This window comes from Triturus cristatus, chromosome 1_1 (assembly GCF_964204655.1).
Source record: "Triturus cristatus chromosome 1_1, aTriCri1.1, whole genome shotgun sequence".
In the NCBI taxonomy this organism is placed as follows: domain Eukaryota; kingdom Metazoa; phylum Chordata; class Amphibia; order Caudata; family Salamandridae; genus Triturus; species Triturus cristatus.
The window spans coordinates 1,262,895,962-1,262,968,050 of NC_140579.1; positions in this window are offsets into that span (position 1 = coordinate 1,262,895,962).

The window sequence follows — 72,089 nt, forward strand, 5'->3', positions numbered from 1 at the left end:
CAGATCTCTCTTGCACCTGACAATACACAGTCTCCAGAAAAACACTCTTAGCACACAGGCAACTGCTTCCCTGCATTCCCATGCTCACTATTCAGCACTGTGTGGTATTTCAGATAGCAGTGTGTAACGCTAACACATTCAACATCACCAAGGCTCATTTCCTTTGCTCTAGTCTAATCACTCACCCAGGATCCACATGGTCATGGACTCAAGTAGCTGTTAGGACATGTGCTCTTTTCTGCTTCTCTAAACTATAAGGAAAATGTGTCAGGCTGTTACAGTAATTATCACTTGCTCTACCACAGTAGTAAATGTGCTTTGAAATTGCCAATCAAATATCGTTTTCTGCCTAGAATCAGACCATGCGTCTGTGTGCACACAGGAATTGTTGTCAGAGATTTAATTTGTGTTGCTCTTGTTCTGTAAGACTTGCACTCGTGGGAAAGGGGCAGCTTGTTTTCTTGAACTGTGATGGTTAGCATTCAACACAAATCACTATGTCACAGATGAGAGGCAAATGGTAACACATTTGAAAACAACAGGGTAGATTTTCCTTCCACTCCTGCAATCGGTGAGGTAGTTCCTACATGTTCAAAACTCCAATTAACCCTTACCACAGGTGATCTTACATACATCTCTGCAGTCTTCATGCAGTTGTGCAAGTGTCAATGCAGATCTCTCTTGCACCTGACTATACACAGTCTCCAGAAACACACTCTTAGCACACAGGCAGCTGCTTCTACTGCATTCCCATGCTTACTATTCAGCACTGTGTGGTATTTCAGATAGCAGTGTGTATTGCTAACACATTCAACATCACCAAGGCTCATTTCCTTTGCTCTAGTCTAATCACTCACCCAGGTTCCACATGCTCATGGTCTCAAGTAGCTGTTAGGACATGTGCTCTTTTCTGCCTCTCTAAGCTATAAGGAAAATGTGTCAGGCTGTTACAGTAATTATCACTTGCTCTACCACAGTAGTAAATGTGTTTTGAAATTGCCAATCAAATATCGTTTTCTGCCTAGAATCACACCACGAGTCTGTGTGCACACAGGAATTGTTGTCAGAGATTTAATTTGTGTTGCTCTTGTTCTGTAAGACTTGCACTCGTAGGAAAGGGGCAGCTTGTTTTCTTGAACTGTGATGGTTAGCATTCAGCACAAATCACTATCTCACAGATGAGAGGCAAATGGTAACACATTTGAAAACAACAGGGTAGATTTTCCTTCCACTCCTGCAATGGGTGAGGTAGTTCCTACATGTTCAAAACTCCAATTAACCCTTACCACAGGTGATCTTACATACATCTCTGCAGTCTTCATGCAGTTGTGCAAGCGTCCATGCAGATCTCTCTTGCACCTGACAATACACAGTCTCCAGAAACATACTCTTAGCACACAGGCAGCTGCTTCTCCTGCATTCCCATGCTTACTATTCAGCACTGTGTGGTATTTCAGATAGCAGTGTGTAACGCTAACACATTCAACATCACCAAGGCTCATTTCCTTTGCTCTAGTCTAATCACTCACCCAGGTTCCACATGCTCATGGTCTCAAGTAGCTGTTAGGACATGTGCTCTTTTCTGCTTCTCTAAACTATAAGGAAAATGTGTCAGGCTGTTACAGTAATTATCACTTGCTCTACCACAGTAGTAAATGTGCTTTGAAATTGCCAATCAAATATCATTTTCTGCCTAGAATCACACCATGCGTCTGTGTGCACACAGGAATTGTTGTCAGAGATTTAATTTGTGTTGCTCTTGTTCTGTAAGACTTGCACTCGTAGGAAAGGGGCAGCTTGTTTTCTTGAACTGTGATGGTTAGCATTCAGCACAAATCACTATCTCACAGATGAGAGGCAAATGGTAACACATTTGAAAACAACAGGGTAGATTTTCCTTCCACTCCTGCAATGGGTGAGGTAGTTCCTACATGTTCAAAACTCCAATTAACCCTTACCACAGGTGATCTTACATACATCTCCGCAGTCTTCATGCAGTTGTGCAAGCGTCCATGCAGATCTCTCTTGCACCTGACAATACACTACCAGAAAAACACTCTTAGCACACAGGCAGCTGCTTCCCTGCATTCCCATGCTTACTATTCAGCACTGTGTGGTATTTCAGATAGCAGTGTGTAACGCTAACACATTCAACATCACCAAGGCTCATTTCCTTTGCTCTAGTCTAATCACTCACCCAGGATCCACATGCTCATGGACTCAAGTAGCTGTTAGGACATGTGCTCTTTTCTGCCTCTCTAAACTATAAGGAAAATGTGTCAGGCTGTTATAGTAATTATCACTTGCTCTACCACAGTAGTAAATGTGCTTTGAAATTGCAAATCAAATATCATTTTCTGCCTAGAATCACACCATGAGTCTGTGTGCACACAGGAATTGTTGTTAGAGATTTAATTTGTGTTGCTCTTGTTCTGTAAGACTTGCACTCGTAGGAAAGGGGCAGCTTGTTTTCTTGCACTGTGATGGTTAGCATTCAGCACAAATCACTATCTCACAGATGAGAGGCAAATGGTAACACATTTGAAAACAACAGGGTAGATTTTCCTTCCACTCCTGCAATGGGTGAGGTAGTTCCTACATGTTCAAAACTCCAATTAACCCTTACCACAGGTGATCTTACATACATCTCTGCAGTCTTCATGCAGTTGTGCAAGTGTCAATGCAGATCTCTCTTGCACCTGACAATACACAGTCTCCAGAAACATACTCTTAGCACACAGGCAGCTGCTTCTCCTGCATTCCCATGCTTACTATTCAGCACTGTGTGGTATTTCAGATAACAGTGTGTAACGCTAACACATTCAACATCACCAAGGTTCATTTCCTTTGCTCTAGTCTAATCACTCACCCAGGTTCCACATGCTCATGGTCTCAAGTAGCTGTTAGGACATGTGCTCTTTTCTGCTTCTCTAAACTATAAGGAAAATGTGTCAGGCTGTTACAGTAATTATCACTTGCTCTACCACAGTAGTAAATGTGCTTTGAAATTGCCAATCAAATATCGTTTTCTGCCTAGAATCACACCATGCGTCTGTGTGCACACAGGAATTGTTGTCAGAGATTTAATTTGTGTTGCTCTTGTTCTGTAAGACTTGCACTCGTGGGAAAGGGGCAGCTTGTTTTCTTGAACTGTGATGGTTAGCATTCAACACAAATCACTATGTCACAGATGAGAGGCAAATGGTAACACATTTGAAAACAACAGGGTAGATTTTCCTTCCACTCCTGCAATGGGTGAGGTAGTTCCTACGTGTTCAAAACTCCAATTAACCCTTACCACAGGTGATCTTACATACATCTCTGCAGTCTTCATGCAGTTGTGCAAGCGTCCATGCAGATCTCTCTTGCACCTGACAATACACAGTCTCCAGAAACGCACTCTAAGCAGACAGCCAGCTGCTTCTCCTGCACTCCCATGCTTACTATTCAGCACTGTGTGGTATTTCAGATAGCAGTGTGTAATGTTAACACATTCAACTTCACCAAGGCTCATTTCCTTTGCTCTAGTCTAATCACTCACCCAGGATCCACATGCTCATGGTCTCAAGTAGCTGTTAGGACATGTGCTCTTTTCTGCCTCTCTAAACTATAAGGAAAATGTGTCAGGCTGTTATAGTAATTATCACTTGCTCTACCACAGTAGTAAATGTGCTTTGAAATTGCAAATCAAATATCGTTTTCTGCCTAGAATCACACCATGAGTCTGTGTGCACACAGGAATTGTTGTCAGAGATTTAATTTCTGTTGCTCTTGTTCTGTAAGACTTGCACTCGTAGGAAAGGGGCAGCTTGTTTTCTTGAACTGTGATGGTTAGCATTCAGCACAAATCACTATCTCACAGATGAGAGGCAAATGGTAACACATTTGAAAACAACAGGGTAGATTTTCCTTCCACTCCTGCAATGGGTGAGGTAGTTCCTACATGTTCAAAACTCCAATTAACCCTTACCACAGGTGATCTTACATACATCTCTGCAGTCTTTATGCAGTTGTGCAAGCGTCCATGCAGATCTCTCTTGCACCTGACAATACACAGTCTCCAGAAACACACCCTTAGCACACAGGCAGCTGCTTCTCCTGCATTCCCATGCTTACTATTCAGCACTGTGTGGTATTTCAGATAGCAGTGTGTAACGCTAATACATTCAACATCACCAAGGTTCATTTCCTTTGCTCTAGTCTAATCACTCACCCAGGTTCCACATGCTCATGGTCTCAAGTAGCTGTTAGGACATGTGCTCTTTTCTGCTTCTCTAAACTATAAGGAAAATGTGTCAGGCTGTTACAGTAATTATCACTTGCTCTACTACAGTAGTAAATGTGCTTTGAAATTGCCAATCAAATATCGTTTTCTGCCTAGAATCACACCATGAGTCTGTGTGCACACAGGAATTGTTGTCAGAGATTTAATTTGTGTTGCTCTTGTTCTGTAAGACTTGCACTCGTAGGAAAGGGGCAGCTTGTTTTTTTGAACTGTGATGGTTAGCATTCAGCACAAATCACTATCTCACAGATGAGAGGCAAATGGTAACACATTTGAAAACAACAGGGTAGATTTTCCTTCCACTCCTGCAATGGGTGAGGTAGTTCCTACATGTTCAAAACTCCAATTAACCCTTACCACAGGTGATCTTACATACATCTCTGCAGTCTTTATGCAGTTGTGCAAGCGTCCATGCAGATCTCTCTTGCACCTGACAATACACAGTCTCCAGAAACACACTCTTAGCACACAGGCAGCTGCTTCTCCTGCATTCCCATGCTTACTATTCAGCACTGTGTGGTATTTCAGATAGCAGTGTGTATTGCTAACACATTCAACATCACCAAGGCTCATTTCCTTTGCTCTAGTCTAATCACTCACCCAGGTTCCACATGCTCATGGTCTCAAGTAGCTGTTAGGACATGTGCTCTTTTCTGCCTCTCTAAGCTATAAGGAAAATGTGTCAGGCTGTTACAGTAATTATCACTTGCTCTACCACAGTAGTAAATGTGTTTTGAAATTGCCAATCAAATATCGTTTTCTGCCTAGAATCACACCATGAGTCTGTGTGCACGCAGGAATTGTTGTCAGAGATTTAATTTCTGTTGCTCTTGTTCTGTAAGACTTGCACTCGTAGCAAAGGGGCAGCTTGTTTTCTTGAACTGTGATGGTTAGCATTCAGCACAAATCACTATCTCACAGATGAGAGGCAAATGGTAACACATTTGAAAACAACAGGGTAGATTTTCCTTCCACTCCTGCAATGGGTGAGGTAGTTCCTACATGTTCAAAACTCCAATTAACCCTTACCACAGGTGATCTTACATACATCTCTGCTGTCTTCATGCAGTTGTGCAAGCGTCCATGCAGATCTCTCTTGCACCTGACAATACACAGTCTCCAGAAAAACACTCTTAGCACACAGGCAGCTGCTTCCCTGCATTCCCATGCTTACTATTCAGCACTGTGTGGTATTTCAGATAGCAGTGTGTAACGCTAACACATTCAACATCACCAAGGCTCATTTCCTTTGCTCTAGTCTAATCACTCACCCAGGATCCACATGGTCATGGACTCAAGTAGCTGTTAGGACATGTGCTCTTTTCTGCCTCTCTAAACTATAAGGAAAATGTGTCAGGCTGTTATAGTAATTATCACTTGCTCTACCACAGTAGTAAATGTGCTTTGAAATTGCAAATCAAATATCGTTTTCTGGCTAGAACCACACCATGAGTCTGTTTGCACACAGGAATTGTTGTCAGAGATTTAATTCGTGTTGCTCTTGTTCTGTAAGACTTGCACTCGTAGGAAAGGGGCAGCTTGTTTTCTTGAACTGTGATGGTTAGCATTCAGCACAAATCACTATCTCACAGATGAGAGGCAAATGGTAACACATTTGAAAACTACAGGGTAGGTTTTCCTTCCACTCCTGCAATGGGTGAGGTAGTTCCTACATGTTCAAAACTCCAATTAACCCTTACCACAGGTGATCTTACATACATCTCTGCAGTCTTCATGCAGTTGTGCAAGCGTCCATGCAGATCTCTCTTGCACCTGACAATACACAGTCTCCAGAAACGCACTCTTAGCAGACAGCCAGCTGCTTCTCCTGCACTCCCATGCTTACTATTCAGCACTGTGTGGTATTTCAGATAGCAGTGTGTAACGCTAACACATTCAACATCACCAAGGCTCATTTCCTTTGCTCTAGTCTAATCACTCACCCAGGATCCACATGCTCATGGTCTCAAGTAGCTGTTAGGACATGTGCTCTTTTCTGCCTCTCTAAACTATAAGGAAAATGTGTCAGGCTGTTATAGTAATTATCACTTGCTCTACCACAGTAGTAAATGTGCTTTGAAATTGCAAATCAAATATCGTTTTCTGCCTAGAATCACACCATGAGTCTGTGTGCACACAGGAATTGTTGTCAGAGATTTAATTTCTGTTGCTCTTATTCTGTAAGACTTTCACTCGTAGGAAAGGGGCAGCTTGTTTTCTTGAACTGTGATGGTTAGCATTCAGCACAAATCACTATCTCACAGATGAGAGGCAAATGGTAACACATTTGAAAACAACAGGATAGATTTTCCTTCCACTCCTGCAATGGGTGAGGTAGTTCCTACATGTTCAAAACTCCAATTAACCCTTACCACAGGTGATCTTACATACATCTCTGCAGTCTTCATGCAGTTGTGCAAGCGTCCATGCAGATCTCTCTTGCACCTGACAATACACAGTCTCCAGAAACGCACTCTTAGCACAGAGGCAGCTGCTTCTCCTGCATTCCCATGCTTACTATTCAGCACTGTGTGGTATTTCAGATAGCAGTGTGTAACGCTAACACATTCAACATCACCAAGGTTCATTTCCTTTGCTCTAGTCTAATCACTCACCCAGGTTCCACATGCTCATGGTCTCAAGTAGCTGTTAGGACATGTGCTCTTTTCTGCTTCTCTAAACTATAAGGAAAATGTGTGAGGCTGTTACAGTAATTATCACTTGCTCTACCACAGTAGTAAATGTGCTTTGAAATTGCAAATCAAATATCGTTTTCTGCCTAGAATCACACCACGAGTCTGTGTGCACACAGGAATTGTTGTCAGAGATTTAATTTGTGTTGCTCTTGTTCTGTAAGACTTGCACTCGTAGGAAAGGGGCAGCTTGTTTTCTTGAACTGTGATGGTTAGCATTCAGCACAAATCACTATCTCACAGATGAGAGGCAAATGGTAACACATTTGAAAACAACAGGATAGATTTTCCTTCCACTCCTGCAATGGGTGAGGTAGTTCCTACATGTTCAAAACTCCAATTAACCCTTACCACAGGTGATCTTACATACATCTCTGCAGTCTTCATGCAGTTGTGCAAGCGTCCATGCAGATCTCTCTTGCACCTGACAATACACAGTCTCCAGAAACGCACTCTTAGCACAGAGGCAGCTGCTTCTCCTGCATTCCCATGCTTACTATTCAGCACTGTGTGGTATTTCAGATAGCAGTGTGTGACGCTAACACATTCAACATCACCAAGGTTCATTTCCTTTGCTCTAGTCTAATCACTCACCCAGGTTCCACATGCTCATGGTCTCAAGTAGCTGTTAGGACATGTGCTCTTTTCTGCTTCTCTAAACTATAAGGAAAATGTGTGAGGCTGTTACAGTAATTATCACTTGCTCTACCACAGTAGTAAATGTGCTTTGAAATTGCAAATCAAATATCGTTTTCTGCCTAGAATCACACCATGAGTCTGTGTGCACACAGGAATTGTTGTCAGAGATTTAATTTCTGTTGCTCTTGTTCTGTAAGACTTGCACTCGTAGCAAAGGGGCAGCTTGTTTTCTTGAACTGTCATGGTTAGCATTCAGCACAAATCACTATCTCACAGATGAGAGGCAAATGTTAACACATTTGAAAACAACAGGGTAGATTTTCCTTCCACTCCTGCAATGGGTGAGGTAGTTCCTACATGTTCAAAACTCCAATTAACCCTTACCACAGGTGATCTTACATACATCTCCCCAGTCTTCATGCAGTTGTGCAAGCGTCCATGCAGATCTCTCTTGCACCTGACAATACACAGTCTCCAGAAAAACACTCTTAGCACTCAGGCAGCTGCTTCCCTGCATTCCCATGCTTACTATTCAGCACTGTGTGGTATTTCAGATAGCAGTGTGTAACGCTAACACATTCAACATCACCAAGGCTCATTTCCTTTGCTCTAGTCTAATCACTCACCCAGGATCCACATGGTCATGGACTCAAGTAGCTGTTAGGACATGTGCTCTTTTCTGCCTCTCTAAACTATAAGGAAAATGTGTCAGGCTGTTATAGTAATTATCACTTGCTCTACCACAGTAGTAAATGTGCTTTGAAATTGCAAATCAAATATCGTTTTCTGCCTAGAATCACACCATGAGTCTGTGTGCACACAGGAATTGTTGTCAGAGATTTAATTTGTGTTGCTATTGTTCTGTAAGACTTGCACTCGTAGGAAAGGGGCAGCTTGTTTTCTTGAACTGTGATGGTTAGCATTCAGCACAAATCACTATCTCACAGATGAGAGGCAAATGGTAACACATTTGAAAACAACAGGGTAGATTTTCCTTCCACTCCTGCAATGGGTGAGGTAGTTCCTACATGTTCAAAACTCCAATTAACCCTTACCACAGGTGATCTTACATACATCTCTGCAGTCTTCATGCAGTTGTGCAAGCGTCCATGCAGATCTCTCTTGCACCTGACAATACACAGTCTCCAGAAACATACTCTTAGCACACAGGCAGCTGCTTCTCCTGCATTCCCATGCTTACTATTCAGCACTGTGTGGTATTTCAGATAACAGTGTGTAACGCTAACACATTCAACATCACCAAGGTTCATTTCCTTTGCTCTAGTCTAATCACTCACCCAGGTTCCACATGCTCATGGTCTCAAGTAGCTGTTAGGACATGTGCTCTTTTCTGCTTCTCTAAACTATAAGGAAAATGTGTCAGGCTGTTACAGTAATTATCACTTGCTCTACCACAGTAGTAAATGTGCTTTGAAATTGCCAATCAAATATCGTTTTCTGCCTAGAATCACACCATGCGTCTGTGTGCACACAGGAATTGTTGTCAGAGATTTAATTTGTGTTGCTCTTGTTCTGTAAGACTTGCACTCGTAGGAAAGGGGCAGCTTGTTTTCTTGAACTGTGATGGTTAGCATTCAGCACAAATCACTATCTCACAGATGAGAGGCAAATGGTAACACATTTGAAAACAACAGGGTAGATTTTCCTTCCACTCCTGCAATGGGTGAGGTAGTTCCTACATGTTCAAAACTCCAATTAACCCTTATCACAGGTGATCTTACATACATCTCCGCAGTCTTCATGCAGTTGTACAAGCGTCCATGCAGATCTCTCTTGCACCTGACAATACACAGTCTCCAGAAAAACACTCTTAGCACACAGGCAGCTGCTTCCCTGCATTCCCATGCTTACTATTCAGCACTGTGTGGTATTTCAGATAGCAGTGTGTAACGCTAACACATTCAACATCACCAAGGCTCATTTCCTTTGCTCTAGTCTAATCACTCACCCAGGATCCACATGGTCATGGACTCAAGTAGCTGTTAGGACATGTGCTCTTTTCTGCCTCTCTAAACTATAAGGAAAATGTGTCAGGCTGTTATAGTAATTATCACTTGCTCTACCACAGTAGTAAATGTGCTTTGAAATTGCAAATCAAATATCATTTTCTGCCTAGAATCACACCATGAGTCTGTGTGCACACAGGAATTGTTGTCAGAGATTTAATTTGTGTTGCTCTTGTTCTGTAAGACTTGCACTCGTAGGAAAGGGGCAGCTTGTTTTCTTGCACTGTGATGGTTAGCATTCAGCACAAATCACTATCTCACAGATGAGAGGCAAATGGTAACACATTTGAAAACAACAGGGTAGATTTTCCTTCCACTCCTGCAATGGGTGAGGTAGTTCCTACATGTTCAAAACTCCAATTAACCCTTACCACAGGTGATCTTACATACATCTCTGCAGTCTTCATGCAGTTGTGCAAGAGTCCATGCAGATCTCTCTTGCACCTGACAATACACAGTCTCCAGAAACATACTCTTAGCACACAGGCAGCTGCTTCTCCTGCATTCCCATGCTTACTATTCAGCACTGTGTAGTATTTCAGATAACAGTGTGTAACGCTAACACATTCAACATCACCAAGGTTCATTTCCTTTGCTCTAGTCTAATCACTCACCCAGGTTCCACATGCTCATGGTCTCAAGTAGCTGTTAGGACATGTGCTCTTTTCTGCTTCTCTAAACTATAAGGAAAATGTGTCAGGCTGTTACAGTAATTATCACTTGTTCTACTACAGTAGTAAATGTGCTTTGAAATTGCCAATCAAATATCGTTTTCTGCCTAGAATCACACCATGAGTCTGTGTGCACACAGGAATTGTTGTCAGAGATTTAATTTGTGTTGCTCTTGTTCTGTAAGACTTGCACTCGTAGGAAAGGGGCAGCTTGTTTTTTTGAACTGTGATGGTTAGCATTCAGCACAAATCACTATCTCACAGATGAGAGGCAAATGGTAACACATTTGAAAACAACAGGGTAGATTTTCCTTCCACTCCTGCAATGGGTGAGGTAGTTCCTACATGTTCAAAACTCCAATTAACCCTTACCACAGGTGATCTTACATACATCTCTGCAGTCTTTATGCAGTTGTGCAAGCGTCCATGCAGATCTCTCTTGCACCTGACAATACACAGTCTCCAGAAAAACACTCTTAGCACACAGGCAGCTGCTTCCCTGCATTCCCATGCTTACTATTCAGCACTGTGTGGTATTTCAGATAGCAGTGTGTAACGCTAACACATTCAACATCACCAAGGCTCATTTCCTTTGCTCTAGTCTAATCACTCACCCAGGTTCCACATGCTCATGGTCTCAAGTAGCTGTTAGGACATGTGCTCTTTTCTGCCTCTCTAAACTATAAGGAAAATGTGTCAGGCTGTTACAGTAATTATCACTTGCTCTACCACAGTAGTAAATGTGCTTTCAAATTGCCAATCAAATATCGTTTTCTGGCTAGAACCACACCATGAGTCTGTTTGCACACAGGAATTGTTGTCAGAGATTTAATTCGTGTTGCTCTTGTTCTGTAAGACTTGCACTCGTAGGAAAGGGGCAGCTTGTTTTCTTGAACTGTGATGGTTAGCATTCAGCACAAATCACTATCTCACAGATGAGAGGCAAATGGTAACACATTTGAAAACTACAGGGTAGGTTTTCCTTCCACTCCTGCAATGGGTGAGGTAGTTCCTACATGTTCAAAACTCCAATTAACCCTTACCACAGGTGATCTTACATACATCTCTGCAGTCTTCATGCAGTTGTGCAAGCGTCCATGCAGATCTCTCTTGCACCTGACAATACACAGTCTCCAGAAACGCACTCTTAGTAGACAGCCAGCTGCTTCTCCTGCACTCCCATGCTTACTATTCAGCACTGTGTGGTATTTCAGATAGCAGTGTGTAACGCTAACACATTCAACATCACCAAGGCTCATTTCCTTTGCTCTAGTCTAATCACTCACCCAGGATCCACATGCTCATGGTCTCAAGTAGCTGTTAGGACATGTGCTCTTTTCTGCCTCTCTAAACTATATGGAAAATGTGTCAGGCTGTTATAGTAATTATCACTTGCTTACCACAGTAGTAAATGTGCTTTGAAATTGCAAATCAAATATCGTTTTCTGCCTAGAATCACACCATGAGTCTGTGTGCACACAGGAATTGTTGTCAGAGATTTAATTTCTGTTGCTCTTGTTCTGTAAGACTTGCACTCGTAGGAAAGGGGCAGCTTGTTTTCTTGAACTGTGATGGTTAGCATTCAGCACAAATCACTATCTCACAGATGAGAGGCAAATGGTAACACATTTGAAAACAACAGGATAGATTTTCCTTCCACTCCTGCAATGGGTGAGGTAGTTCCTACATGTTCAAAACTCCAATTAACCCTTACCACAGGTGATCTTACATACATCTCTGCAGTCTTCATGCAGTTGTGCAAGCGTCCATACAGATCTCTCTTGCACCTGACAATACACAGTCTCCAGAAACGCACTCTTAGCACAGAGGCAGCTGCTTCTCCTGCATTCCCATGCTTACTATTCAGCACTGTGTGGTATTTCAGATAGCAGTGTGTAACGCTAACACATTCAACATCACCAAGGTTCATTTCCTTTGCTCTAGTCTAATCACTCACCCAGGTTCCACATGCTCATGGTCTCAAGTAGCTGTTAGGACATGTGCTCTTTTCTGCTTCTCTAAACTATAAGGAAAATGTGTGAGGCTGTTACAGTAATTATCACTTGCTCTACCACAGTAGTAAATGTGCTTTGAAATTGCAAATCAAATATCGTTTTCTGCCTAGAATCACACCATGAGTCTGTGTGCACACAGGAATTGTTGTCAGAGATTTAATTTCTGTTGCTCTTGTTCTGTAAGACTTGCACTCGTAGCAAAGGGGCAGCTTGTTTTCTTGAACTGTGATGGTTAGCATTCAGCACAAATCACTATCTCACAGATGAGAGGCAAATGGTAACACATTTGAAAACAACAGGGTAGATTTTCCTTCCACTCCTGCAATGGGTGAGGTAGTTCCTACATGTTCAAAACTCCAATTAACCCTTACCACAGGTGATCTTACATACATCTCTGCAGTCTTCATGCAGTTGTGCAAGCGTCCATGCAGATCTCTCTTGCACCTGACAATACACAGTCTCCAGAAACACACTCTTAGCACACAGGCAGCTGCTTCTACTGCATTCCCATGCTTACTATTCAGCACTGTGTGGTATTTCAGATAGCAGTGTGTATTGCTAACACATTCAACATCACCAAGGCTCATTTCCTTTGCTCTAGTCTAATCACTCACCCAGGTTCCACATGCTCATGGTCTCAAGTAGCTGTTAGGACATGTGCTCTTTTCTGCCTCTCTAAGCTATAAGGAAAATGTGTCAGGCTGTTACAGTAATTATCACTTGCTCTACCACAGTAGTAAATGTGTTTTGAAATTGCCAATCAAATATCGTTTTCTGCCTAGAATCACACCACGAGTCTGTGTGCACACAGGAATTGTTGTCAGAGATTTAATTTGTGTTGCTCTTGTTCTGTAAGACTTGCACTCGTAGGAAAGGGGCAGCTTGTTTTCTTGAACTGTGATGGTTAGCATTCAGCACAAATCACTATCTCACAGATGAGAGGCAAATGGTAACACATTTGAAAACACCAGGGTAGATTTTCCTTACACTCCTGCAATGGGTGAGGTAGTTCCTACATGTTCAAAACTCCAATTAACCCTTACCACAGGTGATCTTACAGACATCTCTGCAGTCTTCATGCAGTTGTGCAAGCGTCCATGCAGATCTCTCTTGCACCTGACAATACACAGTCTCCAGAAACATACTCTTAGCACACAGGCAGCTGCTTCTCCTGCATTCCCATGCTTACTATTCAGCACTGTGTGGTATTTCAGATAACAGTGTGTAACGCTAACACATTCAACATCACCAAGGTTCATTTCCTTTGCTCTAGTCTAATCACTCACCCAGGTTCCACATGCTCATGGTCTCAAGTAGCTGTTAGGACATGTGCTCTTTTCTGCTTCTCTAAACTATAAGGAAAATGTGTCAGGCTGTTACAGTAATTATCACTTGCTCTACCACAGTAGTAAATGTGCTTTGAAATTGCCAATCAAATATCGTTTTCTGCCTAGAATCACACCATGCGTCTGTGTGCACACAGGAATTGTTGTCAGAGATTTAATTTGTGTTGCTCTTGGTCTGTAAGACTTGCACTCGTAGGAAAGGGGCAGCTTGTTTTCTTGAACTGTGATGGTTAGCATTCAGCACAAATCACTATCTCACAGATGAGAGGCAAATGGTAACACATTTGAAAACAACAGGGTAGATTTTCCTTCCACTCCTGCAATGGGTGAGGTAGTTCCTACATGTTCAAAACTCCAATTAACCCTTACCACAGGTGATCTTACATACATCTCCGCAGTCTTCATGCAGTTGTGCCAGCGTCCATGCAGATCTCTCTTGCACCTGACAATACACAGTCTCCAGAAAAACACTCTTAGCACACAGGCAGCTGCTTCCCTGCATTCCCATGCTTACTATTCAGCACTGTGTGGTATTTCAGATAGCAGTGTGTAACGCTAACACATTCAACATCACCAAGGCTCATTTCCTTTGCTCTAGTCTAATCACTCACCCAGGATCCACATGGTCATGGACTCAAGTAGCTGTTAGGACATGTGCTCTTTTCTGCCTCTCTAAACTATAAGGAAAATGTGTCAGGCTGTTATAGTAATTATCACTTGCTCTACCACAGTAGTAAATGTGCTTTGAAATTGCAAATCAAATATCATTTTCTGCCTAGAATCACACCATGAGTCTGTGTGCACACAGGAATTGTTGTCAGAGATTTAATTTGTGTTGCTCTTGTTCTGTAAGACTTGCACTCGTAGGAAAGGGGCAGCTTGTTTTCTTGCACTGTGATGGTTAGCATTCAGCACAAATCACTATCTCACAGATGAGAGGCAAATGGTAACACATTTGAAAACAACAGGGTAGATTTTCCTTCCACTCCTGCAATGGGTGAGGTAGTTCCTACATGTTCAAAACTCCAATTAACCCTTACCACAGGTGATCTTACATATATCTCTGCAGTCTTCATGCAGTTGTGCAAGAGTCCATGCAGATCTCTCTTGCACCTGACAATACACAGTCTCCAGAAACATACTCTTAGCACACAGGCAGCTGCTTCTCCTGCATTCCCATGCTTACTATTCAGCACTGTGTAGTATTTCAGATAACAGTGTGTAACGCTAACACATTCAACATCACCAAGGTTCATTTCCTTTGCTCTAGTCTAATCACTCACCCAGGTTCCACATGCTCATGGTCTCAAGTAGCTGTTAGGACATGTGCTCTTTTCTGCTTCTCTAAACTATAAGGAAAATGTGTCAGGCTGTTACAGTAATTATCACTTGCTCTACCACAGTAGTAAATGTGCTTTGAAATTGCCAATCAAATATCGTTTTCTGCCTAGAATCACACCATGCATCTGTGTGCACACAGGAATTGTTGTCAGAGATTTAATTTGTGTTGCTCTTGTTCTGTAAGACTTGCACTCGTGGGAAAGGGGCAGCTTGTTTTCTTGAACTGTCATGGTTAGCATTCAGCACAAATCACGATGTCACAGATGAGAGGCAAATGGTAACACATTTGAAAACAACAGGGTAGATTTTCCTTCCACTCCTGCAATGGGTGAGGTAGTTCCTACATGTTCAAAACTCCAATTAACCCTTACCACAGGTGATCTTACATACATCTCCGCAGTCTTCATGCAGTTGTGCAAGCGTCCATGCAGATCTCTCTTGCACCTGACAATACACAGTCTCCAGAAAAACACTCTTAACACACAGGCAACTGCTTCCCTGCATTCCCATGCTCACTATTCAGCACTGTGTGGTATTTCAGATAGCAGTGTGTAACGCTAACACATTCAATATCACCAAGGCTCATTTCCTTTGCTCTAGTCTAATCACTCACCCAGGATCCACATGGTCATGGACTCAAGTAGCTGTTAGGACATGTGCTCTTTTCTGCTTCTCTAAACTATAAGGAAAATGTGTCAGGCTGTTACAGTAATTATCACTTGCTCTACCACAGTAGTAAATGTGCTTTGAAATTGCCAATCAAATATCGTTTTCTGCCTAGAATCAGACCATGCGTCTGTGTGCACACAGGAATTGTTGTCAGAGATTTAATTTGTGTTGCTCTTGTTCTGTAAGACTTGCACTCGTGGGAAAGGGGCAGCTTGTTTTCTTGAACTGTGATGGTTAGCATTCAACACAAATCACTATGTCACAGATGAGAGGCAAATGGTAACACATTTGAAAACAACAGGGTAGATTTTCCTTCCACTCCTGCAATGGGTGAGGTAGTTCCTACATGTTCAAAACTCCAATTAACCCTTACCACAGGTGATCTTACATACATCTCTGCAGTCTTCATGCAGTTGTGCAAGCGTCAATGCAGATCTCTCTTGCACCTGACTATACACAGTCTCCAGAAACACACTCTTAGCACACAGGCAGCTGCTTCCCTGCATTCCCATGCTTACTATTCAGCACTGTGTGGTATTTCAGATAGCAGTGTGTAACGCTAACACATTCAACATCACCAAGGCTCATTTCCTTTGCTCTAGTCTAATCACTCACCCAGGTTCCACATGCTCATGGTCTCAAGGAGCTGTTAGGACATGTGCTCTTTTCTGCTTCTCTAAACTATAAGGAAAATGTGTCAGGCTGTTACAGTAATTATCACTTGCTCTACCACAGTAGTAAATGTGCTTTGAAATTGCCAATCAAATATCGTTTTCTGCCTAGAATCACACCATGCGTCTGTGTGCACACAGGAATTGTTGTCAGAGATTGAATTTGTGTTGCTCTTGTTCTGTAAGACTTGCACTCGTAGGAAAGGGGCAGCTTGTTTTCTTGAACTGTGATGGTTAGCATTCAGCACAAATCACTATCTCACAGATGAGAGGCAAATGGTAACACATTTGAAAACAACAGGGTAGATTTTCCTTCCACTCCTGCAATGGGTGAGGTAGTTCCTACATGTTCAAAACTCCAATTAACCCTTACCACAGGTGATCTTACATACATCTCCGCAGTCTTCATGCAGTTGTGCAAGCGTCCATGCAGATCTCTCTTGCACCTGACAATACACAGTCTCCAGAAAAACACTCTTAGCACACAGGCAGCTGCTTCACTGCATTCCCATGCTTACTATTCAGCACTGTGTGGTATTTCAGATAGCAGTGTGTAACGCTAACACATTCAACATCACCAAGGCTCATTTCCTTTGCTCTAGTCTAATCACTCACCCAGGATCCACATGGTCATGGACTCAAGTAGCTGTTAGGACATGTGCTCTTTTCTGCCTCTTTAAACTATAAGGAAAATGTGTCAGGCTGTTATAGTAATTATCACTTGCTCTACCACAGTAGTAAATGTGCTTTGAAATTGCAAATCAAATATCATTTTCTGCCTAGAATCACACCATGAGTCTGTGTGCACACAGGAATTGTTGTCAGAGATTTAATTTGTGTTGCTCTTGTTCTGTAAGACTTGCACTCGTAGGAAAGGGGCAGCTTGTTTTCTTGCACTGTGATGGTTAGCATTCAGCACAAATCCCTATCTCACAGATGAGAGGCAAATGGTAACACATTTGAAAACAACAGGGTTGATTTTCCTTCCACTCCTGCAATGGGTGAGGTAGTTCCTACATGTTCAAAACTCCAATTAACCCTTACCACAGGTGATCTTACATACATCTCTGCAGTCTTCATGCAGTTGTGCAAGAGACCATGCAGATCTCTCTTGCACCTGACAATACACAGTCTCCAGAAACATACTCTTAGCACACAGGCAGCTGCTTCTCCTGCATTCCCATGCTTACTATTCAGCACTGTGTGGTATTTCAGATAACAGTGTGTAACGCTAACACATTCAACATCACCAAGGTTCATTTCCTTTGCTCTAGTCTAATCACTCACCCAGGTTCCACATGCTCATGGTCTCAAATAGCTGTTAGGACATGTGCTCTTTTCTGCTTCTCTAAACTATAAGGAAAATGTGTCAGGCTGTTACAGTAATTATCACTTGCTCTACCACAGTAGTAAATATGCTTTGAAATTGCCAATCAAATATCGTTTTCTGCCTAGAATCACACCATGCGTCTGTGTGCACACAGGAATTGTTGTCAGAGATTTAATTTGTGTTGCTCTTGTTCTGTAAGACTTGCACTCGTGGGAAAGGGGCAGCTTGTTTTCTTGAACTGTGATGGTTAGCATTCAGCACAAATCACTATGTCAGAGATGAGAGGCAAATGGTAACACATTTGAAAACAACAGGGTAGATTTTCCTTCCACTCCTGCAATGGGTGAGGTAGTTCCTACATGTTCAAAACTCCAATTAACCCTTACCACAGGTGATCTTACATACATCTCTGCAGTCTTCATGCAGTTGTGCAAGCGTCAATGCAGATCTCTCTTGCACCTGACTATACACAGTCTCCAGAAACACACTCTTAGCACACAGGCAGCTGCTTCCCTGCATTCCCATGCTTACTATTCAGCACTGTGTGGTATTTCAGATAGCAGTGTGTAACGCTAACACATTCAACATCACCAAGGCTCATTTCCTTTGCTCTAGTCTAATCACTCACCCAGGATCCACATGGTCATGGACTCAAGTAGCTGTTAGGACATGTGCTCTTTTCTGCCTCTCTAAACTATAAGGAAAATGTGTCAGGCTGTTATAGTAATTATCACTTGCTCTACCACAGTAGTAAATGTGCTTTGAAATTGCAATTCAAATATCATTTTCTGCCTAGAATCACACCATGAGTCTGTGTGCACACAGGAATTGTTGTCAGAGATTTAATTTGTATTGCTCTTGTTCTGTAAGACTTGCACTCGTAGGAAAGGGGCAGCTTGTTTTCTTGCACTGTGATGGTTAGCATTCAGCACAAATCACTATCTCACAGATGAGAGGCAAATGGTAACACATTTGAAAACAACAGGGTAGATTTTCCTTCCACTCCTGCAATGGGTGTGGTAGTTCCTACATGTTCAAAACTCCAATTAACCCTTACCACAGGTGATCTTACATACATCTCTGCAGTCTTCATGCAGTTGTGCAAGAGTCCATGCAGATCTCTCTTGCACCTGACAATACACAGTCTCCAGAAACATACTCTTAGCACACAGGCAGCTGCTTCTCCTGCATTCCCATGCTTACTATTCAGCACTGTGTGGTATTTCAGATAACAGTGTGTAACGCTAACACATTCAACATCACCAAGGTTCATTTCCTTTGCTCTAGTCTAATCACTCACCCAGGTTCCACATGCTCATGGTCTCAAGTAGCTGTTAGGACATGTGCTCTTTTCTGCTTCTCTAAACTATAAGGAAAATGTGTCAGGATGTTAGAGTAATTATCACTTGCTCTACCACAGTAGTAAATGTGCTTTGAAATTGCCAATCAAATATCGTTTTCTGCCTAGAATCACACCATGCGTCTGTGTGCACACAGGAATTGTTGTCAGAGATTTAATTTGTGTTGCTCTTGTTCTGTAAGACTTGCACTCGTGGGAAAGGGGCAGCTTGTTTTCTTGAACTGTGATGGTTAGCATTCAGCACAAATCACTATGTCACAGATGAGAGGCAAATGGTAACACATTTGAAAACAACAGGGTAGATTTTCCTTCCACTCCTGCAATGGGTGAGGTAGTTCCTACATGTTCAAAACTCCAATTAACCCTTACCACAGGTGATGTTACATACATCTCTGCAGTCTTCATGCAGTTGTGCAAGCGTCAATGCAGATCTCTCTTGCACCTGACTATACACAGTCTCCAGAAACACACTCTTAGCACACAGGCAGCTGCTTCTACTGCATTCCCATGCTTACTATTCAGCACTGTGTGGTATTTCAGATAGCAGTGTGTATTGCTAACACATTCGACATCACCAAGGCTCATTTCCTTTGCTCTAGTCTAATCACTCACCCAGGTTCCACATGCTCATGGTCTCAAGTAGCTGTTAGGACATGTGCTCTTTTCTGCCTCTCTAAGCTATAAGGAAAATGTGTCAGGCTGTTACAGTAATTATCACTTGCTCTACCACAGTAGTAAATGTGTTTTGAAATTGCCAATCAAATATCGTTTTCTGCCTAGAATCACAGCACGAGTCTGTGTGCACACAGGAATTGTTGTCAGAGATTTAATTTGTGTTGCTCTTGTTCTGTAAGACTTGCACTCATAGGAAAGGGGCAGCTTGTTTTCTTGCACTGTGATGGTTAGCATTCAGCACAAATCACTATCTCACAGATGAGAGGCAAATGGTAACACATTTGAAAACAACAGGGTAGATTTTCCTTCCACTCCTGCAATTGGTGAGGTAGTTCCTACATGTTCAAAACTCCAATTAACCCTTACCACAGGTGATCTTACATGCATCTCTGCAGTCTTCATGCAGTTGTGCAAGAGTCCATGCAGATCTCTCTTGCACCTGACAATACACAGTCTCCAGAAACATACTCTTAGCACACAGGCAGCTGCTTCTCCTGCATTCCCATGCTTACTATTCAGCACTGTGTGGTATTTCAGATAACAGTGTGTAACGCTAACACATTCAACATCACCAAGGTTCATTTCCTTTGCTCTAGTCTAATCACTCACCCAGGTTCCACATGCTCATGGTCTCAAGTAGCTGTTAGGACATGTGCTCTTTTCTGCTTCTCTAAACTATAAGGAAAATGTGTCAGGCTGTTACAGTAATTATCACTTGCTCTACCACAGTAGTAAATGTGCTTTGAAATTGCCAATCAAATATCATTTTCTGCCTAGAATCACACCATGCGTCTGTGTGCACACAGGAATTGTTGTCAGAGATTTAATTTGTGTTGCTCTTGTTCTGTAAGACTTGCACTCGTGGGAAAGGGGCAGCTTGTTTTCTTGAACTGTGATGGTTAGCATTCAGCACAAATCACTATGTCACAGATGAGAGGCAAATGGTAACACATTTGAAAACAACAGGGTAGATTTTCCTTCCACTCCTGCAATGGGTGAGGTAGTTCCTACATGTTCAAAACTCCAATTAACCCTTACCACAGGTGATCTTACATACATCTCCGCAGTCTTCATGCAGTTGTGAAAGCGTCCATGCAGATCTCTCTTGCACCTGACAATACACAGTCTCCAGAAAAACACTCTTAGCACACAGGCAGCTGCTTCCCTGCATTCCCATGCTCACTATTCAGCACTGTGTGGTATTTCAGATAGCAGTGTGTAACGCTAACACATTCAACATCACCAAGGCTCATTTCCTTTGCTCTAGTCTAATCACTCACCCAGGATCCACATGGTCATGGACTCAAGTAGCTGTTAGGACATGTGCTCTTTTCTGCTTCTCTAAACTATAAGGAAAATGTGTCAGGCTGTTACAGTAATTATCACTTGCTCTACCACAGTAGTAAATGTGCTTTGAAATTGCCAATCAAATATCGTTTTCTGCCTAGAATCACACCATGTGTCTGTGTGCACACAGGAATTGTTGTCAGAGATTTAATTTGTGTTGCTCTTGTTCTGTAAGACTTTCACTCATGGGAAAGGGGCAGCTTGTTTTCTTGAACTGTGATGGTTAGCATTCAACACAAATCACTATGTCACAGATGAGAGGCAAATGGTAACACATTTGAAAACAACAGGGTAGATTTTCCTTCCACTCCTGCAATTGGTGAGGTAGTTCCTACATGTTCAAAACTCCAATTAACCCTTACCACAGGTGATCTTACATACATCTCTGCAGTCTTCATGCAGTTGTGCAAGCGTCAATGCAGATCTCTCTTGCACCTGACTATACACAGTCTCCAGAAACACACTCTTAGCACACAGGCATCTGCTTCTCCTGCATTCCCATGCTTACTATTCAGCACTGTGTGGTATTTCAGATAGCAGTGTGTAACGCTAACACATTCAACATCACCAAGGCTCATTTCCTTTGCTCTAGTCTAATCACTCACCCAGGTTCCACATGCTCATGGTCTCAAGTAGCTGTTAGGACATGTGCTCTTTTCTGCTTCTCTAAACTATAAGGAAAATGTGTCAGGCTGTTACAGTAATTATCACTTGCTCTACCACAGTAGTAAATGTGCTTTGAAATTGCCAATCAAATATCGTTTTCTGCTTAGAATCACACCATGAGTCTGTGTGCACACAGGAATTGTTGTCAGAGATTTAATTCGTGTTGCTCTTGTTCTGTAAGACTTGCACTCGTAGGAAAGGGGCAGCTTGTTTTCTTGAACTGTGATGGTTAGCATTCAGCACAAATCACTATCTCACAGATGAGAGGCAAATGGTAACACATTTGAAAACAACAGGGTAGATTTTCCTTCCACTCCTGCAATGGGTGAGGTAGTTCCTACATGTTAAAAACTCCAATTAACCCTTACCACAGGTGATCTTACATACATCTCTGCAGTCTTCATGCAGTTGTGCAAGCGTCCATGCAGATTTCTCTTGCACCTGACAATACACAGTCTCCAGAAACACACTCTTAGCACACAGCCAGCTGCTTATCCTGCACTCCCATGCTTACTATTCAGCACTGTGTGGTATTTCAGATAGCAGTGTGTAACGCTAACACATTCAACATCACCAAGGCTCCTTTCCTTTGCTCTAGTCTAATCACTCACCCAGGTTCCACATGCTCATGGTCTCAAGTAGCTGTTAGGACATGTGCTCTTTTCTGCCTCTCTGAAATATAAGGAAAATGTGTCAGGCTGTTACAGTAATTATCACTTGCTCTACCACAGTAGTAAATGTGCTTTGAAATTGCCAATCAAATACTGTTTTCTGCCTAGAATCACACCATGAATCTGTGTGCACACAGGAATTGTTGTCAGAGATTTAATTCGTGTTGCTCTTGTTCTGTAAGACTTGCACTCGTAGGAAAGGGGCAGCTTGTTTTCTTGAACTGTGAGGGTTAGCATTCAGCACAAATCACTATCTCACAGATGAGAGGCAAATGGTAACACATTTGAAAACAACAGGGTAGATTTTCCTTCCACTCCTGCAATGGGTGAGGTAGTTCCTACATGTTCAAAACTCCAATTAACCCTTACCACAGGTGATCTTACATACATCTCTGCAGTCTTCATGCAGTTGTGCAAGCGTCCATGCAGATCTCTCTTGCACCTGACAATACACAGTCTCCAGAAACACACTCTTAGCACACAGGCAGCTGCTTCCCTGCATTCCCATGCTTACAATTCAGCACTGTGTGGTATTTCAGATAGCAGTGTGTAATGCTAACACATTCAACATCACCAAGGCTCATTTCCTTTGCACTAGTCTAATCACTCACCCAGGTTCCACATGCTCATGGTCTCAAGTAGCTGTTAGGACATGTGCTCTTTTCTGCCTCTCTAAACTATAAGGAAAATGTGTCAGACTGTTACAGTAATTATCACTTGCTCCACCACAGTAGTAAATGTGCTTTGAAATTGCCAATCAAATATCGTTTTCTGCCTAGAACCACACCATGAGTCTGTGTGCACACAGGAATTGTTGTCAGAGTTTTAATTCGTGTTGCTCTTGTTCTGTAAGACTTGCACTCGTAGGAAAGGGGCAGCTTGTTTTCTTGAACTGTGATGGTTAGCATTCAGCACAAATCACTATCTCACAGATGAGAGGCAAATGGTAACACATTTGAAAACTACAGGGTAGATTTTCCTTCCACTCCTGCAATGGGTGAGGTAGTTCCTACATGTTCAAAACTCCAATTAACCCTTACCACAGGTGATCTTACATACATCTCTGCTGTCTTCATGCAGTTGTGCAAGCGTCCATGCAGATCTCTCTTGCACCTGACAATACACAGTCTCCAGAAACACACTCTTAGCACAAAGCCAGCTCCTTCTCCTGCACTCCCATGCTTACTATTCAGCACTGTGTGGTATTTCAGATAGCAGTGTGTAACGCTAACACATTCAACATCACCAAGGCTCATTTCCTTTGCTCTAGTCTAATCACTCACCCAGGTTCCACATGCTCATGGTCTCAAGTAGCTGTTAGGACATGTGCTCTTTTCTGCCTCTCTAAACTATAAGGAAAATGTGTCAGGCTGTTACAGTAATTATCACTTGCTCTACCACAGTAGTAAATGTGCTTTGAAATTGCCAATCAAATATCGTTTTCTGCCTAGAATCACACCATGAGTCTGTGTGCACACAGGAATTGTTGTCAGAGATTTAATTTGTGTTGCTCTTGTTCTGTAAGACTTGCACTCATAGGAAAGGGGCAGCTCATATGATAGGATTTGAAAAGCTAAAAAAAAATATAGTAATATATTTAAATTACATAAAGGTATTTTTTTTTAGTTTCCTTTAGGTATTGTTGAACAACACTGAAATAAATTAAAAATGCCTATAAAATCAAGAAAGAGAAAAGAACAACAGAAACATCTATATTTGAAGACAACTGGACAACAGAAATTAGTTGAAGAATCTCATGTTGGAAAAAAGAAAAAGTCTTCTGGAAAGCAGACTAAGGATTTTTTTTAAAATATCCTCAAACATAGAAAAAATGTACAAAGTATATCCACTGCAAATAGTGTTTCAAGAAGAAAACAACAAGACAATAGAAAGAAAATACTATATGCTAATTTACAATCAGAAGCAAGAAAGAATGACTTAAAAAGAAAAACAGAATTTCAAAACATTCGTAAAAAAATGTTTCAGAGAAGAGTGGTGTTCAATTTGCTAAAGGATGTTAAAAAATATAGGAAGAAAGCAAAATTTTATAAGAAAAAGAAACATATTGAATCAATTGTTGCAAAGGCTTTGGAATTAAAAAACTATTCATTTTCATTTTGAACAGGATCCGTACATTAGATAAAATAGTCAATGTAATGAAGTCAAAAAGCAAAAGGAAAAGAGTAGTGAAAAAAAAAAACTTTTGTAAAGTGTTCTTAGGAGAATGGAAGCATAGTTCAAGTACTGAAACATTTTTTAATGAAGAGAGTTATCTTCAAAGTAATAGTTTGCTGCATGCAGTTGACACCAGTGGTCGAAGTTATGAAGTTAAAGATGGTTGTGTAATGGAAAAGGAGAAAATGGTTCCAAAAAATGAGGAAGAAGTGTTAGCTGATGAGGTTATGGGGAAACGTCCTAAAGCCCCAGTGTACACTTGGAATTGTAGTAGTATTTGTACTGTACGACAAGAATCTATTGATAAATTACGTGACTTTCTAAGAGAATATAGTAAAAAAAAGTGTTAAACAGAAGATTAAGGTGCTTCAAAGACTAGATTCATGCAGAGTGAGAAAGAATACTGGTTTGCAAGGACATTCTCTGGCTTGTCTTTCTAGGAAAGTTTGTCAAAGTGTTTTACACCATTTTAGGATGCTGGCAGTACATCATACTGAAATGAGAAAGTTTGTGAGAAGATTGTATTTTGCTAAAAGACCTGCACTAAAGTTAAATGAGTTGAATAGTGCTCTGTTGCGTGGATCTGTATCAGATGTAGAGAAGGTTACTGATGATATTCAGTTTTGTTACTTTGGTCCAGAACAAGAAAGTGCAGGAAATGACACAGTTATTGAAGAAAATGTGGAAGAGAATGTAGAACCCACTGTTAGTAAAAATTTTGAAGATCAAATGACAAAATTTACTGTCATCTCTAATGAAAGACCAAATATTACTTGGATTTGTTGCCGGAGAAGCCATTATAAAACTCAAACAAGGAATGTTGATCTCTATAAAAAAAAGTGAAAAAGAAAATAATTATGAGTGGAAGGATTTTGCTACATATTTGTTTCTGGAAAATTGTTTTGATTTGGGTGAAGATCAGCGTATTTGTAAACACTGTTATAACAAGTTAGAAGAAAATAAAATGCCAGCTAGAGCTGTACATAATAATTTAGAATTGGTTGATATTCCTGCAGAACTTAGTGATTTAAATACGTATGAGTCTATACTCATTCAATGTGTCCATCCATTTCAGACTATAGTTCGTATGGAGCCCAAAACAGGTAAATTACCTACTTTAGATTTACAAAGAGGTTTAAAAGGAAGAGTTGTCTATTTGCCATTAGATTTGAAAAAATATATTGAAACAATTGATGCAGATAGTTTGGAAACTGAACCATTGGTTATTGTGGTTAATGGTGTACCTACAAAGAATAAGAAAATTTGGCAGGAGCTAGTAGATGTACGAAAAGTACAAGGAGCAAATTTATATTTGAAAGAAATAATAAGTACTATGAATCAATTTATATGGATGAAGATGAAGAAGTTTTACTAGCAGACACAGGAATACCAACTGGGCAAATTGAGAAAGTGGATAGGTCAAAAGAAGAAGAAATTTATGAACATTTCAGCATACATCCTCTTCATTCTAAAGAAGTTATGGGAAACACTATTGATCTGTTTCAGAGGAAAAAAGCAAAAGGAACTCCCGTGAGTGTATGGGAGGAGAGCTTGGAAGCTTGTTGTTTTCCCCAGCTGTTTCCTACAGGAAAAGGTGGACGATATGATGAACGTCCAGTACAGATTCCTGCTTCTGAGTATCGGACTACAAGATTATATGCAGAAGATCCAAGATTTCGTCAAAGTATTCCTTATTTGTTCCATCTTTTATTTGAAAGTGACTTGTCTGCACTATCTTATGCAGTAAATCACATTTTATAAACTGGAGTACATCTACATAATGTGTCTGCAAAGGATTTTATGAACAAAGTGCAACAGCGAGATGATCATTTGGAATCTCAATTGATTAATCTGATGGCTTGTCAGCGTGGAACTAATGAATATTGGTACCGATGCCATGGAGAATTGAAATGTTTGTTACGGAATTTAGGAACTCCTACATGGTTCCTTACCCTAAGCTGTGCTGAGTACGCTTGGGATGATTTACTGGATTTTCATCGAGAGGCAAATTCAAATATTGAAAACATCCAATACAAGACAGCAGGAGAATTGTGCTCATTGGATCCGGTTAATATTTGCAGATATTTCAATCATAGATTTGAGGCTATGATGTCCTTCATCTGCAATAAAAAAAATCCACCTGTTGGAGAAGTTGTGGATTTCTTTTGGAGAAAAGAGTACCAAGCAAGAGGTGCTCCTCATATTCATATGCTGTTGTGGATCAAGGATGCCCCAAAATTTGGAACAGATTCTGATGATGTAGTTTTATCTTACAATGAAGAATATGCATCATGTGCTATACCTAAAAGCACAGAAGAAAAAAACTTAAAAGAGCAAGTTTTACGTTTCCAAAGTCATCGGTGTGGAAAATACTGTCGACGAAAGTACAAGAGTAAAGAGAAATTTTACACAAAATGTCGATTTGGATTTCCACGACCTGTTCTTTCAAAAGGAAGAATAAACAGTTTTATGTCAGCTGTGTGACATACCATTACATGAAAATCTCCAAAAAATACCTACAACCTAAGAAGAAAAGAAGAGTCAAAATATATAAATGACTACAACCCAGTCATTTTATCCATGTGGAATGCTAACATGGATATTCAGTATGTAGCTGACAATTGTATTGCTGTTGCTCGGTATGTCACATCTTACATCACTAAATCTGAGAAAACGGAATTGAAAGAAATGTGTGAAGAGATTTCTCACGAGAAGACTGTCAGTAAAAAGCTATACAATTACAGTTTAAAGATGTTATCGCATCGAGAAATTGGGTCATACGAATGCTCAGATAGGTTATCATCTGCAAGTCTGTACTCCAAATCCAGAAGACTAATTTGGGTAAGTTTAGGCCTTGCAGGAATGCGAAATCGGGTACTGAAATCTATTCGAGAAATTGAATATTTAGCAGAGAACGAACCAGAAAGTACAGACATTTTGAAAACAAATATGTTGGACACATATTACCCAAACAGAAGTCATCATCTTGAGAACATGTGTCTCTATGAAGTGCTGCAGAACTACATTTTTACACGGAATGCCACAGAAGACATCAACAATGGAAAATATAAAGTCATTGGTGAGGAAGGATGTTTGGTGAAACAAACAAAAGGAAGTTTGATTAATCACAGGAAGCTGAGTTGCGACACTACTGACAAAAAGGAATTTTACTACTTAGCACTTTTACAGCTGTTTAAACCATGGCGTTCAGAGGATGAATTACTTGGAGATTTTCAGAGCTATGAAGATTCCTTTTATGCATGTAAAGATAGCATAGAATGCAGTACTTTCACAAATTATGTACAAATGTTAAATGAAGAAATTGAACAAGAAGCTACAATTGCAGCTGAAGTAGCTAGAGACAGTTCCCAAGACAGTCAAAGTTCTAGTACGCTCAGTCAAGATCCCCTAGGACAACCAGTCGTAGAAAATGAAGCTGCAATAGCCATGACTGAAGTGGAAACAGCCAAGAATCAAGCTCAGGAAGATTTAATAGACTTACCAAATTTGGAACAACAACTGAATGATGAACAACAACAAATTTATGAAGAAGTCACAAAACAAATTGATCATGGATTACTACATGAAAATAAAGAGTGCTCATGCACAGCATTTGAACCAATCAGAATGTATGTGAGTGGACAAGCTGGAACTGGAAAAAGTTTCTTAATTAAAGTAATTAGAAGCTACCTACAGAAAAAAACTGATTCAACTTTGTCTTGTGTTGTTACTGCTCCAACTGGGTTAGCAGCATATAACATAAAAGGAATTACCTTACATCGTTTGCTAATGTTACCAGTAGAACAAAATAGAATACCACAAGCTAACAGGAGAAGCATGTTTTGAAGTTTCAAGAGTGTTGAAGAAAATGAAAGTTCTCATTATTGATGAGGTAAGCATGGTATCAAACTTAATGCTTGCCTTTGTGCATTTAAGAATGCAGCAAATTCTAAAGACAGACTATGACGTGTTATTTGGAGGAAAACATGTTATAGTTTTTGGGGATCTACTGCAGCTCACTCCAGTTAAAGGACAACCAGTATTTAATACTCTTGCACATGAAGACACGAAAAAGTCATTAGGAAGTATAGGTAATGTGAATATTTGGTCATACTTTGAGTACAAGAACTCATTACCAATATGCGGCAAGCAAATGATGATGATTATGCAAGTGTTCTCAAAGATATCAGAATTGGACTACTCACAGAACATGGCAGAAAAGCTTTACAGAGTCGATTGCTATGTAATTTGTTTCCAACAGAACAAATAGTTCAAGAGAAAATATACAAGAAAATTGCAGAAAAAAATACTGTAATCTGCTTAATGCCAACACAACATGAATGCTCTATATTCAATGAAGAACTTTTGAAAATGGAAGCCGTGGATAAAATACAGCATGAAGGAATAACTATTATATTGACAGGCAAATTGAAAACTAAATTGGATTCTCTAGAGAAAAACATATCGAAAACAGCTGGTTTAGAAAATAATCTTTATGTATGTATGAACTGTTGAGTAATTTTAAGACGTAATTTGAATGTAGAAAAAGGTTCAGTGAATGAGCTATGGGTAAAGTTGTGGGTTTTGTTAATTACCAGAAAAAAGATGGAATTGAATTTTTAAAAATAAAATTTGATCAGATTGAAGAGGTTAAAGACATTAGTCGTTGTTCAGTTCGTTTTTTGCTTGTGAAAGACTTATATGTACGTAGGAAGCAGTTTCCGTTTTCTCTAGCATATGCTGTAACTATTCACAAATCTCAAGGATTAACTGTAGATAGTGCTTTTTTTTATTTATATTTTTATTGAGAGTTCATAGACAATCAACATACAACAATATCATATATAAATACATATTTCGCAATATTGAGAAAAAGATCGAAAAATTAATTAAATCTGAAGTTCGCAGTATTATAGTATGATACATAACCATATCGAAAAATACTCTATAATGCAATCACAATATTTATATAATACAAGAAGAGGACCTAATAATTTAAAGTGCGACAGTGCAATAAATCAACATAATCTAAAGTGCAAAGTGCTGTAACCGAACATATACTCAAATATATATTCTCTCCTTTTATGTCCACTACAAAATGTTATTCTATATCTCAAACACACTCCAATATTTCTTACATTTTCTTACAGTTCCTGATCTTAATGCATATTTTTTTTCCAGTTCTTGTATCCTAGACAACTTTGCCCTCCATGCATTAAAAGTGGGTATCTTCTCTGTTCTCCACGCTTGCAGAATTAAAGATCTTGCTATTGAGACTGCGACAAACAAACCTTCCTGATGCGCAGAGGTATCAGGAGAGCAGCCCAAAACCACAGTTGACTTGTCAAATAAGATGCACGGATCAATTATAAATTTAAGATATTTCTCGATCTCCTCCCAAAATCTCTGGATTTTGGGGCATTCCCAGATGATATGTGTCCAGGTTCCTTTCTCTGTGCAACGAAAGCATTTATCTTCTATTTGTGGGTATATTTTATGAAGAAAAGAGGGTGTTCTATATATCAACCATTTCGTATAATATTGCATGCGTTTAAAATTTGCCCCTCTGAAAATAACTGTATTATATTTGTTGATCCTATTCCAGGTTGACTTAAGAATCACCATATCTTCCCTTTTCTTCCATCTATCCCTGGCTTTTTCGTATAGTGATAGGGATTTATTTTCATCAAAGATCTTAATCCAGTTACTAATTTTCTGTTGTGTGGGGGAATTAAGGGCTTCACTAATACTAATTTTATAGCGTAAGCTTTTCATATCTAAATTTTCCAATATAGATTTCAATTTAATAAATGACCATTTCAAAATTGTATTTGAATGTTGGAGTCCTGCTTCGATTTCCACCCAATTTTTCCAACAATTCCCCCGAATAAAATCCTGGATTTGAGCATATCCATTTTCTTCCCACAGCTTTAGTATATTACTTTCTAGAAGACATATTTCCCCCGTATGTATATTTGAAAGCCTAGTTGAAATATTAATTCTCAAAATATCATAGTGCGCTAACAACTGAGTTTTTTGTCTCAATAACCATTGTAGGGTCTTATACCGGACTTTTTTAGGATATTTAGTCACTCTTGTTGGATCTATTATATTGCACTCCCTTAGGATCTTATTCATAAAAAAGTTATCCACCTCTTGAGGGTCTAAGAAGAAAAATCTAAAACTGTGATGTGCAAATGTCGCATAATAATCATTTCTAATATTTGGAAGGGATAATCCTCCATCAGCGAAAGGGTAATTTAAAGTGTCAAGAGCTAATCTTGGCACCTTATTTATCCATAAAAAAGTAGAAAACATGCTGTCTATTTCTTTGAAAAAAGTGTCCTGTATTGCACAAGGGGCTGCACTAAAAAGAAAATTGAAAAGTGGAAGAGTGGACATTCTAATTAACGCGACTCGTCCAATTATTGACAATGGAAACTGATTCCATCGTTTTAACTGAGACTGTACCTTTCCTAGCAATGGAGTATAATTTAGGGAGAAAAGATCTTCTACTCTCTGAGTTACGTAGATTCCTAAATACCTCTTTGGACGGGTATTTTACATCTGTCTAAATTCCAGTAAAAGAGAGTCCACTTCACAATTACATAATATAATTTCTGTTTTAGACATTGATTTTATAGCCCCCTATCTTTTCAAACTCTGCAAAAATACTCAAAACTTCTCTCTGGGTATTTTTCTTTGGGTTCAGGAAGAGGACAATATCATCAGCATATAATTTTATGTTTGTCATTCCTTGAACCGGGACTGTGTGAGCTCTTTTTTCCCTGATTGCAATTGCTAACGGTTCTATGAACAGAGCGAATAAAATCGGGGAAAGGGGACAGCCCTGTCTGGTGCCTCTATTTATTTGGCATATCCCTATATTAACAGAGTTAATTAAAATGTTGGCCTGTGAATTTGTATAAAGTTGTTTCAATAGAAAAATTATCTTATCTGGTAAGCCAAAATTTTCTAAAATTGTAAAAAGACAATTCCAAGAAACAAGATCGAATGCCTTTTCGGCGTCTAAAAACCAAATCTGCGCTTTGACCTTATTAATATTAAAAAAATCTAGTGCCTCTAATAAAAAGTTTGTATTATTATACAGCTGTCTCCCTGCTACAAAGCCGCACTGATCTGTCCCAATAAGGGATCCCACCATCTTATTTAGCCTATTGGCAAGGAGTTTAGTAAACATTTTATAGTCAGTATTTAAAAGGCTTATCGGTATATAAGAGTTCACATTTTCGCTATCTTTATCTTTTTTTAAAATACTGACCACCACTGCCGTGCGAAAAGATGCAGGTGGGTCACCACCTTGTAGCAAATAATTTGCAACATGAATGCTCTATATTCAATGAAGAACTTTTGAAATTGGAAAATGAAGAGATTATGAAAATGGAAGCCGTGGATAAAATACAGCATGAAGGAATAACTATTATATTGACAGGCAAATTGAAAACGAAATTGGATTCTCTAGAGAAAAACATATCGAAAACAGCTGGTTGTATGAACTGTTGAGTAATTTTAAGACGTAATTTGAATGTAGAAAAAGGTTTAGTGAATGGAGCTATGGGTAAGGTTGTGGGTTTTGTTAATTACCAGAAAAAAGATGGAATTGAATTTTTAAAAATAAAATTTGATCAGATTGAAGAGGTTAAAGACATTAGTCGTTGTTCAGTTCGTTTTTTGCTTGTGAAAGACTTATATGTACATAGGAAGCAGTTTCCGTTTTCTCTAGCATATACTGTAACTATTCACAAATCTCAAGGATTAACTGTAGATAGTGCTTTTGTAAACATTGGATCTAGTGTGTTTAAAGAAAGTATGGCATATATTACTTTGTCACGAGTGAAAAAATGATCTGGTTTATTCATGATAGACTTTGATGACTCAAAAGTTAGTGCTGATGCAAATTGGGTAAAGGAGTATAATAGATTAAGAAGAAGCTATGCTCCTCATTTAGGTCAGTATCCTGTGTTTGAAAAACGTGTTGTTTGTCAGAAAAGGAGAATTGAGAATATCTGTAATGAGGATGTACAGAAGAGAAAACAAAAGGAGAGTGATGTGATTGCAAGCAAAAAGAAAAAGACAATGTTGAAGAGGTTGTTGGTTGTCATTTTGAAAATAGCTCTGATGTCAACTGCTACGCTAATGTAGTGCTGAATGTTGTATTTTATCTTGAAAGTTTGCAAGAGCAGATAATACTAAATCATGATAAAAGATGTTGTTCTCTGCTGAGTTTCCTTTATGAGAAGTTGAGTAATGATAAAACTAAAATAGAAAGTGCTTCTGATGTTAGAAATCTTTTAGATGTATGTTCTGGATGTACACAGTTTACACAAAATGTCCAGCAAGATGCACAGGAATTCTTAATGTATATGCTTATGGTACTGGAAGATGAAGGGGTAGAAATAGCAAATATGTTTGGTCTCTCTTATAAATGGGAACATTGTTGTGAAAACTGTATGAACACATGCAGCACTAATGTTGATTCTGAAAGGTTCATACATTTAACATTACCAGAGAGTAAATCAGTGACTTTTAGTAAATTAGTTAAAGATGCAAATAAAAACATGGAATGTTCTCAATGTAAATCAGAAATGTTATCAACGTTATTTTTAAAGAAATGTGGACAGTATATAATTTTAATGATGCAACGTTGTAGAGCTGATGGAACAAAATTGGACACTTTAATAAAGAAGTTTGTAGGAAATCAATTATCAATCTCAGGAAAGACTTTTGTTGCAGTTGCAATAATTTTCCATGATGGACCTTCTATAACTTCTGGTCATTACACAGTTTATCTAAAATGTGAAAAAGGCTGGACACTGTGTCATGATTCTCAATTGATTTTCAAGCAACGTTTGCCTGCAGAATTACCAAATTCCTACTTAATTTTTCTAAAACCAAAATTTTTGATACAAATTGCAGCATCTGAAGAAACCATTATTTCGATTTTATAGGATTACCATTGGATATTTCACCTAAAAAGGATTTAAAAATTACCATTTGGCCTCATGGAAAGGTAAATGTTTCTATTGTGGACTTCTTTGACAGATATTATTTTGGTGTATGTGCTTAAGCAACAAGATGTACAGACGTTATTTATTGCAAATAGTTATTGTTCTTAGAAGATATTTTTAATATATATAATACATTTCTATCAAGGTATGTTTTACTGAGGATAGATTCAGGGCTTTTTTAAACAATCTTTCAGATTGTTTATTTTTTTGCCCGCTGTTAAGTGATGAATACAATTGATATCACTATTTTCAGTGAAATTCAATATATTCTGAACACAGCAAAAAAAGGGCAAAAAATTACTTTGTTAAATATGAAAATATGTGTACTGTATTCTAAAATGTATTGTTAAATATTACTAAATTTTTTCTTTTTTTCAGATCTAAAAAGAAAATTTAGGAAATTGAATCCATTTTTCTTGCAATTAAAAAAACCATTGATTTCTAATTAAGTTATTTTGTTGGTCAGGTAAGTTTAAAATATCTGTATTTCTCACCCCTTCACTTTCATGCTCCCTTTTCTTCACTTCTCCTCACTCTGCTATTCTCATTCCCCTTCCCTCTCTCTTCTTCCTTTACTGCTCTTTCGTAACTCCCTCACTCCTTCTCTACTACTCCCCTAGGTTTACTGCCTCCATCACTATTTTTTCAACCATGTTTCTCTCCCTGTCTCCATATGTCTCAGTCATTCTAACTGCCTTACTCCTTCTCAGTTCCTTGCTCTCTGTCTCTGTTTCTGTCTCTCTCCCTTTGTCTGTCTTATCCTTAATTTCCTTAACATCTCTGTTTCTACCACTCCTCCTCTCTCCATCACTCATTTTCCATCTATGTTAATTTTTTAACCTTCTCCGTCATTCTCCTTCCCTCACCTTCCCTAACTGTCACCATCCTTTACTCATAGTCACTCCTATTCTCCTACTTCACTTCCACCTGTCTGTATCTCACACCCCTTCATCTTTTCGCATTCTTTCCTTCACTCTCCATCACTCTCCTTTGCTCATTGAAATCCTGACTCCCTTTCTCTCACTCCAGTTTCCTAAATCCCTCCATCCGCTCATTCCCCATCTCTCACTTTCCCTTACCCCCTTTTCTAATCCTCATACCCCTTATCTCACCATCACTCCACTTCTCTTACTTTCAATCCCTTTACCCTGCTGTACTTCATCCGCTTCATCTGTTACTCCCTTTTCCTATCTCCGTCCCTTACTCCCCTTTTCTCACTCCCCCTCCATCACTCTCCATTACTCACTGCCATTCCCTTACTCATTCACTCTTATTACCTGTATCCTCTACCCTTAGTCCTTTTGTTGCAGTCAGTCTTTCACTTCCCTTTCATGACTGATCATACTTTCCTTTTCTCACTCATTCTGTCTGTCCTTTCCTCCTCTTCACTCAGTCATTTCAATCATTTCAATCATTCATGTATACACTACACATTCATTCAATAAAATTACAACACAGTATATTAGGAATATAGCTCTTCTTGGAGAAGTGAAGTGAGTTCTGAAAAGAACTGTTTTTTTTGTCTTTTTTGTTTTGTATTTTTTTTTTTTTTTTTTTTTAACAATTTTGTATTTTTTTTTAGTTTTTTAGAGCACCAAAAAAAACTGGTAATGAAAAACTGTTCAACAGGAACAAAAAAAAATGAAAAAAATTAGCATGTGTGGAGCATGTGTGCTGCTGTATTCTGTTTTCAATCAAGTTAATAATGCTCTCACCGTAGCAAAGAACAGCATTGCACACATTACAATGTATGTGCACCTTCTGGAAAAGGGAGCGGATGTCCAGTGGCCTGGTACACGGTGAATCTGCGGCCGCAGATGATGTGCTCGGCTGAGCAGGTGGAGGGTTGTCCCTTAGGGCTCTAGTTGTCTCTCGAGCATAAAGTACAGGATGCACTGTCTTGAAGTGTCTCAGCATGGAATAAATACTAAAGGAGTATTTCTTGCTGGGATCTCCTCTGGATAAGACAGTTCCACAAATAGTGCAAGTCACCTTTGGGGCGTTGACCTTCTTTTGGCCCTCTGGAAAGGTGAAGAATTTCCAGATGAAAGAGTCTTTTTGTTTGCTCTTCCTTGGTGGTACCACAAAGGTCTCCTCCTCACTCCCTGAAGTAGACTGCTGTTCTGCCATTTTCAAGTAAGATTTTACTAGAGTAGCTGTTCACCTCCTTCTCCCAGGAAATAAGAAGAAATAGTGAGGGGAGTGGGTTTGGTGTTTGAAGATTCTGGAACAGAAACTACTATGAACCAATGAAAAGTGTTGTTTCGTAATCACATGACTTGCCGTGCGCGCACGGTGCTCGCACGCATGCGCGCACGGTGCACGCACGGATCAGAAATTAATTACTTTTAACCCGATTTCTAAAACATGAAAAGGAGGCAGGGAAGACACTCCCTGACCCCCTAGACCTTCTCAGGGGGTCCCTAAAGGACCTCGTAAATCCCAAAAAAACATTTCCTTTAATAAAAAAAATTGCCGGTGCGCGCACGGTGCTCGCACGCATGCGAGCACGGTGCACTCACGCATCAGAAATGAATTACTTTTAACCTGATTTCTAAAACATGAAAAGGAGGCAGGGAAGACACTCCCTGACCTCCTAGACCTTCTCAGGGGGTCCCTAAAGGACCTCGTAAATCAAAAAACCCCATTTCCTTTAATAAAAAAAATTGCCGGTGCGCGCACAGTGCGCGCATGGTGCGTGCACCGTGAAAAACCATAAAAAAAAAAAACATTTTAAACTGTTTATAAGTTTATAGAACATATTAACTATGCTGTTCAACTTTATCCAAATAAAAAAAAAAAGAGCTGAGCCATTCCATATTACAGGATACAGTCAATCTATAACTATATACATAGGTAGTTTATTGTAAAATAAATATATAAAAAATATAATAATACATACATAAATTAGCATTTAAAAAACCTTACAAATTCACAAAAAAAAAACATAGGTTTCACACACGTTATAGTTAGGAATTAGCATTTAAAAACCTTGCAAATTCACTGAAAAAACCATAGGTTTCACGCACGTTATAGTTAGGAATTAGCATTTAAAAAACCTTGCAAATTCACAGAAAAAACCATAGGTTTCACACACGTTATAGTTAGGAATTAGCATTTAAAAAACCTTGCAAATTCACAGAAAAAACGATAGGTTTCACACATGTTATAGTTAGCTGGACATTTCACTCATACAAAACCATTGAAATTCCCCCGTTATAGTTAGTTCAGCTAACTATAACTCGCGCGACCGTAATCCACTGCTGATGACGTCACATATTGCATCACTCATGACATGGTCAGTGACATCACTCATGACATCACTGATGACATCTCAAATGACATCACTGATGACATCACTCATGACATCATCCTTGTGTAAGTGTGGCAGACCTCCTCTTATCCTAATATAAACTTTGATACACACATTGAAAAATACAAACTAAAGTTTTGAAAACTAAAGAGATACCAATAGCAGTTAGAACAACCTATTCAGTAATTCCAAAATCTACATGCGCATCCACTCATTCATCAACACTTCTATATAGTCACTCATACATGTACTCAGTTATCATATGTACTCATACACCTATACATCCTGTTACACACCTACACTCATACATAGAGTTACTCACACACATACTCACACATGCAAATAAACATCCATTTACTTGCATATACAGTTATACACACACCGCTACACTTACTTCTACAGAAACGTACACATACTTACTCTCTTAAACAATCACTTATAGAAACACATACTTATTTATACAGGCACTGTTCCAATCTCTCACTCTCATATATCCTCACTTATCTACATCAATACTCACATATACTAGTTTAAAACATATGGACTTACTCATAAAGACACTATTGAGACAGTCATTCACTCTCTTACTCACCCATACACACACTCATCCACCCATACTGTCCTGCTCACATACTGTCTTCAAAACACATACAAACAGTGAGTCACTCATTCATGCACCTATAAGCTAAGTAACATCCCCCACTGAACCATACAGACACTCATACTGATACTCTAAAAACGAACTAATAACCCATATACACACTCATGTAGCTACTCACCAACCCATGCAGCCACTTATACACAAAGTGAGACACTGATACAGATATTTAAATATTTAAACATTACTCATTAATTCTTGTATTCACTAAGATACTGTTAATAAGTCAGTTATACAATTAATTTTACAAAAAAAACCCATCCATTTAGACACTTATTTACCCATTTATTCTTCCATTAACCTTTAGATATACATATATAAAAAATATTTATTGTTCAGAAAGACGCATATTCACTGGATGATGTCTTCAGTGATGTCATCAGTGATGTAATTTGAGATATCATCAGTGATGTCATGAGTGATGTCACTGACCATGTCATGAGTGATGTAATGTGACGTCATCAGCAGTGGATTGCGGTCGCGTGAGTTATAGTTAGCTGAACTAACTATAACGGGGGAATTTCAATGGTTTTGTACGAGTGCAATGTCCAGCTAACTATAACATGTGTGAAACCTATGGTTTTTTCAGTGAATATATATAAAACCTACTGTTAGTTAGGACCTTGTTTCTATTCAAAAAGCGTTTTTTCTTTTCCCAATAACTTTGTCGACGGTAGACGAATCTTCGCGCAATTTTCAAAACGTTGGCCCAGCTCCGGTCAGCTCCTATCCTGGAAGTTTCGGGGTGATTCGCAAAGCGGGGGCCGAGAAAAAAGTGGGGTCCCAAAACGCGTTTTCTCCATGTTATATCCCATGGAAAAGTTTGACACGACTACAGCCTGAACTGCTGAACGGAATTGCATCAAATTTGGCAAAAAGTTAGCCCTTGGTTCAGAAAGAGACCTTATTTTAAATGGTGTAAATCCGTTCAGTAGTTCCTGAGAAATTCAAAAAATAGAGGTAAAAAAATCAAGTTCCCATAGGAAACTTTAGACAGGGTTACAGCTGAAACTGCTGAATGGAATTACACCAAATTTGGCAAATAGGTAGTGCATGGTTCATAAAGCGACCTTTTTTTAAATGGTTTAAATCTGTTCAGTAGTTTAAGATATTAAAGGAAAAATATCTTTATATATCTGGGCGGGACCTAACTACACAAGCATGAGCTTGCCTCTAATTGACTGCCAACACTTCAATCCAGGAAGTGTTGGTAGCCATCTTGGTACAATGCTTTTTAGGTCTCGCCTAGCGATGCAGCGCAAGCACTGCACACTACACAAACACCACTGCACCACTAAACCCTATAACACTACCTCAGCAGGACCCCCTACACTGCACTAACACCACTGCACTGCCCTAAACCCTGAAACACTACCCAGCACGATTCCCTACACTGCCCAAACACCACCGCACTGCCCTAAACCCTGAAACACCACCCCCAGCACGACCCCCTACACTGCCCGAACACCGCCACATTGCCCTGAACCCTGAAACACCACCCACAGGAAGACCCCCTATACTGCACGAACACCACTGCACTGCCCTAAACCCTGAAACACCACCCCCAGCAAAACCCCCTACACTGCCCGAACACCACTGCACTGCCCTAAACCCTGAAACACCAGCCCCAGCACCACCCCCTATGCTGCCCGAACACCACTGCACTGCCCTAAACTATGAAACACCAGCCCCACCACCAACCCCTACACTGCCCAAACACCACTGCACTGCTTAAACCCTGAAACACCTGCCCCAGCATGACCCCCTACACTGCCCGAACACCACTGCACTGCCCTAAACCCTGCATCACCAGCCCCAGCATGACCCCCTACGCTGCCCGAAAACCCCTGCTCTGCCCAAAACCCTGAAACACCAGCCCCAGCATGACCCCCTACGCTGCCCGAACACCACTGCACTGCCCTAAACCCTGAGACACCAGCCCCACCACCACCCCCTATGCACCCCGGACACCACTGCACTTCCCTAAACCCTGAAACACCACCCCCAGCACGACCCCCTATGCTGCCTGAACACCACTGCACTACCTAAAACCCTGAAACACCACCCCCAGCACGACCCCCTACACTGCCCGAACACCACTGCACTGCTCTAAACCCTGAAAGACCACCCCAGCACGACCCCCTACACTGCCAAAAAAACACTGCACTGCCCTAAACCCTGAAACACCAACCCTAGCAAGATCCCCTACACTGCCCAAACACCACTGCACTGCCCTAAACCCTGAAAGACCACCCCCAGCACGACCCCCTACACTGCCCGAACACCACCACACTGCCCTAAACCCTGAAAGACCACCCCCAGCACGACCCCCTACACTGCCCGAACACCACCGCACTGCCCTAAACCCTGAAACACCAACCCTAGCAAGACCCCCTACACTGCCTGAACACCACTACCCTAAACCCTGAAACACCACCCCCAGCAAGACCCCCTACACTGCTTGAACACCTCTTCCCTAAACCCTGAAACACCACCCCCAGCAAGACCCCATACACTGCCCGAACACCACTGCACTGCCCTAAACCCTCAAACACCACCTCCTCCACCACCCCTTACGCGGCCCAAACACCATTGCACTGCCCTCAACCCTGAAACACCACCACCAGCATGACCCCCTATGCTGCCCGAAAACCACTGCACTGCCCTAAACCCTGAAACACCAGCCCCAGCAACATCCCCTACACTGCCCGAACACCACTGCACTGCCCTAAACCCTGAAACACCTGCCCCAGCACGACCCCCTACACTGCCCGAACACCACTGCTCTGCCCAAAACCCTGAAACGCCAGCCCCAGCATGACCCCCTACACTGCCCGAACACCACTGCACTGCCCTAAACCCTGAAACACCAGCCCCAGCAACATCCCCTACACTGCCCGAACAACACTGCACTGCCCTAAACCCTGAAACACCAGCCCCAGCACGACCCCCTACACTGCCCGAACACTACTGCTCTGCCCAAAACCCTGAAACGCCAGCCCCAGCATGACCCCCTACACTGCCCGAACACCACTGCACTGCCCTAAACCCTGAAACACCAACCCCAGCACGAACCCCTACCCTGCCCGAACACAACTGCACTGCCCTAAACCCTGAAACACCAGCCCCAGCACGACCCCCTACACTGCCCGTACACCACTGCACTGCCCTAAACCCTAAAACGCCAGGCCCAGCACGACCCCCTACGCTGCCCGAACACCACTGCACTACCCTAAACCCTGAAACACCAGCCCCAGCACGACCCCCTATGCTGCCCGAACACAACTGCACTGCCCTAAACCCTGAAACACTAGCCCCAGCACGACTCCCTACACTGCCCGTACACCACTGCACTGCCCTAAACCCTAAAACGCCAGGCCCAACACGACCCCCTACGCTGCCCGAACACCACTGCACTACCCTAAACCCTGAAACACCAGCCCCAGCATGATCCCCTACACTGCCCGAACACCACTAACCTGCCCTAAACCCTGAAACGCCAGCCCCAGCACGACCACCTACACTGCCTGAACACCACTGCACTGCCCTAAACCCTGAAACACCAGCCCCAGCACGAACCCCTACACTACTCGAACACCACTACACTGCCCTAAACCCTGAAACACCAGCCCCAGTACGAACCCCTACCCTGCCCGAACACAACTGCACTGCCCTAAACCCTGAAACACCAGCCCCAGCACGACCCCCTACACTGCCCGTACACCACTGCACTGCCCTAAACCCTAAAACGCCAGGCCCAGCACGACCCCCTACGCTGCCCGAACACAACTGCACTGCCCTAAACCCTGAAACACTAGCCCCAGCACGACTCCCTACACTGCCCGTACACCACTGCACTGCCCTAAACCCTAAAACGCCAAGCCCAACACGACCCCCTACGCTGCCCGAACACCACTGCACTACCCTAAACCCTGAAACACCAGCTCCAGCATGATCCCCTACACTGCCCGAACACCACTAACCTGCCCTAAACCCTGAAACGCCAGCCCCAGCACGACCACCTACACTGCCTGAACACCACTGCACTGCCCTAAACCCTGAAACACCAGCCCCAGTACTAACCCCTACACTGCCCGAACACAACTGCACTGCCCTAAACCATGAAACACCAGCCCCAGCACGACCCCCTACACTGCCCGTACACCACTGCACTGCCCTAAACCCTGAAACACCAGCCCCAGCAAGACCCTCTACACTGCCCGAACACCACTGCCCTAAACCCTGAAACACCAGCCACAGCAACACCCCTTACACTGCACGAACACCACTGCCCTAAAAACTGAAACACCACCCCCAGCAAGACCCCCTACACTGCACGTACACCACTGCCCTAAACCCTGAAACACCACCCCCTCCACAACCCCCTACACTGCCCGAACACCACTGCACTGCCCTAAACCCTAAAACACAACCCACAGCATGACCCCTACACTGCCCGAACAACACTGCACTACCCTAAACCATAAAACATTACCCCCAGCACAACCCCCTACACTACACAAACACCGCTGCACTACCCTAAACCCTAAAACACTACCCCAGCACAACCCCCTACACTACACAAACACCACTGCACTACCCTAAACTCTAAAAAAACTACCCCTACACTACACAAACACTACTGCACAACCCTAAACTCTAAAACACTACCCCTACACTACACAAACACCACTGCACTACCCTAAAACCTAAATCTACCCCCAGCCTGACCCCTACACTGCCCGGACACCACTGCACTGCCCTAAACCTTGAAACACCAGCTGCAGCATGACCCCCTACACTGCCCGAACACCACTGCCCTAAACCCTGAAACACCACCCCCAGCAAGACCTCCTACACTGCTTGAACACCACTGCCCTAAACCCTGAAACACCACCCCCAGCAAGACCCCCTACACTGCCCGAACACCACTGCACTGCCCTAAACCCTGAAACACCAGCCCCAGCACGACCCCCTACGCTGCCCGAACACCACTGCTCTGCCCACAACCCTGAAACACCATCCCCAACAAGACCCCCTACACTGCCCGAAAACCACTGTACTGCCTTAAACCCTGAAACACCAGCCCCACCACCTCCCCCTGCACTGCCCGAACACCACTGCACTGCCCTAAACCCTGAAACACCAGCCCCTCCACCACCCCTACGCTGCCCGAACACCACTGTACTGCCCTAAACCCTGAAACACCACCCACAGCATGACCAACTACACTGCCCGAACACCACTGCACTGCCCTAAACCCTGAAACAGCAGCCCCAGCATGTCCCCCTACGCTGCCGAACACCACTGTACTGCCCTAAACCCTAAAACACCAGCCCCAGTACGAACCCCTACACTGCCCGAACACCACTGCACTGCCCTATACCCTGATACACCAGCCCTAGCACGACCCCCCACACTGCCCGTACACCACTTCACTGCCCTAATCCCTGAAACACCAGCCCTAGCATGAACCCCTACACTACCCGAACACCACTGCACGGCCCTAAACCCTGAAACACCAGCCCCAGCTCGACCCCCTACACTCCCCGTACACCACTGCACTGCCCTAAACCCTGAAACACCAGCCCCAGCAAGACCCCCTACACTCCCCGAACACCACTGCACTGCCCTAAACACTGAAACACCAACCCCAGCAAGAAACCCTACACTACCTGAACACCATTGCCCTAAACCCTGAAACACCACCCCCAGCAAGACCCCCTACACTGCCCGAACACCACTGCCCTAAACCCTGAAACACAACCCACAGCATGACCCCTACACTGCCCGAACACCACTGCACTACCCTAAACCATAAAAACTACCCCCAGCACGACCCGCTACACTGCACAAACACCGCTGCACTACCCTAAAACCTAAAACACTACCGCAGCACAAACCCCTACACTACACAAACACCCCTGCACTACCCTAAACTCTAAAAAACCTACCCCTACACTACACAAACACCACTGCACTACCCTAAACCCTAAATCTACCCCCAGCATGACCCCCTAAACTGCCCAAACACCACTGCCCTAAACCCTGAAACACCACCCCCAGCAAGACCCCCTACACGGCCCAAACACCACTGGCGCCCTAAACCCTGAAACACCAACCCCAGCAAGACCCCCTACACTGCTTGAACACCACTGCCCTAAACCTTGAAACACCAGCCCCAGCACGCCCCCCTACATTGCCCGAACACCACTGCACTGTCCTAAACCCTGAAACGCCAGCCCCAGCATGACCCCCTGCAATGCCCGAACACAACTGCACTGCCCTAATCCCTGAAACACCAGCCCCAGCATGAACCCCCACACTGCCCGAACACCCCTAAACTGCCCTAAATCCTGAAACGGCAGCCCAAGCATGACCCCCTACACTGTCCATACATCACTTCACTGCCCTAAACCCTGAAACAACAGCCCTAGCACGAACCCCTACACTACCCAAACACCACTGCATGGCCCAAAACCCTGAAACACCAGCCCCAGCACAACCCCCTACACTGCCCGAACACCACTGCACTTCCATAAACCCTGAAACACCAGCCCCAGCAACACCCCTACACTGCCCGAACACCACTGCTCTAAACCCTGAAACACCACCCCTAGCATGACCCCCTACACTGCCCGAACACCACTGCCCTAAACCCTGAAACACCACCCCCAGTAAGACCCCCTACCCTGCCCGAACACCACTGCCCTACACCCTGAAACACCACCCCCAGCAGGACCCCGTACACTGCCCGAACACCACTGCACTGCCCTAAACCCTGAAATACCACCCCCTCCACGACCCCCTACACTGCCCGAACACCACTGCACTGCCCTAAACCCTAAAACACTACCCACAGCATGACCTCTACACTGCCCTAACACCACTGCACTACCAAAAACCCTAAAACACTACGCCCAGCATGACCCCCTACACTACACAAACACCGCTGCACTACCCTAAACCCTAAAACACTACTCCAGCATGACCCCTACACTACACAAACACCACTGCACTGCCCTAAACTCTACAAATCTACCCCTACGCTACACAAACACCACTGCACTACTCAAAACACTGCCCCTACTCTACAAAAACACTACTGCACTACCCTAAACCCGAAACCCACCCCCAGCACAACCCCCTACACTGCCCGAACACCACTGCTCTAAACCCTGAAACACCACCCCTAGCAAGACCCCTTTCACTGCCTGAACACCACTGCATTGCCCTAAACCCTGAAACACCAGCACCAGCACGACCCCCTGTGCTGCCCGAACACCACTGCACTGCCCTTAACCTTGAAACACCAGCCCCAGCACGACCCCTTACACTGCCCAAATACCACTGCCCTAAATCCTGAAACACCGCCCCCAGCACAACCCCCTATGCTGCCCGAACACCACTGCACTGCCATAAACCCTGAAACACCAGCCCCAGTACCAACCCCTACACTGCGCGAACACAACTGCCCTGCCCTAAACCCTGAAACACCAGCCCCACCACCACCTCCTACGCTGCCCGAACACAACTGCACTACCCTAAACCCTGAAACACCAGCCCGAGCACAACTCTCTACGCTGCCCAACACCATTGCACTGCCCTAAACCCTGAAACACCAGCCCCAGCACGACCCCCTACACTGTCCGAACACCACTGAACTGCCCTAAACCCTGAAACACCAGCCCCAGCACAACCCCCTACACTGCCCGAACACCAGTGCACTGCCCTAAACCCTGAAACACCAGCCCAAGCACGACCCCTACACTGCCCGAACACCACTGCACTACCCTGAAACACCAGCCCCAGCACAAACCCCTACACTGCCCAAAACCATTGCACTGCCCTAAACCCTGAAACACCAGCCCCAGCACAAACCCCTACACTGCCCGAAAACCACTGCACTGCCCTAAACCCTGAAACACCACCCCAGCAAGATCCCCTACACTGCCTGAAAACCACTACATTGCCCTAAACCCTGAAACACCACCCCAGCAAGATCCCCTACACTGCCTGAAAACCACTACATTGCCCTAAACCCTGAAACACCAGCCCCAGCACGACCCCCTATGCTTCCCGAACACCACTGCACTGCCCTAAACCCTGAAACTCCAGCCCCAGCACAACCCCCTACACTGCCCGAACACCACTGCACTGCCCTAAACCCTGAAACACCAGCCCCACCACCACCCCCTATGCTGCCTGAACACTACCACACTGCCCTAAACCCTGAAACACCACCCCCAGCAAGACCCCCTACACTGCCCGAACACCACTGCACTGCTCTAAACCCTGAAACACCACCCCCAGCATGACCCCCTACACTGCCCGAACACCACTGTCCTAAACCCTGAAACACCACCCCCAGCAAGACCCCCTACACTGCTTGAACACCACTGCCCTAAACCCTGAAACACCAACCTCAGCAAGACCACCTACACTGCTTGAACACCACTGCCCTAAACCCTGAAACAACAGCCCCAGCATGACCCCCTGTTCTGCCCGAACACCACTGTTCAGCCATAAACCCTGAAACGCTAGCCCCAGCACAACCCCCTATATTGCCCGAACACCACTGCACTGCCCTAAACACTGAAACGCCAGCCCCAGCATGTCCCCCTACACTGCCCGAACACAACTGCACTGCCCGAACACAACTGCACTGCCCTGAACCCTGAAACACCAGCCCCAGCATGAACCCCTAGACTACCCGAACACCACTGCACTGCCCTAAACCCTGAAACACCAGCCCCAGTACGAACCCCCACACTGCCCGAACACAACTGCACTGCCCTGAACCCTGAAACACCAGCCCCTAGCATTACCCCCACACTGCCCGAACACCACTGACCTGACCTAAACCCTGAAACACCACCCCCAGCGAGACTCCGTAGACTGCCTGAACACCACTGCACTGCCCTAAACCCTGAAACACCAGCACCAGCAAGACCCCCTATGCTGCCCGAACACCACTGCACTGCCCTAAACCTTGAAACACCAGCCCCAGCACGACCCCCTACCCTGCCCAAACACCACTGACCTAAACCCTGAAACACCACCCCAGCACAACCCCCTACATTGCCCGAACACCACTGCACTGCCCTAAACCCTGAAACGCCAGCCCCAGCATGACCCCCTACACTGCCCGTACACAACTGCACTGCCCGAACACAACTGCACTGCCCTGAACCCTGAAACACCAGCCCCAGCATAATTCCCTAGACTACCCGAACACCACTGCACTGCCCTAAACCCTGAAACACCAGCCCCAGTACGAACCCCCACACTGCCCGAACACAACTGCACTGCCCTAAACCCTGAAACACCAGCCCCTAGCATTACCCCCCACACTGCCCGAACACCACTGACCTGACCTAAACCCTGAAACACCACCCCCAGCAAGACTCCCTACACTGCCTGAACACCACTGCACTGCCCTAAACCCTGAAACACCAGCCCCAGCATGACCCCCTACACTGCCCAAACACCACTGACCTAAACCCTGAAACACCGCCCCAGCACAACCCCCTATACTGCCCGAACACCACTGCACTGCATTAAACCCTGAAACACCACCCCAAGCAAGACCCCCTAAACTGCTTGATCACCACTGCCCTAAACCCTGAAACACCACCCCCAGCAAGACCCCCTACACTGCTTGAACACCAATGCCCTAAACCCTGAAACAACAGCCCCAGCACGACCCCCTATTCTGCCCGAACACCACTGTTCTGCCCTAAACCCTGAAACGCTAGCCCCAGCACGACCCCCTAAATTGCCCGAACACCACTGCACTGCCCTAAACCCTGAAACGCCCGCCCCAGCATGACCCCCTACACTGCCCGAACACAACTGCACTGCCCCAAACCCTGAAACACCAGCCCCAGCACGAACCCCTAGACTAGCCGAACTCCACTGCACTGCCCTAAACCCTGAAACACCAGCCCCAGTACAAACCCCCACACTGCCCGAACACCACTGCACTGCCCTAAACCCTGAAACGCCCGCCCCAGCATGACCCCCTACACTGCCCGAACACAACTGCACTGCCCCAAACCCTGAAACACCAGCCCCAGCACGAACCCCTAGACTAGCCGAACTCCACTGCACTGCCCTAAACCCTGAAACACCAGCACCAGCACGACCCCCTATGCTGCCCGAACACCACTGCACTGCCCTAAACCTTGAAACACCGCCCCCAGCACAACCCCCTATGCTGCCCGAACACCACTGCACTGCCCTAAACCCTGAAACACCAGCCCCAGTACCAACCCCTACACTGCCCGAACACCACTGCACTGCCCTAAACCCTGAAACACCAGACCCACCTCCTATGCTGCTCAAACACCACGGCACTGCCCTAAACCCTGAAACACCATCTCCAGCACGACTCTCTACGTTGCCCGAACACCATTGCACTGCCCTAAACCCTGAAATACCAGCCCCAGCACGACCCCCTACACTGCCCGAACACAACTGAACTGCCCTAAACCTTGAAAGACCAGCCCCAGCATGACCCCCTACACTGCCCGAACACCACTGCACTGCCCTAAACCCTGAAACACCAGCCCAAGCACGACCCCTACACTGCCCGAACACCACTGCACTACCCTGAAACACCAGCCCCAGCACGAACCCCTACACTGCCCGAACACCACTGCACTGCCCTAAACCCTGAAACACCAGCCCCAGCAAGATAATCTACACTGCCCGAAAACCAATACATTGCCCTAAACCCTGAAACACCACCCCCAGCAAGACCCCCTACACTGCCCGAACACCACTGCCCTAAACCCTGAAACACTAACCCCAGCAAGATCCCCTACACTTCCCGAACACCACTGCACTGCCCTAAATTCTGAAACACCATTGGCAGCACGACCCCCTACACTGCCCGAACACCACTGCTCTGCCTAAAACCCTGAAACACCAGCCCCTGCACGACACCCTATGCTGCCCGAACACCACTGCACTGCCCTAAACCCTAGCCCCACCACCACCCCCTATGTTGCCTGAACACTACCGCACTGGCCTAAACCCTGAAACACCACCCCCAGCACGACCCCCTACACTGCCCGAACACCACTGCCCTAAACCATGAAACACCACCCCCAGCAAGACCCCCTACACTGCTTGAACACCACTGCCCTAAACCCTGAAACACCAGCCCCAGCACGACACCCTATGCTGCCTGAACACCACTGTACTGCCCTAAACCCTGAAACGCCAGCCCTAGCATGACCCCCTACGTTGCCCGAACACCACTGCACTGCCCTGAACCCTGAAACGCCAGCCCCAGCCTGACCCATACACGGCTCGAACACAACTGCACTGGCCTAAATCCTGAAACACCGGCCCCAGCACGAACCCCTAGACTACCCGAAAACCACTGCACTGCCCTAAACCCTGAAACACCAGCCCCAGTACGAACCCCTACACTACCCGAACACCACTGCACTGCCCTAAACCCTGAAACACCAGCCCCAGCACGACCCCCCACACTGCCCGAACACCACTGACCTGCCCTAAACCCTGAAACACCACCCCCAGCTAGACCCCCTATACTGCCTGAACACCACTGCACTGCCCTAAACCCTGAAACACCAGCACCAGCACGACCCCCTATGCTGCCCGAACACCACTGCACTGCCCTAAACCTTGAAACACCAGCCCCAGGACGACCCCCTACACTGCCCAAACACCACTGCCATAAACGCTTAAACACCACCCCCAGCACAACCCTCTATGCTGCCCGAACACCACTGCTCTGCCCTAAACCCTGAAACACCAGCCCCAGTACCAACCCCTACACTGCCCGAGCACCACTGCACTGCCTTAAACCCTGAAACATCAGCCCCAGCACGACTCTCTACGCTGCCCGAACACCATTGCACTGCCCTAAACCCTGAAACACCACCCCCAGCACGACCACCTACACTGCCCGAACACCACTGCACTGCCCTAAACCCTGAAACACTAGCCCCACCACCATGCCATACGCTGCTCGAACACCACCACACTGCCCTAAACCCTAAAAAATCACACCCAGCACGACCCCCTACACTACTCGAACACCACTGCACTGCCCTAAACCCTGAAAGACCACCCCCAACACGACCCCCTACACTGCCCGAACACCACCGCACTGCGCTAAACCCTGAAACACCAACCCTAGCAAGACCCCCTACACTGCCCGAACACCACTGCCCTAAACCCTGAAACACCACCCCCAGCAAGACCCACTACACTGCTTGAACACCACTTCCCTAAACCCTGAAACACCACCCCCAGCAAGACCCCATACACTGCCCGAACACCACTGCACTGCCCTAAACCCTCAAACACCACCTCCTCCACCACCCCCTACGCGGCCCAAACACCATTGCACTGCCCTAAACCCTGAAACACCACCACCAGCATGACCCCCTATGCTGCCCAAACACCATTGCACTTCCCTAAACCCTGAAACACCAGCCCCAGCAAGATCCTCTACACTGCCCGAAAACCAATACATTGCCCTAAACCCTGAAACACCACCCCCAGCAAGACCCCCTACACTGCCCGAACACCACTGCCCTAAACCCTGAAACACTAACCCCAGCAAGATCCCCTACACTTTCCGAACACCACTGCACTGCCCTAAATTCTGAAACACCATTCCCAGCACGACCCCCTACACTGCCCGAACACCACTGCTCTGCCTAAAACCCTGAAACACCAGCCCCTGCACGACACCCTATGCTGCCCGAACACCACTGCACTGCCCTAAACCCTAGTTCCACCAGCACCCCCTATGTTGCCTGAACACTACCGCACTGGCCTAAACCCTGAAACACCACCCCCAGCAAGACCCCCTACACTACCCGAACACCACTGCACTGCCCTAAACCCTGAAACACCACCCCCAGCACGACCCCCTACACTGCCCGAACACCACTGCCCTAAACCCTGAAACACCACCCCCAGTAAGACCCCCTACACCGCTTGCACACCACTCCCCTAAACCATGAAACAGCACCCCCAGCAAGACCCCCTACACTGCTTGAACACCACTGCCCTAAACCCTGAAACACCAGCCCCAGCACGACCCCCTATGCTGCCTGAACACCGCTGTACTGCCCTAAACCCTGAAACGCCAGCCCCAGCACGACCCCCTACGTTGTCCGAACACCACTACACTGCCCTGAACCCTGAAATGCCAGCCCCAGCATGACCCATACACGACTCGAACACAACTGGCCTAAACCCTGAAACACCGGCCCCAGCACGAACCCCTAGACTACCCGAAAACCACTGCACTGCCCTAAACCCTGAAACACCAGCCCCAGTACGAACCCCTACGCTGCCCGAACACCACTGCACTGCCCTAAACCCTGAAACACCACCCCCAGCATGACTCCCTACGCTGCCCGAACACCACTGCACTGCCCTAAACCCTGATACACCAGCCCCAGCATGACCCCCCACACTGCCCGAACACCTCTGAACTGCTCTAAACCCTGAAACGCCAGCCCCAGCACAACCCCCTACACTGCCCGTACACCACTCCACTGCCCTAAACCCTGAAACACCAGCCCTAGCACGAACCCATACCTACCCGAACACCACTGCACGGCCCTAAACCCTGAAACACCAGCCCCAGCATGATCCCCTACACTGCCCGTACACCCCTGCACTGCCCTAAACCCTGAATCACCAGCCCCAGCAAGACCCCCTACACTCCCCGAACACCACTGCACTGCCCTAAACACTGAAACACCAACCCCAGCAAGAAACCCTACACTACCCGAACACCATTGCCCTAAACCCTGAAACACCACCCCCAGCAAGACCCCCTACACTGCCCGAACACCACTGCACTGCCTTAAACCCTGAAACACCAGCCCCAGCACAACCCCTATGCTGCCCGAACACTACTGCACTGCCCTAAACCTTGAAACACCTGCCCCAGCACGACCCCCTACACTGCCCAAACACCACTGCCCTAAACCTTGAAACACCACCCCCAGCAAGACCCCCTTCACGGCCCAAACACCACTGCCGCCCTAAACCATGAAACACCACCCCCAGCAAGACCCCCTACACTGCTTGAACACCACTGCCCTAAACCTTGAAACACCAGCCCCAGCACGACCCCCTATGCTGCCCGAACACCACTGTTCTGCCCTAAACCCTGAAATGCTAGCCCCAGCATGACCCCCTACATTGCCCGAACACCACTGCACTTCCCTAATCCTTGAAACACCAGCCCCAGCATGAACCCCTACACTACCCAAACACCACTGCACGGCCCAAAACCCTGAAACACCAGCTCCAGCACAACCCCCTACACTGCCCGAACACCACTGCACTTCCATAAACCCTGAAACACCAGCCCCAGCAACTCCCCTACACTGCCCGAACACCACTGCTCTAAACCCTGAAACACCACCCCCAGCATGACCCCCTACACTGCCCGAACACCACTGCCCTAAACCCTGAAACACCACCCCCAGTAAGACCCCCTACACTGCCCGAACACCACTGCCCTACACCCTGATACACCACCCCAGCAGGACCCTGTACACTGCCCGAACACCACTGCACTGCCCTAAACCCTGAAATACCACCCCCTCCACGACCCCCTACACTGCCCGAACACCACTGCACTGCCTTAAACCCTAAAACACTACCCACAGCATGACCTCTACACTGCCCTAACACCACTGCACTACCCAAAACCCTAAAACACTACACCCAGCACGACCCCCTACACTACAAAAACACAGCTGCACTACCCTAAACCCTAAAACACTACTCCAGCATAACCCCTACACTACACAAACACCACTGCACTGCCCTAAACTCTAAAAATCTACCCCTACACTAAACAAACACCACTGCACTGCCCTAAACCCGGAAACACCAACCCCACCACCATGCCGAACGCTGCTTGAACACCACCACACTGCCCTAAACCCTGAAACACATCCCCCAGCACGACCCCCTACACTACTCGAACACCACTGCACTGCCCTAAACCCTGAAAGACCACCCCCAACACAACCCTCTATGCTGCCCGAACACCACTGCTCTGCCCTAAACCCTGAAACACCAGCCCCAGTACCAACCCCTACACTGCCCGAGCACCACTGCACTGCCTTAAACCCTGAAACATCAGCCCCAGCACGACTCCCTACGCTGCCCGAACACCATTGCACTGCCCTAAACCCTGAAACACCACCCCCAGCACGACCACCTACACTGCCCGAACACCACTGCACTGCCCTAAACCCTGAAACACCAGCCACACCACCATGCCGTACGCTGCTCAAACACCACCACACTGCCCTAAACCATGAAACACCACCCCCAGCACGACCCCCTACACTACTCGAACACCACTGCACTGCCCTAAACCCTGAAAGACCACCCCCAACACGACCCCCTACACTGCCCGAACACCACCGCACTGCGCTAAACCCTGAAACACCAACACTAGCAAGACCCCCGACACTGCCCGAACACTACTGCCCTAAACCCTGAAACACCACCCCCAGCAAGACCCCCTACTTTGCTTGAACACCACTTCCCTAAACCCTGAAACACGACCCCCAGCAAGACCCCATACACTGCCCGAACACCACTGCACTGCCCTAAACCCTCAAACACCACCTCCTCCACCACCCCCTACGCGGCCCAAACACCATTGCACTGCCCTAAACCCTGAAACACCACCACCAGCATGACCCCCTATGCTGCCCAAACACCACTGCACTGCCCTAAACCCTAAAACGCCAGGTCAAGCACGACCCCCTACGCTGCCCGAACACCACTGCACTACCCTAAACACTGAAACACCAGCCCCAGCACGATCCCCTACACTGCCCGAACACCACTGAACTGCCCAAAACCCTGAAACACCATCCCCAGCATGACCCCCTATGCTGCCCGAACACCACTGTACTGCCCTAAACCCTGAAACACCAGCCCCACCACCACCCCCTGCGCTGCCCGAACACCACTGCACTGCCTACACCCTGAAACACCAGCCCCACCACCACCCCCTACGCTGCCCGAACACCACTGCACAGCCCTAAACCCTGATACACCAGCCCCAGCATGACCCCCCACACTGCCCGAACACCTCTGAACTGCTCTAAACCCTGAAACGCCAGCCCCATCACAACCCCCTACACTGCCCGTACACCACTCCACTGCCCTAAACCCTGAAACACCAGCCCTAGCACAAACCCCTACCTACCCGAACACCACTGCACGGCCCTAAACCCTGAAACACCAGCCCCAGCAGGACCCCCTACACTGCCCGTACACCACTGCACTGCCCTAAACCCTGAAAGACCACCCCCAACACGACCCCCTACACTGCCCGAACACCACCGCACTGCGCTAAACCCTGAAACACCAACACTAGCAAGACCCCCGACACTGCCCGAACACTACTGCCCTAAACCCTGAAACACCACCCCCAGCAAGACCCCCTACACTGCTTGAACACCACTTCCCTAAACCCTGAAACACCACCCCCAGCAAGACCCCATACACTGCCCGAACACCACTGCACTGCCCTAAACCCTCAAACACCACCTCCTCCACCACCCCCTACGCGGCCCAAACACCATTGCACTGCCCTAAACCCTGAAACACCACCACCAGCATGACCCCCTATGCTGCCCGAACACCACTGCACTGCCCTAAACCCTAAAACGCCAGGTCAAGCACGACCCCCTATGCTGCCCGAACACCACTGCACTACCCTAAACACTGAAACACCAGCCCCAGCACGATCCCCTACACTGCCCGAACACCACTGAACTGCCCAAAACCCTGAAACACCATCCCCAGCATGACCCCCTATGCTGCCCGAACACCACTGTACTAGCCTAAACCCTGAAACACCAGCCCCACCACCACCCCCTGCGCTGACCGAACACCACTGCACTGCCTACACCCTGAAACACCAGCCCCACCACCACCCCCTACGCTGCCCGAACACCACTGTACTGCCCTAAACCCTGAAACACCACCCCCAGCATGACCCCCTACGCTGCCCGAACACCACTGCACTGCCCTAAACCCTGAAACACCACCCCCAGCATGACCCCCTACGCTGCCCGAACACCACTGCACTGCCCTAAACCCTGATACACCAGCCCCAGCATGACCCCCCACACTGCCCGAACACCTCTGAACTGCTCTAAACCCTGAAACGCCAGCCCCAGCACAACCCCCTACACTGCCCGTACACCACTCCACTGCCCTAAACCCTGAAACACCAGCCCTAGCACGAACCCCTACCTACCCGAACACCACTGCACGGCCCTAAACCCTGAAACACCAGCCCCAGCATGACCCCCTACACTGCCCGTACACCACTGCACTGCCCTAAACCCTGAAACACCAGCCCCAGCAAGACCCCCTACACTCCCCGAACACCACTGCACTGCCCTAAACACTGAAACACCAACCCCAGCAAGAAACCCTACACTACCTGAACACCATTGCCCTAAACCCTGAAACACCACCCCCAGCAAGACCCCCTACACTGCCCGAACACCACTGCCCTAAACCCTGAAACACAACCCACAGCATGACCCCTACACTGCCCGAACACCACTGCACTACCCTAAACCATAAAAACTACCCCCAGCACGACCCCCTACACTGCAGAAAAACCGCTGCACTACCCTAAAACCTAAAACACTACCGCAGCACAACCTTCTACACTGCACAAACACCCCTGCACTACCTTAAACTCTAAAAAAAACCTACCCCTACACTACACAAACACCACTGCACTACCCTAAACCCTAAATGTACCCCCAGCATGACCCCCTACACTGCCCGAACACCACTGCCCTAAACCCTGAAACACCACCCCAGCAAGACCCCCTACACTGCCCGAACACCACTGCACTGCCTAAACCCTGAAACACCAGCCCCAGCACAACCCCTATGCTGCCCGAACACTACTGCACTGCCCTAAACCTTGAAACACCTGCCCCAGCACGACCCCCTACACTGCCCAAACACCACTGCCCTAAACCTTGAAACACCACCCCCAGCAAGACCCCCTACACGGCCCAAACACCACTGCCGCCCTAAACCCTGAAACACCACCCCCAGCAAGACCCCCTACACTGCTTGAACACCACTGCCCTAAACCTTGAAACACCAGCCCCAGCACGACCCCCTATGCTGCCCGAACACCACTGTTCTGCCCTAAACCCTGAAATGCTAGCCCCAGCATGACCCCCTACATTGCCCGAACACCACTGCACTGCCCTAATCCTTGAAACACCAGCCCCAGCATGAACCCCTACACTACCCAAACACCACTGCACGGCCCAAAACCCTGAAACACCAGCCCCAGCACAACCCCCTACACTGCCCGAACACCACTGCACTTCCATAAACCCTGAAACACCAGCCCCAGCAACTCCCCTACACTGCCCGAACACCACTGCTCTTAACCCTGAAACACCACCCCCAGCATGACCCCCTACACTGCCCGAACACCACTGCCCTAAACCCTGAAACACCACCCCCAGTAAGACCCCCTACACTGCCCGAACACCACTGCCCTACACCCTGATACACCACCCCAGCAGGACCCTGTACACTGCCCGAACACCACTGCACTGCCCTAGACCCTGAAATACCACCCCCTCCACGACCCCCTACACTGCCCGAACACCACTGCACTGCCTTAAACCCTAAAACACTACCCACAGCATGACCTCTACACTGCCCTAACACCACTGCACTACCCAAAACCCTAAAACACTACACCCAGCACGACCCCCTACACTACAAAAACACAGCTGCACTACCCTAAACCCTAAAACACTACTCCAGCATGACCCCTACACTACACAAACACCACTGCACTGCCCTAAACTCTAAAAATCTACCCCTACACTACACAAACACCACTGCACTGCCCTAAACCCGGAAACACCAGCCCCACCACCATGCCGTACGCTGCTCGAACACCACCACACTGCCCTAAACCCTGAAACACCACCCCCAGCACGACCCCCTACACTACTCGAACACCACTGCACTGCCCTAAACCCTGAAAGACCACCCCCAACACAACCCTCTATGCTCCCCGAACACCACTGCTCTGCCCTAAACCCTGAAACACCAGCCCCAGTACCAACCCCTACACTGCCCGAGCACCACTGCACTGCCTTAAACCCTGAAACATCAGCCCCAGCACGACTCCCTATGCTGCCCGAACACCATTGCACTGCCCTAAACCCTGAAACACCACCCCCAGCACGACCACCTACACTGCCCGAACACCACTGCACTGCCCTAAACCCTGAAACACCAGCCACACCACCATGCCGTATGCTGCTCAAACAGCACCACACTGCCCTAAACCATGAAACACCACCCCCAGCATGACCCCCTACACTACTCGAACACCACTGCACTGCCCTAAACCCTGAAAGACCACCCCAACACGACCCCCTACACTGCCCGAACACCACCGCACTGCGCTAAACCCTGAAACACCAACACTAGCAAGACCCCCGACACTGCCCGAACACTACTGCCCTAAACCCTGAAACACCACCCCCAGCAAGACCCCCTACACTGCTTGAACACCACTTCCCTAAACCCTGAAACACCACCCCCCGCAAGACCCCATACACTGCCCAAACACCACTGCACTGCCCTAAACCCTCAAACACCACCTCCTCCACCACCCCCTACGCGGCCCAAACACCATTGCACTGCCCTAAACCCTGAAACACCACCACCAGCATGACCCCCTATGCTGCCCGAACACCACTGCACTGCCCTAAACCCTAAAACGCCAGGTCAAGCATGACCCCCTATGCTGCCCGAACACCACTGCACTACCCTAAACACTGAAACACCAGCCCCAGCACGATCCCCTACACTGCCCGAACACCACTGAACTGCCCTAAACCCTGAAACACCAGCCCCAGCACGACCCCCTACACTGCCCAAACACCACTGCACTGCCCTAAACCCTGAAACACCAGCCCCAGCACGAACCCCTACACTACTCCCACACCACTGCAGTGCCCTACACCCTGAAACACCAGCCCCAGTATGAACCCCTACACTGCCCGAACACAACTGCACTTCCCTAAACCCTGAAACACCAGCCCCATCACGACCCCCTACACTGCCTGAACACCACTGCCCTAAAAACTGAAACACCACCCCCTGCAAGACCCCCTACACTGCACATACACCACTGCCCTAAACCCTGAAACACCACCCCCTCCACGACCCCCTACACTGCCCGAACACCACTGCACTGCCCTAAACCCTAAAACACAACCCACAGCATGACCCCTACACTGCCCGAACACCACTGCACTACCCTAAACCATAAAACACTACCCCCAGAACAACCCCCTACACTACACAAACACCGCTGCACTATCCTAAACCCTAAAACACTACCCCAGCACAACCCCCTACACTACACAAACACCACTGCACTACCCTAAACTCTAAAAAACTACCCCTACACTACACAAACACTACTGCACTACCCTAAACGCTAAAACACTACCCCTACACTATCCAAACACCACTGCACTACCCTAAACCCTAAATCTACCCCCAGCCTGACCCCTACACTGCCCGAACACCACTGCACTGCCCTAAACCTTGAAACACTAGCTGCAGCATGACCCCCTTAACTGCCCGAACACCACTGCCCTAAACCCTGAAACACCACCCCCAGCAAGACCTCCTACACTGCTTGAACACCACTGCCCTAAATCGTGAAACACCACCCCCAGCAAGACCCCCTTCACTGCCCGAACACCACTGCACTGCCCTAAACCCTGAAACACCAGCCCCAGCATGACCCCCTACGCTGCCCGAACACCACTGCTCTGCCCAAAACCCTGAAACACCATCCCCAGCATGACCCCCTATGCTGCCCGAACACCACTGTACTGCCCTAAACCCCGAAACACCAGCCCCACCACCACCCCCTGCGCTGCCCGAACACCACTGCACTGCCTACACCCTGAAACACCAGCCCCACCACCACCCCCTACGCTGCCCGAACACCACTGTACTGCCCTAAACCCTGAAACACCACCCCCAGCATGACCCCCTACGCTGCCCGAACACCACTGCACTGCCCTAAACCCTGAAACACCACCCCCAGCATGACCCCCTACGCTGTCCGAACACCACTGCACTACCCTAAACCCTGATACACCAGCCCCAGCATGACCCCCCACACTGCCCGAACACCTCTGAACTGCTCTAAACCCTGAAACGCCAGCGCCAGCACGACCCCCTTCACTGCCCGTACACCACTTCACTGCCCTAAACCCCAAAACACCAGCCCTAGCACAAACCCCTACCTACCCGAACACCACTGCACGGCCCTAAACCCTGAAACACCAGCCCCAGCATGACCCCCTACACTGCCCGTACACCACTGCACTGCCCTAAACCCTGAAACACCAGCCCCAGCAAGACCCCCTACACTCCCCGAACACCACTGCACTGCCCTAAACACTGAAACACCAACCCCAGCAAGAAACCCTACACTACCCGAACACCATTGCCCTAAACCCTGAAACACCACCCCCAGCAAGACCCCCTACACTGCCCGAACACCACTGCACTACCCTAAACCATAAAAACTACCCCCAGCACGACCCCCTACACTGCACAAACACCGCTGTACTACCCTAAACCCTAAATCTACCCCCAGCATGACACCCTACACTGCCCGAACACCACTGCCCTAAACCCTGAAACACCACCCCCAGCAAGACCCCCTACACTGCCCGAACACCACTGCACTGCCTTAAACCCTGAAACACCAGCCCCAGCACAACCCCTATGCTGCCCGAACACTACTGCACTGCCCTAAACCTTGAAACACCAGCCCCAGCACGACCCCCTACACTGCCCAAACACCACTGCCCTAAACCTTGAAACACCACCCCCAGCAAGACCCCCTACACGGCCCAAACACCACTGCCGCCCTAAACCCTGAAACACCACCCCCAGCAAGACCCCCTACACTGCTTGAACACCACTGCCCTAAACCTTGAAACACCAGCCCCAGCACGACCCCCTATGCTGCCCGAACACCACTGTTCTGCCCTAAACCCTGAAGTGCTAGCCCCAGCATGACCCCCTACATTGCCCGAACACCACTGCACTGCCCTAATCCTTGAAACACCAGCCCCAGCATGAACCCCTACACTACCCAAACACCACTGCACGGCCCAAAACCCTGAAACACCAGCCCCAGCACAACCCCCTACACTGCCCGAACACCACTGCACTTCCATAAACCCTGAAACACCGGCCCCAGCAACTCCCCTACACTGCCCGAACACCACTGCTCTAAACCCTGAAACACCACCCCCAGCATGACCCCCTACACTGCCCGAACACAACTGCCCTAAACCCTGAAACACCACCCCCAGTAAGACCCCCTACACTGCCCGAACACCACTGCCCTACACCCTGATACACCACCCCAGCAGGACCCTGTACACTGCCCGAACACCACTGCACTGCCCTAAACCCTGAAATACCACCCCCTCCACAACCCCCTACACTGCCCAAACACCACCGCACTGCCTTAAACCCTAAAACACTACCCACAGCATGACCTCTACACTGCCCTAACACCACTGCACTACCCAAAACCCTAAAACACTACACCCAGCACGACCCCCTACACTACAAAAACACCGCTGCACTACCCTAAACCCTAAAACACTACTCCAGCATGACCCCTACACTACACAAACACCACTGCACTGCCCTAAACTCTAAAAATCTACCCCTACGCTACACAAACACCACTGCACTGCCCTAAACCCGGAAACACCAGCCCCACCACCATGCCGTACGCTGCTCGAACACCACCACACTGCCCTAAACCCTGAAACACCACCCCCAGCACGACCCCCTACACTACTCGAACACCACTGCACTGCACTAAACCCTGAAAGACCACCCCCAACACGACCCCCTACACTGCCCGAACACCACCACACTGCGCTAAACCCTGAAACACCAACCTTAGCAAGACCCCCTACACTGCCCGAACACCACTGCCCTAAACCCTGAAACACCACCCCCAGCAAGACCCCCTACACTGCTTGAACACCACTTCCCTAAACCCTGAAACACCACCCCCAGCAAGACCCCATACACTGCCCGAACACCACTGCACTGCCCTAAACCCTCAAACACCACCTCCTCCACCACCCCCTACGCGGCCCAAACACCATTGCACTGCCCTAAACCCTGAAACACCACCACCAGCATGACCCCCTATGCTGCCCGAACACCACTGCACTGCCCTAAACCCTAAAACGCCAGGTCCAGCACGACCCCCTACACTGCCCGAACACCACTGCACTACCCTAAACCCTGAAACACCAGCCCCAGCACGATCCTCTACACTGCCCGAACACCACTGAAATGCCCTAAACCTTGAAACACCAGCCCCAGCACGATCCCCTACACTGCCCGAACACCACTGAAATGCCCTAAACCCTGAAACACCAGCCCCAGCACGACCCCCTACACTGCCCTAACACCACTGCACTACCCAAAACCCTAAAACACAACACCCAGCACGACCCCCTACACTACACAAACACCACTGCACTACCCTAAACCCTAAATCTACCCCCAGCATGACCCCCTACACTGCCCGAACACCACTGCCCTAAACCCTGAAACACCACCCCCAGCAAGACCCTCTACACTGCCCGAACACCACTGCACTGCCTTAAACCCTGAAACACCAGCCCCAGCCCAACCCAAATGCTGCCCGAACACTACTGCACTGCCCTAAACCTTGAAACACCAGCCCCAGCACGATCCCCTACACTGCCCAAACACCACTGCCCTAAACCTTGAAACACCACCCCCAGCAAGACCCCCTACACGGCCCAAACACCACTGCCGCCCTAAACCCTGAAACACCACCCCCAGCACGACCCCCTATGCTGCCCGAACACCACTGTTCTGCCCTAAACCCTGAAATGCTAGCCTCAGCATGACCCCCTACATTGCCCGAACACCACTGCACTGTCCTAAACCCTGAAACACCATGCCCAGCATGACCCCCTACACTGCCCGAACACCACTGCCCTAAACCCTGAAACACCACCCCCAGTAAGACCCCCTACACTGCCTGAACACCACTGCCCTACACCCTGATACACCACCCCAGCAGGACCCTGTACACTGCCCGAACACCACTGCACTGCCTTAAACCCTGAAATACCACCCCCTCCACGACCCCCTACACTGCCCGAACACCACTGCACTGCCTTAAACCCTAAAACACTACCCACAGCATGACCTCTACACTGCCCTAACACCACTGCACTACCCATAACCCTAAAACACTACACCCAGCACGACCCCCTACACTACACAAACACCGCTGCACTACCCTAAACCCTAAAACACTACTCCAGCATGACCCCTACACTACACAAACACCACTGCACTGCCCTAAACCCGGAAACACCAGCCCCACCACCATGCTGTACGCTGCTCGAACACCACCACACTGCCCTAAACCCTGAAACACCACCCCCAGCACGACCCCCTACACTTCTCGAACACCACTGCACTGCCCTAAACCCTGAAAGACCACCCCCAACACGACCCCATACACTGCCCGAACACCACCGCACTGCGCTAAACCCTGAAACACCAACCCGAGCAAGACCCCCTACACTGCCCGAACACCACTGCCCTAAACCCTGAAACACCACCCCCAGCAAGACCCCCTACACTGCTTGAACACCACTTCCCTAAACCCTGAAACACCACCCCCAGCAAGACCCCATACACTGCCCGAACACCACTGCACTGCCCTAAACCCTCAAACACCACCTCCTCCACCACCCCCTACGCGGCCCAAACACCATTGCACTGCCCTGAACTCTGAAACACCACCACCAGCATGACCCCCTATGCTGCCCGAACACCACTGCACTACCCTAAACCCTGAAACACCAGCCCCAGCACCATCCCCTTCACTGCCCGAACACCACTGAAATGCCCTAAACCCTGAAACACCAGCCCCAGCACGACCCCCTACACTGCCCGAACAACACTGCACTGCCCTAAACCCTGAAACACCAGCCCCAGCACGATCCCCTACACTGCCCGAACACCACTGAAATGCCCTAAACCCTGAAACACCAGCCCCAGCACGACCCCCTACACTGCCCTAACACCACTGCACTACCCAAAACCCTAAAACACTACACCCAGCACGACCCCCTACACTACACAAACACCGCTGCACTACCCTAAACCCTAAAACACTACTCCAGCATGACCCCTACACTACACAAACACCACTGCACTGCCCTAAACTCTAAAAATCTACCCCTACGCTACACAAACACCACTGCACTGCCCTAAACCCGGAAACACCAGCCCCACCACCATGCCGTACGCTGCTCGAACACCACCACACTGCCCTAAACCCTGAAACACCACCCCCAGCACGACGCCCTACACTACTCGAACACCACTGCACTGCCCTAAACCCTGAAAGACCACCCCCAACACGACCCCCTACACTGCCCGAACACCACCGCACTGCACTAAACCCTGAAACACCAACCCTAGCAAGACCCCCTACACTGCCCGAACACCACTGCCCTAAACCCTGAAACACCACCCCCAGCAAGACCCCCTACACTGCTTGAACACCACTTCCCTAAACCCTGAAACACCAACCCCAGCAAGACCCCATACACTGCCCGAACACCACTGCACTGCCCTAAACCCTCAAACACCACCTCCTCCACCACCCCCTACGCGGCCCAAACACCATTGCACTGCCCTAAACCCTGAAACACCACCACCAGCATGACCCCCTATGCTGCCCGAACACCACTGCACTGCCCTAAACCCTAAAACGCCAGGTCCAGCACGACACCCTACGCTGCCCGAACACCACTGCACTACCCTAAACCCTGAAACACCAGCCCCAGCACGATCCCCTACCCTGCCCGAACACCACTGAAATGCCCTAAACCCTGAAACACCAGCCCCAGCACGACCCCCTACACTGCCCGAACACCACTGCACTGCCCTAAACCCTGAAACACCAGCCCCAGCACGAACCCCTACACTACTCGAACACCACTGCAGTGCCCTAAACACTGAAACACCAGCCCCAGTATGAACCCCTTCACTGCCCGAACACAACTGCACTGCCCTAAACCCTGAAACACCAGCCCCAGCATGACCCCCTACACTGCCTGAACACCACTGCCCTAAACCCTGAAACACCAGCCACAGCAACACCCCCTACCCTGCATGAACACCACTGCCCTAAAAACTGAAACACCACCCCCAGCAAGACCCCCTACACTGCACGTACACCACTGCCCTAAACCCTGAAACACCACCCCTCCACGACCCCCTACACTGCCCGAACACCACTGCACTGCCCTAAACCCTAAAACACAACCCACAGCATGACCCCTACACTGCCCGAACACCACTGCACTACTCAAAACCATAAAACACTACCCCCAGAACAACCCCCTACACTACACAAACACCGCTGCACTGCCCTAAACCCTAAAACACTACCCCAGCACAACCCCCTACACTACACAAACACCACTGCACTACCCTAAACTCTAAAAAACTACCCCTACACTACACAAACACTACTGCACTACCCTAAACTCTAAAACACTACCCTACACTATCCAAACACCACTGCATTACCCTAAACCCTAAATCTACCCCCAGCCTGACCCCTACACTGCCCGAACACCACTGCACTGCCCTAAACCTTGAAACACCAGCTGCAGCATGACCCCCTACACTGCCCGAACACCACTGCCCTAAACCCTGAAACACCACCCCCAGCAAGACCTCCTACACTGCTTGAACACCACTGCCCTAAACCATGAAACACCACCCCCAGCAAAACCCTGTACACTGCCCGAACACCACTGCACTGCCCTAAACCCTGAAACACCAGCCCCAGCACGACCCCCTACGCTGCCCGAACACGACTGCTCTGCCCAAAACCCTGAAACACCATCCCCAGCATGACCCCCTACGCTGCCCGAACACCACTGTACTGCCCTAAACCCTGAAACACCAGCCCCACCACCACCCCCTGCGCTGCCCGAACACCACTGCACTGCCCTACACCCTGAAACACCAGCCCCACCACCACCCCCTACGCTGCCCGAACACCACTGTACTGCCCTAAACCCTGAAACACCACCCCCAGCATGACCCCCTACGCTGCCCGAACACCACTGCACTGCCCTAAACCCTAAAACACCAGCCCCAGCATGACCCCCTACTCTGCCCAAAAACCACTGTACTGCCCTAAACCTTGAAACACCAGCCCCAGTACGAACCCCTACACTGCCCGAACACAACTGCACTGCCCTAAACCCTGATACACCAGCCCCAGCATGACCCCCCACACTGCCTGAACACCTCTGAACTGCCCTAAACACTGAAACGCCAGCCCCAGCACGACCCCCTACACTGCCCGTACACCACTTCACTGCCCTAAACCCTGAAACACCAGCCCAGGCACGAACCCCTACCTACCCGAACACCACTGCACGGCCCTAAACCCTGAAACACCAGCCCCAGCATGACCCCCTACACTGCCCGTACACCACTGCACTGCCCTAAACCCTTAAACACCAGCCCCAGCAAGACCCCCTACTCTCCCCAAACACCACTGCACTGCCCTAAACACTGAAACACCAACTCCAGCAAGAAACCCTACACTACCCGAACACCATTGCCCTAAACCCTGAAACACCACCCCCAGCAAGACCCCCTACACTGCCCGAACACCACTGCCCTAAACCCTGAAACACAACCCACAGCATGACCCCTACACTGCCCGAACACCACTGCACTACCCTAAATCATAAAAACTACCCCCAGCACGACCCCCTACACTGCACAAACACCGCTGCACTACCCTAAAACCTAAAAACCTACCGCTGCACAACCTCGTACACTACATAAACACCCCTGCACTACCCTAAACTCTAAAAAAAAACTACCCCTACACTACACAAACTCCACTGCACTAACCTAAACCCTAAATCTACCCCCAGCATTACCCCCTACACTGCCCAAACACCACTGCCCTAAACCCTGAAACACCACCCCCAGCAAGACCCCCTACACTGCCCGAACACCACTGCACTGCCTTAAACCCTGAAACACCAGCCCCAGCACAACTCCTATGCTACCCGAACACTACTGCACTGCCCTAAACCTTGAAACACCAGCCCCAGCACGACCCCCTACACTGCCCAAACACCACTGCCCTAAACCTTGAAACACCACCCCCAGCAAGACCCCCTACACGGCCCAAACACCACTGCCGCCCTAAACCCTGAAACACCACCCCCAGCAAGACCCCCTACACTGCTTGAACACCACTGCCCTAAACCTTGAAACACCAGCCCCAGCACGACCCCCTATGCTGCCCGAACACCACTGTTCTGCCCTAAACCCTGAAATGCTAGCCCCAGCATGACCCCCTACATTGCCCGAACACCACTGCACTGTCCTAAACCCTGAAACGCCAGCCCCAGCATGACCCCCTACAATGCCCGAACACAACTGCACTGCCCTAATCCCTGAAACACCAGCCCCAGCATGAACCCCTACACTACCCAAAGACCACTGCACGGCCCAAAACCCTGAAACACCAGCCCCAGCACAACCCCCTACACTGCCCGAACACCACTGCACTTCCATAAACCCTGAAACACCAGCCCCAGCAACTCCCCTACACTGCCCGAACACCACTGCTCTAAACCCTGAAACACCACCCCCAGCACGATCCTCTACACTGCCCGAACACCACTGAAATGCCCTAAACCTTGAAACACCAGCCCCAGCACGATCCCCTACACTGCCCGAACACCACTGAAATGCCCTAAACCCTGAAACACCAGCCCCAGCACGACCCCCTACACTGCCCTAACACCACTGCACTACCCAAAACCCTAAAACACAACACCCAGCACGACCCCCTACACTACACAAACACCACTGCACTACCCTAAACCCTAAATCTACCCCCAGCATGACCCCCTACACTGCCCGAACACCACTGCCCTAAACCCTGAAACACCACCCCCAGCAAGACCTCCTACACTGCTTGAACACCACTGCCCTAAACCATGAAACACCACCCCCAGCAAGACCCTGTACACTGCCCGAACACCACTGCACTGCCCTAAACCCTGAAACACCAGCCCCAGCACGACCCCCTACGCTGCCCGAACACCACTGCTCTGCCCAAAACCCTGAAACACCATCCCCAGAATGACCCCCTATGCTGCCCGAACACCACTGTACTGCCCTAAACCCTGAAACACCAGCCCCACCACCACCCCCTGCGCTGCCTGAACACCACTGCACTGCCCTACACCCTGAAACACCAGCCCCACCACCACCCCCTACGCTGCCCGAACACCACTGTACTGCCCTAAACCCTGAAACACCACCCCCAGCATGACCCCCTACGCTGCCCGAACACCACTGCACTGCCCTAAACCCTAAAACACCAGCCCCAGCATGACCCCCTACTCTGCCCAAAAACCACTGTACTGCCCTAAACCTTGAAACACCAGCCCCAGTACGAACCCCTACACTGCCCGAACACAACTGCACTGCCCTAAACCCTGATACACCAGCCCCAGCATGACCCCCCACACTGCCCGAACACCTCTGAACTGCCCTAAACACTGAAACGCCAGCCCCAGCACGACCCCCTACACTGCCCGTACACCACTTCACTGCCCTAAACCCTGAAACACCAGCCCAGGCATGAACCCCTACCTACCCGAACACCACTGCACGGCCCTAAACCCTGAAACACCAGCCCCAGCATGACCCCCTACACTGCCCGTACACCACTGCACTGCCCTAAACCCTTAAACACCAGCCCCAGCAAGAAACCCTACACTACCCGAACACCATTGCTCTAAACCCTGAAACACCACCCCCAGCAAGACCCCCTACACTGCCCGAACACCACTGCCCTAAACCCTGAAACACAACCCACAGCATGACCCCTACACTGCCCGAACACCACTGCACTACCCTAAATCATAAAAACTACCTCCAGCACGAGCCCCTACACTGCACAAACACCGCTGCACTACCCAAAAACCTACCGCAGCACAACCTCCTACACTACACAAACACCCCTGCACTACCCTGAACTCTAAAAAAAAACCTACCCCTACACTACACAAACACCACTGCACTACCCTAAACCCTAAATCTACCCCCAGCATGACCCCCTACACTGCCCGAACACCACTGCCCTAAACCCTGAAACACCACCCCCAGCAAGACCCCCTACACTGCCCGAACACCACTGCACTGCCTTAAACCCTGAAACACCAGCCCCAGCACAACTCCTATGCTACCCGAACACTACTGCACTGCCCTAAACCTTGAAACACCAGCCCCAGCACGACCCCCTACACTGCCCAAACACCACTGCCCTAAACCTTGAAACACCACCCCCAGCAAGACCCCCTATACGGCCCAAACACCACTGCCGCCCTAAACCCTGAAACACCACCCCCAGCAAGACCCCCTACACTGCTTGAACACCACTGCCCTAAACCTTGAAACACCAGCCCCAGCACGACCCCCTATGCTGCCCAAACACCACTGTTCTGCCCTAAACCCTGAAATGCTAGCCCCAGCATGACCCCCTACATTGCCCGAACACCACTGCACTGTCCTAAACCCTGAAACGCCAGCCCCAGCATGACCCCCTACAATGCCCGAACACAACTGCACTGCCCTAATCCCTGAAACACCAGCCCCAGCATGAACCCCTACACTACCCAAACACCACTGCACGGCCCAAAACCCTGAAACACCAGCCCCAGCACAACCCCCTACACTGCCCGAACACCACTGCACTTCCATAAACCCTGAAACACCAGCCCCAGCAACTCCCCTACACTGCCCGAACACCACTGCTCTAAACCCTGAAACACCACCCCCAGCATGACCCCCTACACTACCTGAAAACCACTGCCCTAAACCCTGAAACACCACCCCCAGTAAGACCCCCTACACTGCCCGAACACCACTGCCCTACACCCTGATACACCACCCCAGCAGGACCCTGTACACTGCCCGAACACCACTGCACTGCCCTAAACCCTGAAATACCACCCCCTCCACGACCCCCTACACTGCCTGAACACCACTGCACTGCCTTAAACCCTAAAACACTACCCACAGCATGACCTCTACACTGCCCTAACACCACTGCACTACCCAAAACCCTAAAACACTATGCCCAGCACGACCCCCTACACTACAAAAACACCGCTGCACTACCCTAAACCCTAAAACACTACTCCAGCATGACCCCTACACTACAAAAACACCACTGCACTGCCCTAAACTCTAAAAATCTACCCCTACGCTACACAAACACCACTGCACTGCCCTAAACCCGGAAACACCAGCCCCACCACCATGCCGTACGCTGCTCGAACACCACCACACTGCCCTAAACCCTGAAACACCACCCCCAGCACGACCCCCGACACTACTCGAACACCACTGCACTGCCCTAAACCCTGAAAGACCACCCCCAACACGACCCCCTACACTGCCGAACACCACCTCACTGCGCTAAACCCTGAAACACCAACCCTAGCAAGACCCCCTACACTGCCCGAACACCACTGCCCTAAACCCTGAAACACCACCCCCAGCAAGACCCCTACACTGCTTGAACACCACTTCCCTAAACCCTGAAACACCACCCCCAGCAAGACCCCATACACTGCCCGAACACCACTGCACTGCCCTAAACCCTAAAACGCCAGGTCCAGCACGACCCCCTACGCTGCCCGAACACCACTGCACTACCCTAAACCCTGAAACACCAGCCCCAGCACGATCCCCTACACTGCCCGAACACAACTGAAATGCCCTAAACCCTGAAACACCAGCCCCAGCACGACCCCCTACACTGCCCGAACACCACTGCACTGCCCTAAACCCTGAAACACCAGCCCCAGCACGAACCCCCACACCACTCGAACACCACTGCAGTGCCCTAAACCCTGAAACACCAGCCCCAGTATGAAACCCTACACTACCCGAACACAACTGCACTGCCCTAAACCCTGAAACACCAGCCCCAGCACGACCCCCTACACTGCCTGAACACCACTGCCCTAAACCCTGAAACACCAGCCACAGCAACACCCCCTACACTGCATGAACACCACTGCCTAAAAACTGAAACACCACCCCCAGCAAGACCCCCTACACTGCACGTACACCACTGCCCTAAACCCTGAAACACCACCCCCTCCACGACCCCCTACACTGCCCGAACACCACTGCACTGCCCTAAACCCTAAAACACAACCCACAGCATGACCCTTACACTGCCCGAACACCACTGCACTACTCAAAACCATAAAACACTACCCCCAGAACAACCCCCTACACTACACAAACACCACTGCACTACCCTAAACCCTAAAACACTACCCCAGCACAACCCCCTACACTACACAAACACCACTGCACTACCCTAAACTCTAAAAAAACTACCCCTACACTACACAAACACTACTGCACTACCCTAAACTCTAAAACACTACCCTACACTATCCAAACACCACTGCACTACCCTAAACCCTAAATCTACCCCCAGCCTGACCCCTACACTCCCCGAACACCACTGCACTGCCCTAAACCTTGAAACACCAGCTGCAGCATGACCCCCTACACTACCCGAACACCACTGCCCTAAACCCTGAAACACCACCCCCAGCGAGACCTCCTACACTGCTTGAACACCACTGCCCTAAACCGTGAAACACCACCCCCAGCAAGACCCCGTACACTGCCTGAACAGCACTGCACTGCCCTAAACCCTGAAACACCAGCCCCAGCACGACCCCCTATGCTGCCCGAACACCACTGCTCTGCCCAAAACCCTGAAACACCATCCCCAGCATGACCCCCTACGCTGCCCGAACACCACTGTACTGCCCTAAACCCTGAAACACCAGCCCCACCACCACCCCCTGCGCTGCCCGAACACCACTGCACTGCCCTACACCTTGAAACACCAGCCCCACCACCACCCCCTACGCTGCCCGAACACCATTGTACTGCCCTAAACCCTGAAACACCACCCCCAGCATGACCCCCTATGCTGCCCGAACACCACTGCACTGCCCTAAACCCTAAAACACCAGCCCCAGCATGACCCCCTACTCTGCCCAAAAAACACTGTACTGCCCTAAACCTTGAAACACCAGCCCCAGTACGAACCCCTACACTGCCCGAACACAATTGCACTGCCCTAAACCCTGATACACCAGCCCCAGCATGACCCCCCACACTGCCCGAACACCTCTGAACTGCCCTAAACCCTGAAACACCAGCCCAGGCACGAACCCCTACCTACCCGAACACCACTGCACGGCCCTAATCCCTGAAACACCAGCCCCAGCATGACCCCCTACACTGCCCGTACACCACTGCACTGCCCTAAACCCTGAAACACCAGCCCCAGCAAGACCCCCTACACTCCCCGAACACCACTGCACTGCACTGCCCTAAACACTGAAACACCAACCCCAGCAAGAAACCCTACACTACCCAAACACCATTGCCCTAAACCCTGAAACACCAACCCCAGCAAGACCCCCTACACTGCCTGAACACCACTGCCCTAAACCCTGAAACACAACCCACAGCATGACCCCTCCACTGCCCGAAAACCACTGCACTACCCTAAATCATAAAAACTACCATCAGCACGACCCCCTAAACTGCACATACACCGCTGCACTACCCTAAAACCTAAAAACCTACCGCAGCACAACCTCCTACACTACACAAACACCCCTGCACTACCCTAAACTCTAAAAAAAACCTACCCCTACACTACACAAACACCACTCCACTACCCTAAACCCTAAATCTACCCCCAGCATGACCTCCTACACTGCCCAAACACCACTGCCCTAAACCCTGAAACACCACCCCCAGCAAGATCCCCTACACTGCCCGAACACCACTGCACTGCCTTAAACCCTGAAACACCAGCCCCAGCACAACTCCTATGCTACCCGAACACTACTGCACTGTCCTAAACCTTGAAACACCAGCCCCAGCACGACCCCATACACTGCCCAAACACCACTACCCTAAACCTTGAAACACCACCCCCAGCAAGACCCCCTACACGGCCCAAACACCACTGCCGCCCTAAACCCTGAAACACCACCCCCAGCAAGACCCCCTACACTGCTTGAACACCACTGCCCTAAACCTTGAAACACCAGCCCCAGCACGACCCCCTATGCTGCCCGAACACCACTGTTCTGCCCTAAACCCTGAAATGCTAGCCCCAGCATGACCCCCTACATTGCCCGAACACCACTGCACTGTCCTAA